This window comes from Equus quagga, chromosome 19, assembly GCF_021613505.1.
Source record: "Equus quagga isolate Etosha38 chromosome 19, UCLA_HA_Equagga_1.0, whole genome shotgun sequence".
NCBI classification, from domain to species: Eukaryota; Metazoa; Chordata; class Mammalia; order Perissodactyla; family Equidae; genus Equus; species Equus quagga.
In genome coordinates, this window is record NC_060285.1 from 11567592 (window position 1) to 11636757 (window position 69166).

General features: G+C 57.2%; 1 protein-coding gene across 4 annotated transcripts; it reads right to left on the reverse strand.

Moving 5' to 3' along the window:
- Positions 1 to 10607: 10607 nt before the first annotated feature.
- On the reverse strand, positions 10608 to 40751 carry CYTH4 (cytohesin 4). Of its 4 annotated transcripts, none has more exons than XM_046646820.1 (13): positions 40623 to 40751; positions 31633 to 31715; positions 29551 to 29615; positions 28275 to 28341; positions 26723 to 26841; positions 25489 to 25569; positions 24096 to 24208; positions 22157 to 22305; positions 16527 to 16638; positions 15040 to 15116; positions 14500 to 14571; positions 13843 to 13997; positions 10608 to 12602 (listed from the first exon to the last, which is right to left on the reverse strand). In XM_046646820.1, the coding sequence occupies exons 1-13, from the start codon at positions 40639 to 40641 to the stop codon at positions 12530 to 12532; spliced, it is 1185 nt and encodes a 394-aa protein (XP_046502776.1). In that variant the 5' UTR covers positions 40642 to 40751; the 3' UTR covers positions 10608 to 12529. The 4 variants fall into 4 exon arrangements, with proteins under 4 accessions (XP_046502776.1, XP_046502774.1, XP_046502777.1 ...); XM_046646818.1 differs by having other exon boundaries at positions 25489 to 25623; XM_046646821.1 differs by having other exon boundaries at positions 14496 to 14571; positions 25489 to 25623.
- Between the last annotated feature and the right edge of the window lie 28415 nt (positions 40752 to 69166).

Below are 69166 nucleotides of genomic sequence, written 5' to 3' on the forward strand. Positions count from 1 at the left end.
CTGGGGAGCCAATGAAAGTTGTTGAGCAAGGGAGGGACAAGCTCCCATCTGTTTTAATTCCTTCCTTCATTGATTCATTATCAAAAATGTACTAAGTGCCTTCTCTGGGCCATGCCTTTGCTGGGACTGGTGATAGCTGTCACTCCTGTCACACCCAGGGGCTCAGGCTCACCAGGAGAGTCTCACGTATCTTCATAATGGCACTGAAGCCCCGCTGGTGCCAGAATAGCTTTGCAAACTGGGGCGGTGGAGGTGGAGGTATCTGGAAAGGTTTCATAGAGTTGGGCCTGAACTGCATCTGGGGGTCGAGTGGAGGATGCCAGGCCCACTGCACTGGAGATAAGGAAGAAGATTCCAGGCAGAGGGAACAGCCTCAGCAGCCATGTGGACTCGAAGAGCTGCTGGCGGCTTGGGTGTTTGGGAAGACTGAAGAAGGGTGGCGGCTCAGCGCCTTGTCTGCTGCGTGGGGAGCACGACTAGAACGGAGAGGGCCCTGAGGAGCCGGGGGCGGAGGGGGGACGTGACATAGGCAGGCCACCCTGTCTGTGGGATGGGAGAGGAAATGGACGGAGCTCACAGGGACAGCGACACCTGGCAGGAGATGACAAAGGTCAAGGCAGAGGGAACGGAGCAAAGGGAAAGACTGCAAATTATTACCCATCCATCCATCTAGAAATGTTTACTGAGCACCGACTGTGTGCCAGGACCGTGCTGGGTGCCGGAGGGGGACCAGCCAGCCTGGGTCACTGACTGGGTGGGGGGCTGGTGGCTCAGCAGGTGAGCATGGAATGAGGACAGGCAGGATTCGGGGGTGGGTGATGGACACTTCCAGTTGGAGTTGGAGGTGCATTCATCCAGGTGGCTGGGGCTGGGGCAGACAGCAAGGGGCGGGGGCTGGGAGAAGGAAAAGGCATTTCAGTCGGGGAGCAGGAGGGAGCCGACTATGAGAGGTGCTGTGACGGTTTTTTCATTTAATCCTCGTTTAGTAGTATTCCCCTTTGTCCAGATGAGGGAACTGAGGCTCAGAGACTCATGCCTTGTCCCATTAATGCAGGGTGGGCAACCTTCTTCTGGAAGGGGCTTGGTAGTAAATATTTTCAGCTTTGCGGGCCATACCTTGGGGTCGAAACTACTCAACTCTGCTGTTGCAGTGGAAAAGCAGCCAAGACTACCCAAAATTAACGAGTGTAGCTGCATTTTAAGAAAACTGTATGTTTGAACATTGAAATGTGAATTTTGTATCATTTTCACATGTCAGGAAATATTCTTCTTCTTTTGATTTTTTTTTTTTTTAATATTAAAAAATGTAAAAGCTATGCTTGGCTAAAACGGCTGGTGGACAGGATTGGGCCAGGGCTGTGTTTGCCCGCCCCTGGCCGGGAGGTGGTGGAGCTGGGCTTCAGACTCAGTTCTGCAGGCCCACCGACTGACTGCCAGACCAGAGCAGCTCCAAGTGCTGTGCACAAGCTGGGCCTCCCTCCTGCAGCTGGGAGCCGTCTGGCTCCTTGTCTGTCCCCTGTGGTTCTGCCAGTCATCTCCGGATGCACATGCGGCACCCTGCTCCCAGGCCACCTGCCCTGGGGAGGAGGCAGTGGGGTAGGCCATGGACTCTGCATCAGCCCACTCTAAGAGGGTCCTGCCCAGCCGCTCTCTAGCTGGGAAGACCTGAAACCTCCCTGAGCCTCAGTTTCCCCATCTGTACAATGGAGCTTAGCAGAGAACCCACTTTCAGGGGCGCTGTGAGGCCGCGATGAGAAGGCACCCGGAAACGCACCTCTCAGTTTCCCTCCTCCGCTGGTCTACCGTGGACGGCGGCCTCTCCCCGCCTCCTCTCTGGGACGCCTCTCCCTCCTTAATGGCGAAAATGACTGCCTGAGTGTGTCCCAGCTGCCTCCCGCACCGATGGGTTTGCGAAAGCTTTTGAAAATGAGGCTCCCTCCCGGTGGTGGGGGTGGTCGGCCGCGGGAGCTTCCCGCTGGGCAGCAGCCGATCGATCCAGCCTTTTCGGGCGTCCGTGGCTGATTGTTCTGGAAATCAGGCCCCAGCGGCTTCGGCGGGGAGCGGGGCGGGGCGCACGGGCTCCATCTGCGGCCGGGCGGGGGCGGGGTGTCGCAGCCCCCTCCGCGCTCCTGGCTCGAGTGGTCCCGCCGAGCCCGGGGGCGCTGTCCCCGCCGGGGGCTGAGGGGCTGAGCTGCAGCTGGAGGGTCTGGGGTCGCTCGGAAGCCTAGCCGCGCGACAGCTTCGCTGCGCTGAGGTTCATTTCCGCTGAGACCTGGGGACTTGGGGCCCTGGGGGCTGGGGATTTTCAGTCCAAACAGCGGAAAAGGCTGTGGGGCTCACGCCCCTGTGCTGGGAACAGAAGTGGGCATAATGGCAAGTCCCATTTATTGAGCGTGTACTTGGCACCCAGCACTGTGTTAAGCTCGCTGTGGCTGTTGATCTATTTAACACTTTCCGTTGACGTGAACATTATCGCTCCCATTTTCTAGATGAGAAAATGGAGGCTCAGGGAGGCAAAGCTCTGAGAGGGCAAACACTCGGGAGACCTGCATGGCAGGCTAGCCTGTGACCGGCTCTTACACCCTGGGTCATCCTGTGTCCAGGTGGGGATGGACCACATGGTCTACTGGTGGCCCCATTCGACCCTGAACTGCCCCATGTGTCTCTAGCGCAGAGCTGAGGGCGAGTGGTGGTGCCGAGCGGCCCCCGGCCTGATGGTCCCCTGTGCCCTGACCAGGGGATTTGGGGTGAGCCAGGAGAGCACCCCCTCCCCCGCCCCACCCTCAAGGTGCAGGAAATCCCATCATTCAAAACCCAATTCCTTCGTATTTTGACGTTCTGGAGAAAGGAGACAATCGCAGCTTAAAAGTGATAGAGGAAATAAAAATGGGAAAGTCTGGTGGGTTTGGTCCCTCCGTGAGCCAGAAAAATGACTCCGGTAGAAAGGCAAGCAGCAACCTTGGAAATGTTTTTGTAGCAAACGAGACGGCAGTGGGGTCTGTTACCTTTGCTCTGTAACGAGCAGAGGACCCGCAGGTAAACGGGCAAAGGGAAGAGGCGCTGAGTCACCCCAGAAAGGGGCACAGGTGCGCAGCCACCGCGTGGAGACAAGCTGGTTCCCGCTCAGAGAGAGAAGAGGCAGAAGTGGAATAGTGCAGCTCCGCCAAAGGAACAAATATTTTAAAACACCAAGTTATTTAATCTACCGCTGAATAACCAAAACTATCTTTAACGGAACTCTGTGACCTCCTTTCAGAGCTCGGCAGCTGTCGGCTGCACTAGTGCTCACAACGGCTCCAGTTCACAGATGTGGAAACTGAGGCCGAGGGGTTAATAACGTAATTTACCCGTGGTTACACAGCAGGTGAGCTGCTGATCGGAGTTGCCTGTCAGACTGCAAAGCAGGGGCGTTTAACCACCAGGCCAGTGGCTCTCAAAGCGTGGTCCCAGACCAGGAGCATCAACATTACCTGGGAAGTTGTTAGAAATGCAAATGATGAGGCCTCACCTGAGACCTGCTGACTCAGAAACAGGGATGGAGCCTGGCCATCTGTGTTTTAACAATCTCTCCAGGGAATTCTGATGCTGAGATTTGAGAATTACTGCTCTGGGCTCGGCGTGAGCGTTCAGAAGCAGGCGCTTGCTTGTGCTGTAGAAGGCAAGTCGTGTTGGCCCAAGCCTTTTGAAATAAGAATGGATAGCAGGTATCCTGAGGCTGAAAAATGGCCAGTAATTGCACTTCTAAGAAGCCATATGGACAAGGTTTTATTCATGAAGATATTTGAGACAATGTATTTATAAAGGTGTAAAACTGGAAACAATCTGAGTCTCCAACGATAGGGGATTAGGGAGGAAAACCGTGACTCATCCAGTAGACACAGACGGTTGTGCGGTCGTTGAGTGAGCTTGCGAAGCATATATAACATGGTACAGGCAGGGTAAGCCACTTGTCTGGTTTGTGCAGGACGTTCTCAGTTTTAGCTCTGACAGTCCTGCATTCCAGGAAACCCATTGGTCCTGACAAGTGGGGACAATCAGTCACCTGAGATATAGGTCGCATTAGTGCTGCCGTCCGAGTATTTCTGTTCTCCCTTCTCAATGCTCAGGTGGTAGGACGGTGCCTCACTGCCCCCTTGAAGTCAGGTGGCCATGTGACTTGCTTTGGCCCAGGAAATGTGAGTGGAAGTGATGTGTCACACCCAGACAACGCTCCTGGCAGCCTGTGTCAGAATGGTGCTTCCTCAGCCTGGGTCCCGCTGAGCAAACAGTGTGAGCAAGGCATACACTCGTGTGCATGAAGCCACTGAGTTTTGGGGGTTATTTGTTACCACGGCATCACCTAGCCTGTCCTGACTGGTACACATGGGGAAATAGAGATATCAATTTCACGGTGGTAAAGAAGACACACTTTACACACTTGTACATGCAGTAGCATTGCAGAGATGTTCTGCATAAAGCACACAGGTGTGCAGAAGTAATCTGAAATGTTTATAATACTAGGTAGAAGACTTCTTGATCTAAGTTTTTTCTTCCTGATCATTACGTTTTCCAACTTTCTACCACGAGCACGTTTTATTATTTTTTTTAATAGGGAACATTTTATTCAAAACATAATTTCCTTGGGTCAAAGCTGGGTCCTCTCTGGGCTCTTATTTATTAAATGAAAATCCCTGGGGGGAGGGAGGAAGGGAGGAGAGTTAAGCTGCAGCTTCAAAGGATCAAAGGGACTGGAAAGGTCACGGAGTTAATCCTCCACTTCTGCCGGAAACTCCTTGCTGGTTCCTGGGTCCTCCCGGACTCGTCGACTCAGTGGAAACAGGTTGATCAGATGCCCCTTCCTGGCCGTGTGACTCGGGGTGAGTCACAACCTCATTGAGCCGCCACTTGCTCGTCCGTTAAATGGGAATAATTCTGTCTACCTTGTGGGCTAGTGGGAGGGTCAGAGGGGATCAAGGACGCTCAGTAAACGTTGGTGTCTTCTGCCTCTGTCTTCCTCACAGGGCCTCCGCGTCAGGTGACCTAGGATATGTCCCTTAACCTCTATGAGCCTCAGTTTCCTCATGAAGGGGGAGGATGGAGCTTCTGGGCTAGCACACTGTTTTCTGAAACTTCTGGAGTCTTGAAGGAGCCCTCGGGGCTCGGGTGGCCAGGGAGGACTTCCTGTAGGAGGAGGGCTTCAGCTGGTCCTGGAAGGGTGCGATGGGCAGCCCCTGGCACCTGCGGTGGTTCTATCCAGGGCCCTTGCTCTCAGCCCTGCAAGGAGACCCCATCAAAAATAGAGTAGTGGCAGCTTACATCTGTGGGGGGCGTATGGTGGTCCAGGCTCGCTGCATTCATGTTCAGTCCACACAACACCCCTTTGGGGCAGGACCTGGGGGAGCTCATAAAGGGAAGTTGGAATTGGGTCGGGGTAGAGGCCTGGTACCCAGTCTACACTGGATGAAAGAGCTGCCCTTTGCTTCTCCAGGATTAAGCAACCACGGGCACGTCCCTTCCAGTCCACAGGGCCACCTAGGATGTCCCCACTTCCTTGCTGGACTCTTGTAGATGTGTCCAGTCTCGAGGGTGACCGTGTGTCTTGGGGTGCCCGGGGCCGTCCTGGTTTCCTCCTGTTGTCCCAGCATCCCCTCCAATCTGGCTGTCTCAGAGGAGTCCCGTCTGGGATGATGATTCTGTAGCTCCCCTAAATCGATGCAGGTCTGGAGTCAGACGGCCTTGGCTCCAAGCTGGCCCCGGCCGGCCCTTCCTGCTGGACCACGTGCCCGTGAGCCTCAGAGCCCTTACCTGTAAAGTGGGGATAATCGTGCCCACGTTGGAGCATGTCGGGAAGTTAGAAGGCAGCCTGTTGGCAGAGGCCCTGGTGCTAGTGAGTGCTCCATGAGCTAGATAGTGCTCCATGAGCTAGATAATGCTCCATGAGCTAGTTAGGGTTCCATGCGCTAGTTAGTGCTCCCTGAGCTAGATAGTGCTCCCTGAGCTAGTTAGTGCTCCATGAGCTAGTTAGTGCTCCCTGACTGGCGCCGTGGCCGTGACATGTTGGTGCCGGGCACGGTGGGGGGCAGCGTGACCCGGTCCCATCTGGAGCTCTGGGCTTTGTGGGCTGGCTGTGAGAGTCACTTGCAGCTGAGAACTCATAGGAGAATATAAAGGGACACTCTGTAAATATTGCCCCTGGGGACAACGGTGGCAGAGGCCTCAAACCCTGCCTGGAACCATGGGCCCAGGAGAAGCCAGGTGGGCTTGGGAGTGGCAGGGACTTCTGTGACCCACGGAAGTTTCCTCCTTCTCCGATGCCGGCCTGAGGCCCGGGTGGCCCCCTGGGCTTCCGGGGTGAGCGTCCAGCTGGGCCTGGCTCTCTCAGGTCATCCCGGAGACTCTGGGATCCATGACTGCTGGAGGGGAGCCCCCAGCCTCCCGCAGTCAGAGTTGCCACCCACAGCTTCGAGTTGGGGAACCCAGGTCCAGAGATAGTGGGGTATCAGGCCCAGAGCCACACAGCCGGCCTTGGGGCAACCGGGATTCGAACTGAGGTCTGCAGGCAGGCCAGGGCCCGCATGCTGGTAAGTACTGACAGGGGCTACGCCCTCGGCTGGGACTGGATGACCAGGAAGGCGGCGGAGCCCAGGCTCAGGGCACCAGCAAGGCGGGAGAGGGCAGAGGGAGAGGGAAACAGGGTGGGAGGGCAGGGAAGGTCAAGTGGGGGAGGGGGGTGAGGAGGAGAGACGAGAGGGTGCAGAAGGGGGACATGGGGAGGGCTTTGTCCTGAGCCCCTGGAGCTCTGACAGGCCCCTGCGACTCAGGGTGACCCCACCACCTGCCCCTCCCCCACACCTTCAAGCCCACCTGCCCTTTGCTGAGAGGTTGGGGGGCTGCGCTCACCCTCCCACGAGCCTCAGCCCTGGGGGCCCCTCCAGCCTCTTCCCTCCTCCTCCCCGTCAGGCCCACCCTGTCCTGTTCCTTACTGGCTTCCTCCAGCCCCCGCCCCCCAACTGTGCCTCCTTAATCCGGGCCACAAGCAGCTGGAGGGCCCACCACGTACAGCCTCCAGCCCTGTCTGTCTCCTGCTGTGAGCCCTTCCCCAGCTCCCGGGTGGTCCAGATAGAGTCTAACCGTGCGCGGGGGCCAGTCTGGTCCCGGTTTCTGTTCAGTAAGTCTTGCTGTTCCTGGCCAGGCCCCCTCCACGCCCACTCCCAGTTCACTCCATGCATTTTGCGGTCCCTCCCATCAGGACGGTCTCCCCCACTGCCTGGTGGCTGTCCCCCCACAGCCCCTCCTCCCAGGCCCCCAGGTCCCCCCTCCCACGCCCCTACCGCAGCCCTCAGCGCTTTGCCCCATGAGGAAGTCATTTCTTCCTCTGTCTGCCCTGCCTCCCTCAGACTCTGATTCATCCCTGTTTCTCCAGAGCCCGGCGCCGTCGGCCTGGAACCCGGTGCCGGAAGAGCGTGTTCTCCCCAACGAGGCCCTGTGGAATCTGGCTTTTCTCCTGGAGGGAAGTCGGTGGATTTTAGGCAGAGGAGGCTGTGCTCACTGCTGCCTGGAAGATGCCGAATGAGGTGGGAACCACACCACCAGACAGGGAAGGGGAGAAAGGATCCCCGCTCAGCTCGTGGGGTCCATCCTTTCTGGTGAATGTGGGTCCAGAGAGGGTCAGCCACTTGTCCAAGATCACACAGCAATATAGGGCAAGGCCAGGACTTGGGCCCAAATGCATCTCACTCTGAGGCTTCCCTCTTCGGCCATTCAGGGAGGTCTGGCAGGGCCGGGGGGTATGCAGGTGGGAGTGGCTGGGTCTCGCTGCCCCTCGGAGGCCAGGCTGTCAGGACACTCCGGGTGGTCCTTTCATCTTGTGGAAGGAGGGTCTCAGGCTGCCGGGTGGGGGCAGGCCTGCCTTTGATTCTTTGATGCTCACACTTTGTGGACCCCTGGGGACGTCTGAGTCATCGCTGAGCCGGCAAACATATTTAGCTCCTTTCACCGTCCCTAATAAATCCATTTCTCCAGGTCTCCACACCTGCCACTCCCCAGCTCCTGCCCCCTGGCATCTGGGCGCAGGGCCCCCGTGCCGGCTCGGGGTCACCAGGCCGGAAGTGCTCCCACTCCCCAGGCGCCGGGTGGGGGGCCCTTTGCCTTCTTAGAGCCCCCTGCCTTCTCCTGCTCCGTCCCAGGGCATCGTGCGCCAAGATTGTCCTCCCCAGTTCTGCGATGGCCTCTGTTCAGTAGCCTTGTTACTGGATCCCACCCAGAGCGTCGTGACAGGGCATGGTGGCCTGAGAGACTCGAGAGGTTACAGCATTGTGCACGCAGCTCAACCCCTGCCGGGGCCCAGCCTCCCTCAACCTTGCATCCTCTTGGCCTGCTGGGGCTTGTGTTTGGGGCCTGAGGGAGTCCCTGAAATATCGTGCCTTGTCATGCATCCTTGTCTTGGCTCCTCTGGGCCCCCCTGGCTGGAAGAGCCAGGCCTCCACCGAGCTTATCTTTCATGGGCACCTCTTCCAAGAAGCCTTCCCAGATCTTCACCTCCCCTGCTGTGAATCTTTCCTCCTCCAATGGCCCAGCCTGTTTTACGTCTCTGTGAAAGCACGTATACAGTTCGCCTTGTAATAATCATAAGAGCAGGTAACATGACCTTGACTGGGTGCTCAACACCGTTCTAAGTATTTTGCATATGTTTAATTGTTCCCATTTTATCGATGGGAAATCTGAGGCTCAGAGAGCTGAGGAAACTTGCTTAAGACACAGGGTAGAGTTGGGCCTTGAACCCAGGCCCTCTCCCTACTGCCCCCTGTGCCTTTTGCAATAAGTGGCTTTTGTGGCACCTTTTCAGTTGTCACCCACCCTTGCCGCCCACAACATTCTCAGTTCCTCCCAGGGCAGGGGCTGCGCTGGCCCACGTCCAAGAGCCCCTTGCACAGGCAGGTCCCTGTTAAAGGTCTGCATCAGGGAACTCGTCTGCCCAGCTCTTCAGGGAGGGGAAGCATGTCCTGGGGAGAAAGCTGCTAGGTCAGGGCCCCACAGCCAGACGGCGAGAGGCGGGTACCCGACTCCAAGGCTGAGCAGGGCGACTGTGTCCACCGTGAGGGGGAGGGGAGGCCGCGCTTGTCTGTGCCTGTGGGCGTCCGTTGGGCTCCTCAAGCCCGCAGGTCCCAGTTGACCAGTGCCTCCCGTTCCAGGACGCCCAGGCCGATGCTCTCCTCTGGGCAGAGGTCTCGTCCCTGCACCGGCCAGCCGGTCGGCTCTCCAGTCTGGCTGCGTTGCCGAACTCTCATCCACGCGTGGTGGGAGCCCCCTGCTGGCCGGATCCAGGAGTGGCAGGATGCTGGGAGGGTGGCGGAGGCCACTGGGGAAAGGGCAAGGGGGCCTGGGCCAGCAAGCCCACCGCCCCCCTCGATTGGGATGTGGCCCTGCCCACCTCTTTGACCGTTGCCCCCCACCCCCAGCAGCACCAGCATTCTCACGGTGCCCTTTGCCCCAAGACGTTTGCACCTGCTCATGCTGAGGCCCAGAGGGGCTTCCTCAGTTGACTTCAGTCTAACCAAGAATCAGTGTGCACCTACTGTGCACCAGGCACTGAACAGTGACAGTCTGGCCTGCAAGGAGTTCCCAGCTTGTGTGTGGTGGGGGATGAGCTCCCTGCAATATTGGGGGGGGGGGTCCTTTCCCCCAGCTGGCTGCCACACTCGAGCACAGCTCCTCCGAGAAGCCTCCTGGATTGCCCCTCTGCCCAGCCCAGCCGTCTGCTGGCTCCTGTGTCCCTGCTGGCTCTGTGACAGCACAGGTTGGCCCCGCCTGTCACTGCTCCTTGGCACCTGTCTCCCCCGCCAGACCTGGGCTCCTTTGGAGGGCAAGGGCTTTGTCTTGATCATCTTTGATGGCTGGTTCTGTGCATGGAGCTAGTATATAGTAGGCGCTCAATAAGCGTGGGCTGAAGGAAAGAATGTGTGGGTAAGTCGATCAGCTCAGTGCCTTAAGGTCTTCCAGGAGTGACTCCAAGGTGGAATTTCAGGCAGGGGGCTGGGTTAGGGTGTGGGGCCCCCCTCAGCGCCCTGCACATCCGGAGGGGTGGCCTGGAATTCAGGTCCACCAGGATGTAAGCCCCCTGCCAGCAGGGATTCTGTCCCATCCCACCGGTGCCTGGAACAGCGTCTGGAACACCATAGGTACTTAATAAACACTGTGGAAAGCACAAATAAATGAAGGCTACCGAATTCAAGCCCCTCCGAGACACCCCAAGTGATCTCTGGAACCAGCCTGTGCTTGCATCCCTCCATAGACAGGGAGCTCATTATCTGTCTCCTGAGGCAGCAGCTCTGTCTCTCTTCAGACAGTGCTGCCTACTGGGACGTTCTTTCGTCTTTCCCTGGTCCTGGCAGAACCAGCTCACTCTGCCCCTGCTCAGAGAGACCCTGTCCCACGTCCAGCCGCTGGGCTGAGACACGTCTGTCCAGCATGGCAGCCCCGGTGCCCTGAGGATGAGGCTCCAGGGCCTCTGAGAGCCCACTCTCCCCTGTCTGGCCCTCCTGGCCTCAGCCGAGACGGGGCTGAAGGTGAAGGGCAGGGTGGGGTCGAGGAGGCCAGATGTGGTCACGGAAAGGACAGAGCCCCACGCACGAGGTGAATTATGAGCTTTATTCTCTCTTCCAAAGGATCCCAGAAGAGCCACTCATGCCCAGAGAGTCTGATTGCACCCCCTCCACGATGGGGGAGGAAGCTGAGGACCAGAGAGGGGAAGGGAGTGGACTAAGATCACACAGCCAGCATATGCCAACGGCAGGAGAGGACCTCAGACCTCATGACCCTCAGCCCAGTGCTCCTTCCGTGACCCCTGGCTGCCCCTTCAGGGGCCACATGAGGCGGCAGAGGTGGCATTCAGCTCCCTGGCTGACATGGGGTCTGTGGAAATCCTCAAATGTCCTGCAATGTCTCCTCCTGCAGGCACCCCACTCAGACCCTCTTCTGCGCCATATCATTACCAGGCGCTCGCACACCTCCAGAGATGGGGATCTCACCCCTCGCACACAAGGCGGCTGCTCTATCCTGACTCCGTGGAAGGCATGCACATGTGTCTGGGGATGAGGGGCAACCTCTCCTCCCCTGGGGAACCCACCCTGCTCCGGCCCGCCCCCTCAGGCTGGCAGTGGGGCAAAGGCAAGCCCACATCTTGCTTTCCTGCCAGGGAACTTCCTCCAGGGGCTCCCCAGGGCCTGTTTGTGGGGTGAGACGCTTCTGAGAAGAAGCCTGGTGGTGGAATGCTCCTCCGGGCTGAGGCCTCTGTGGGGACCGAGCTGCCTGCCTGTGTGCTGACAAGTCGGCTCAGCTCTTGACGGTGCTGCTGTGGGGGTCTCAGGATGCTGCGACCCAGCTGGGGCAGCCCTCACCTCCACGGGACCCCTGGCCAGTGGCCTAGCAGGGAACCTGGGGCTGAGACTCTGCCACAAGCTTGTGTGTCACTTATTGGTGTGGCCCCTGCCTCCAGGCAGCCCTCCTGGTAACCAGAGCTCATAAAGCTCTCTTCTTGGCTTTTTGGTTGTACCACTAGTCCTGCTTGAGTACGTCCATCTAGGATGCTCTCTGCCATTTTCTCGAGGAGTCCCACCTGCTGCTCCTCCCAAAGGGACACCCTTGAGGGTGGAGCCCACTCTGCTCTCGGCTCCCCAGCCGCCTTCAGTCCAGAGCCCCCTCCAGCTCAGTAAGTGCATCTCCAGCCAGAAGCTCCTTAGGGAGACCCCATACGATCCTGTCCTTCTACTGAGAGGAGGGAGGCGGCCAGCTCACGCACTGCTGGGACCGCAGGGGGCCTGTGCCTGCCTTTGCCGGTGGGGGGCGAGGGGCCGCAGAGCCAGAAGGGGCCTAGACATTTCTATCCAAAACTGCAGTTTTCTAAGCACCAGAGAGGAGTGTGACTCGGCAGAAGGCACACAGCAAGTTGGAGACGGAGCTGGGTCGGAGACTGCGGGGTGTGGACTCCGAGTCCGGTGCTCCTGGCGCCTCCGAGCGGTTCTGTCCACGGGCCTGAGCTCTGTGTGTGTGTCCCTCGGGCAGGGAGGGCCAGGCCCCAGCTGAAGACAGGGAGGGGCTGGCCGAGAAAGGCCCTGAGCAGAAGGAGGAGCGTGGCCATCGCCGGGGCAGGAAGCACTCGGGGACCTGGCCGTCTCCCTGCTTTGAGGGCCGCCAGCACTTCAGAGTGCAAGGAGACATTTAACAGAAGAGGAAACCGAGGCCCAGAGGACAGGGTGCCGGTTCAGGGCTGGCTTCCCTCCGGCCGCTTGCCTCATCCCTGGCTGTGGGGGACCCGGGGCCTCTCCTGGCGGCGGCTGGGTGCCGAGGGCCAGGGGCTCACTGCCGGTTCTGAGGCCTCCGGGGGTCCGCCCACCCTCCTGGGCCCTGCCTCCCCCTCCTGTCAGCCCGAAATGTGGGAGGGGGAGGATGCGTGCGGGCCAGGAAAAGGCGCCCTGGGTGGGAGGTGGGTATCCAGGTACCACAGGCCATGGCGTTCCCAGGACGCTGGCCCCCGGCACCCCCTCCAGGCAGCTCAGTGCTTGCTGGCTATCTTCTTCTTCCGAGCAGAGACCAGGTCGTAGAAGGGGTCGCGGGTGATGCTGGCTCTGAAAGGAGAGCAGGTGAAAGGATTCCGGGGCTGAGCCGGAGGCCAGGGGGTCTTGTCTCCCGGGGTTCATAACAGGGGCGCACAGGGAAAGGCCAGATGACCCCAACAAGGACCAAGCCTAGGTGAGTCCACCCTCGCTGGCCTAATGCAGGGTCCCAAGGGCAGGGCCAGAGCGGGTGAGACTGAGAGCCTGGAGCCTTGGGAATCCTGCCCCCAAATGTCTCTGGACCCTCTTCAGGCTCCCATCAGACTGTCAGCGGGAGGTGGAAAGAGCCCACGTGGAGCCAGCAGACCTGCTTTCGGTCCCGGCTCTGCCCTTCACTGGCTCTGTGGCCCTGGGCAAGTCCCTCCCCTCTCTGGGCCTCAGGTCCTCCTCTGTAAAATTGAGGTGAGGATGGGTTTGGCTCCACAGCATCCCAGGGCTGCTGCAGGGCCCCAGGGAAAAGACCCTGCAAGTCCCCAGGACACGCCCCCGGCCCCGTGTTGACTCCCAGGTCTTCCTGTGGCCGGCAGAACCCGTCCTCACCATGTCTCCTCACTGACTCAGAGTCAAGGTTGTCATCCCGCCCCTCCCCTGGAGGCCCGCCACCTGTTCCCCGCTGCCCATCTTGGCCCCTCAGAACCACCCCTGCACTGTGGCCTTTCTCACCTGGCCATTCCTCTTCTGTTACCCGCCTGTGGCTCCCCAGTGCCCCCAGGAGAAACCCAAGCTCATTGCCGTGGCGACCAAAGCCTTGCCATCCTCTGCATCCTCACCTCCCTGATGCTGCGTGGTCCCCGCACAGCCAGGCTCACGCTGCCCGGCACCAGCCACCCAGGACTCTGAGGTGCTGTCTGGGGAGGCCACACACTGACTTCACCCGCACTGGTCCTTCCACCCGGAGAGCCCTGCGCCGTCCGCTGCCTCCACTGGTCTTTCTGGGGCCACTTTGGATCCTGATTCTAAAGAGCGCCATTCACGAGCACTTCCCAAGGGCCAGGCGCTGGGTAGAGAGCGCTACCTGGGACATCCCGTGGATCCTCCCAACTTGAAGGTGGGCCTCCCGTCCCTGTGTCCCGGGCCTGGCACCGTGCCGGCACCAAGGGGGCTCATGGAGTGTGGTTGGAAGGGCTTTGCATGCCATCACGGGGAGAGAGAGTCTCGAGTTATGACCCGACAGACACGGAAGCAAGGCCCCGAGAGAAGCAGGGGCTCCAGAAGGTGACAGGAGGCCCGGCCCCACCCGGCCAGCCCTTACTGTATGGCCTCGATCCACTGGTCGCGCTCCTCAGCGCTGGAGGCCGAGATCCGGTAAGACTCGTGCTTGCCCTCCACCACCTTGCCGTCGCCGTCCGTCTTGCAGGCCTTGATCTTCTGGCCCCGGCAGCTGGGGTTGTAGAGCTCCAGACAGAACTGTGGAGGCGCCAGGTGAGGGCAGGGCAGGGCACGCCGGAGGGGCCGGCTGCGCTGGGCCCCAGGGGGACCTCAGACAGGACTGGACCCTTGGGCAAGGCCAGCACTGGGACGAGCAGCAGGACACACCCGCCCAGGCCTGCTTCCCGTGAGAGGCAAGGGACACGAGCTCCTCACGAGAGAACTGACTGTGGGCCGGGTTCGCCCTAAATCCCCCGTTCTTCCCCAAATCTGCAGGCTGATGGGGAAGCTGAGGCTCAGAAAGGAGCACCCAGCCAGTGTCAGAGGAAAGCTCTGAATAACCGTGAGGCCGTCCCCGTTTGGGGCCATTGACCTGCCCCCAGGGTCCTCAGCCCCAGGAGGGAAACCGAGACAATGCTGCGCCCCCCCGAAGGTGTGGTGGGCACAGCCGAGCCTCCTGGAGAGCCCAGCCCAGCCGCCCTCCCGTCCACTGTTTCAGAAAGTACCCCCGCTCAGGCCTAGGGCCCCTCCCAGCACCTACTGGCTTCTTGGGGTCCTCCACCTTCTGCACCGAAAGGTTCTCGAGGGGGATGATTCCCCGTGGCTCCTTGTCCTGCAGGGGCACCGGAGGGAAGGTCAGGGGCAGCAGGTGGGGCCTTGAGGGCGACGGCAGGCAGTGAACTTGTGGGACTCCCCAGACCCAGAGAGAAGGGTACCCCTCTTCCCAGACTCAGCTCAGCCCTGGAGGGGGTCGGGGGAGGGGCTTGGGAAGAGCCCCGACCGGGGGTCAGGAGCCCCGACTTGAAGCCCAGGCTCTGCCCTGGACCTTGGCCCAGCCCCTTCTCCTCTCCCAAGCTCAGTTTTCCCATCTGTAGGACAGGTGTGGAGGTGGACCGGGATCATCTCCTAGGGGCCCCGAACTCTGTTAGCCGACTGCTCGGTGCGAGACCGGAAGGGCTGGGGGCGGGGGCGGCTGGGGGGATCTGGGGGCTGGGCGGGTCTGGGGGGCGGGTCTGGGGGCGGGGCGGGTCTGGGGGCGGGGCAGGTCTGGGGGCTGGGCTGGGGGGCGGGGCGGGCTCACAGTGGTGAACTCGAAGTAGTAGAGGCAGTTGTCGGTCAGGATGAACCAGCGCCGTTTCCACGTCTTCACGCGGCCCCCTGCGCGAGGCGGACAGCGTGCTCAGTCCTCCTCCCTGGGCCACCTTCCCTCCACGGAAGAGCAGGGCCTCGGACGCTGCCCCGCTCCCAGCCTGCCACACTTTCCTCCAGATCCACCCCTTCCTCGCTCAGCGGCTCCCGTCACCCCCTGAGCTGCCTGGCCCGGCGCTCGAGGCTCTTCTGTGACCAGGCCCCGGGACAGTGGCTGGCCGTTCCCTGCACCTTCCTGCTGCCTTCGCCCCTCGGGCATCCCCTGGCCTGCTCCCTGCCCGGCACGTGCTAATTGGTTCATCTTTCATGTGCCAGGCAATGCTCTAGAGGCTTAAGAAAGAATTCACTTATGAGTCCCCGTGACCACCGATGAGGAAGGGACCACTGTCAACCCCATCTTGCAGGTGAGGGCAGCGAGGCTCAGGGAGGCCGAGTCTTCTGCCCGGGCCTGCTGTGGAGCCGAGATTCGAACCCCAGCGTCCTGGCGCCAGACCTAAGCACTTGGCCATTTTACTACACATTTAACCCTCCCGGTGACTACCATCCCCATCTTGCAGTGGGGAAACTGAGGCTGAGGAGCCTGGACCCCGGCCCTGGGGGAAGGAGCTGGGATCTGTGACTTAGAACCTCCCTGGGGCCAAGGACAGTCAGCTGGGCAAGAAAGGAGGCTGAGCCATCTTAGGGGAAGGACGGCCTGGGACGTGGGCACGGAGAGACAGGGCTGGGATGGCCCCCAGGCCCAGGCCGCTGCTCCAGCACAAGGCGTCTCTGCTCACTCGCCTAGGAAGGCTGCCGCCCCTGCTGGGCTTCCCCTGCCGGAAGGCATCCAGGAGTGTGGGGGGCAGGGGCAGGTGCTGGGCCCAGTGGGTAACCTGCAAGATTCTGCAGCTGCCACCCCCGCCACCGCAGCACCCGCCCAAGGCTCCTCTCTGCAGGCCAGGCCTCCCTGTCCCTCATCATGCTGAGGGGAAGCACCCCGGAGCCACATCCTGTCACACTCCCTCCCACGCCCTTCAGGGACACTCAACCCTCTGCCCACCAAAATCTGCCGCTTGCTGGCTGTGTGGCCTCAGGCAGGTGCCCTAACCTTGCTGATCCTTGGTTTCCTCAGAAGACCTCTGGGAAGAGACAGAACTGCAGCTGAAGGGTTTGTCTATGGATCCACACGTCAGTCTCTCATTCCCCTTCCTACTTGTCTTTCCCCGCCCCCTGACACCCCGTGCCCTTCGTTCGCAGGACAGACAGACGGACGGATGGGGCAGGCAGACTCCTGCACTTGGAGTCAGGAGACATGGGGCCTCCACCCTTGAGGCTGCATGTCAACGTGTGTGCATGTGTCAGCCGTGTGCCCAAGTATGCATGAGTGTGTGCACGAGTGTGTCAGCCACGTGCGTGAGCGTGCCCGAGCGTGCATCTCACCCAGCTTGAGCAGCCAGCCCTCGCGGTCCGGCTTGAAGAAGGTGTGAGTGAGGTCGTTGCCGTCGTCCTCAGGGATGGAGAAGGGCTCGCTCTTGATGCTGTCAAAGAGGTTCTGTGCGGAGAGAAGGGAGGGGAGGGCCTGGCTGTGACACCCAGGCCTGGCCTGTGTGGCCCCGGGCAGGTCACTGTCCCTCTGGGCAAAGTCCTTCCCCTCCTGTTAGCTCACCGTTGGTCCCTGGCCTTCTTGGTGGAAACCTCCTTGGTTCCCCCACCCCCGCCCCTACGTCATGACCCCCCGCCCCACAGTACTGGAGGCAGGCAAGTGGGGGTCAGCACCCCAGGGAGACGGCGCCCGGCTGCCGCACCGTGGCCCCCACACCGTCGGCATCTCCATGTCAGTTTGCTTGCTGGGGTTGACCTCCCGGAAGAGATGGGGAGCTCCTCCAGGGCAGGCCTGGGTGTCACAAGCCCGGGTCTCACCAGTGGCCCCGCCTAAAGCAACTGCTTGCTGACCCAGTGGATGATGGTTCCTACCCCTGCCCCCCGTCGGAAGTCCAGCCAGGGGCATGAAAACGCACGGCGGGACAAGAGTACCGGCTTTGGTGTCAGGCCGCCTGGGTTAAAATCCCAGCTGGGTCACTCAGCGTCTGTGTGACCCTGGGCATGCCCCCAACCTCTCTGAGCTGCTGTGTGCTCATGGGAAAAATGGACAGAAGACCGCTGAGTGGCCAGGGATCTGGGGGAAGTAAATGGCCTACACAGGGCTAGGAGCCCTGCTTTCCCCCATCCCTGGGAAGGTGACGAGGAGGGCGGAGGACAGCCCCCACCCTCACCTGGGCCACCCAGCACCGCTCCTACGGCTCCGATGAGTGAGCCGGGGACCATCCCCCCGTGTCTGAGAGTGCTGGAGACAGGACGCTCTGCTGGAACCCGGACACCCCATACATGTTCACCTGTGTGCACGCTTGTGTGTGAGCGTGCACATATATACAGACACACAGACACAGACATGCACACTCTGGGGCACAGCAGCCAAGGTCGGGGCCAGAAAGCAGATTTTAGTTCTCCAAGGACCACTTCCCAGCAGTTAGTGCTGCTGAAATATGGAAGGAGCAAACTTGTAGGGTAATGAGTTCCTTGTCACCAGAGGTATGCAAGCCACTGTGGTGACCTCCCTGTGGGCCAGCTGTGGATGTCGGTGCTGGATCACCCCTGTGTGATTTGAACCCTCTGCCACGGGGCACTGCATTCCACGAACAACCTGCCCAGATTTCCAAGTATTTGGAGAAACATTCTAAACGGTCTCTTTCTGCTCATTCAGACCAGATCCAGGGCTGGGTCTCCACATCTAAGAGCATGAAACCATTTCCTCCTGTTGCGTTTGTGTGCGCTGCTGCTCAGGAGGTGGCTTCGAAATCTTAAATGAAGAATTTCACAAGTACTGTTGGACTCCCCCAAAGTTTTAGAGGCCGTGTTTGCTGGTTTTTAAAGGTCTTTTCGGACCTGAGCTCGGGGGTCTGGGCCGGGTGGGGGCGGGGCTGGTGCAGGCCGGAAGCGGATTTTCCTGGGCTTATGGAGGTGTCTTCCGGCTTCAGACTCCAGAGGCCCTGGGCTCAGCCTGGCTGTGGGGTGGGTGTGGGAAGAGCAGGGACCACGTTCTCTTTTCGGAGCCCCTGCCCCCCAGGCCCCGCCCGGCCCTGGCAATTCCCAAGTGGCACCGGCTGGTGGAACAAGGGTCTGCGGCAGGAAGGCCTTTGTCAGCAAAGCCATCAACACAGACAAATATTTGGGAGGCCCAAGGAGGCGGGAGGGGAGCAGAGGGGGCCTCGGCCGTATCAGCCTGCGCGCTCTGCCCCCACAAGGAAATAGCTCAGTTCACCCACATTTCCTGTATCTTGTAAACAGCGGCCCTCCCGCCCCCCAAGAAACACCCCTGCACCCGGCACCACCAAACCATCCGGCCCTGCCGGCTCCTGGCTGGGGGGACATGATCAGAAAGACAACGGCCACCTTCCGGTGCTTCTGCTGGACTTGCATCCATCCATCCCCACCCCCTCAGTTCTCCTCTGGGGAGCCCCCCACTTTCTGAGCAGATTGCTCACGGGGTCGACACCCATTGCTCCTCGCCCCCAGGCTCCAGGAGGGGCTGAAGGACTCCCATGGGGCTAATCAGAGCATTCCGTCCTGCTGGCCAGTGACTGGTTCAGGGAGGGCCATGTGCCCCCAGCCAGCCAACAAGCCTTAATTCTGGGACTTTGGTTTAAACGGTTAAGCACCATGGCAGTCTGGAACTGCCCGAGGCCATTTCTGCCGCAGCGTGGGGAGGCCCTGTTTAAGTGGGAAGCTGAGGGAGGAGAGGGATGCTGAGAGATGGAGAGACCAGATTGAGCCCTGACCTCACTGGATGCAGCTGAGCCTGAAGCCTGATCTTTTCTGTTACGTGTGTTGAGATTCCTCCAGCTGGGAAGCAACCGGCAGCTGGGAAACACAGCTAAGTTCTCTGTCCCCAAATCTTGCCTCCCGGTCTCCGCAGAGGGGTGGGCTCTGGAGTCAGATAGACGTGGGTTCGAATCTGGACTCCTCCCAAACTACGAGAGCCCTGGCCAGCTCCCTCTCTTGGAGCTCAGTTTCCCTCCCTGTAAACTGGGGATGGTACCTGCTGCCGGAAGTTGTCGGAGGACTGAATGAGACCATAGGGTGCCTGGTGCACGGTCAGTCCTGATGGAGACGCTCAGACAAGGACCCAGGAGGTCCAGGGCTGCCCACAGCAGAAGACACCCTGAACTGGGAGACCGTTCCCCCGCCTGTGCCTCAGTTTCTCCAGAGGCTGGAGAGCCCTCTTCTGGCCCCCTCCTCCTCCCCTCTCCCAGCTCCCTCTGCAGGTGGCTCTTAAGGTGAGTGTTCCCCTCTCAGCATCTCTCGGGTGCCTGCCACGTGCCAGGCACTCACCTGCTTCTCAGGAGAACAAGTGAGGTCAGTGCCGTCAGCCCACTTCGCAGACAGGGCCCCCAAGGCTCCCGCTCAAGGTCACAGCTGCAGAGCTGGGGTTTGACGGCCAGTCCTCCGGGTTCTCACCTGGTGCCTTCGCCCTAAGCCTCTCAGGCACTGCCCGGCCCCATCAGGGTGGCCAGGGCGAGCCCGGCTCAACCCGCCTGTCCCCCGACTGCCACCGCGCGGCTCCCGAGGCCTGTCCCAGCCGCGCACCCTGCGGTCTGCGCACTCTGGAGGGGACCTCTCTCCAGGTGACGTATCTGTGTCAATTTAATTTCGTCAGTCAGGCCACTTAAAAGGGTCATGTGTCCTTGGCAGGGCCCGAGCTGGAGGAGCTTTAGGGAGAAGCCTCGCGCAAAGCGGCAAACTGAATATCTGCATCAGGCGCTTAAGGCGGAGTCCTTGGTTTACCTGTGGGCAAGATGAGGCCCAGAGAGAACTGGAGAAGACCCCCCCCCCCCCCCGGGCCCCCCCCACCGCACCGCTCCACAGCAGCTGCCGTGAAAGCCGTGAACAGCAAGGGCCAGGCCTGTGCGTTCCGTTGATGGTGCCCTGGAAAGCCTCGGGATTAATTAGCCACTCCAATTACACCGGGCACTTCTGCACCTCACATTTCTGCACTCATCCTATGAGCTGGGAGCTCAGAGAGGTCAAGCCACTTACCTAACATCACACAACCAGAAAGCGGGGGCGCCAGGATGTGACTGTGACTCCAGCGCTCTGTTCTGCCCCTCCCCCTTCGCTCCCTCGCTGAGCGCCTGCCTCTTTCGCTGCCAAAGAGGATGATAAACCCGCCCCAGACCTCCCAGGCAGAGTGTGAAGCTAAACTGAGATAATAGACCCGAAAGCCCTTCGAGAGGAAAGTTATAAGCTCTATACAAACCCAGCGCATTGTTACTAACAAAAGGCTGGAACTGGGGATAATGCCTAAGGAGGGAAACCTGGAGGGGCCGGGGCTGAGGCGGTAATGTGGCGCCTGGGACGAGGGACGGGATCCTTAACTCCTTCCCTGCCAGACACGCTGTGCGCGCTTCCCGCCGCGAACACCACCAGGAGATGAGGACCTGTGCAAACGCCTTTTCCTTTTCCGTGTCAGGCATTTTCCTCAGTGCTGGGGTTTAAAAATTATTATTAATTATGCTTTATAGTGACATCAACCGCCCCTTAGAGCTTGTGCTATGTACCTGACATAAGCTGTGACCTTTACATTTTTAAAAATTGCTACTCACAGCAGCTCTCTGACGCAGGTGTCATGATCCCGTCCCCCTGGTCCAGGGAATGGTGACGTGGGGAGGGTGAGTCATTACCCAAGGTCACCCCCGGGCTAACGATCTGAGCTCTAGCCAACGAAAGCCCTCATTCTATGTTGTGACCCCCTCCCCACGATGAACTTTCTCCCTGGGGACAAAGGAGGGTTGTGGGCTAAGGGCGGGGCCCTTCTCAAACGCCGAGGGGCGCCAGAATCATCCCAGACCCGGGCTCCCCTGATCCTGCGGGTGGACATGCAAGGTGCCGAGCCGGGAGGGTGGTGTTCACACCCTCTCCTCCTCCTGCTGGGCTCTGGCTGGGAGCGGCCTGACGCTTTCCTGGTAGAAATGAACTGTCAATTCGTTTTTGCTAAGTCAGTCTCTGAATCTCTCACTACCGTGTTTACAAAACTGCTCCTGTCTCTGAGTTGCCCACAGGACACAGACAAACTCCCGAGGCTGGCATTCGCAGACCTGGTCATTCCGGCCCCACCTTAGTGCCCATCACTGTACATACATACCCGTGCCCGCCCCCCCCGCCCCCCCCAGCCAGTCACTCTGGACGCCCCTCCCTTTCCCAACCAGGCCAGGCCTGGGTTCTGGCCGCTTCCTCTTTTTGGAACACCCCTTCCCTACATTTCCTCTGGGAAAACTCCTATTCAACCTACAAGGCCCAGTTCAAAAGTCACCTCCTCTGTGGAGTCTTCCAGGATGGCACCCTCCCCCTGTCCCCAGGTCGGTGATAGTAGTGTCCTCTGTGTCTTCAAAACTATGTTCCCATGGTCAGCCCGCATGACTCACGCAGGGCTGTGACTCACATGAGTATCTTCTTCCTACCAGATGGACCCTGAACTTGGGCTGGGCAGGCTCATGATTCAACGGCCCTGGGTCCCCGTGCCGGGCACAGGGCCTGGTGCAGTGTGGCAGGGGTGGGGCCGTTTGATGAGGAGACAGAGGCCCGGGTTCTGCCTGGCTCTCGAGCTGACACGAAGCCTCGGGGACACCTCGGTTTCTTTCTCTCTGAAGGGGGAGGGCTTGAGCACAGAGCCTGAGATTTCTGCCTCTGACACACAGAGTCGACGAATTGGGATTCCCAGAAACAGCCCTGGGCTGTGTGAGGCATCCTTTCTGGAAGGTGCATGACCAGAGTCCCCCAGAGCCTGAAGTCTGGGAGGACCTCCCCGGGGCGTCCATCTCTGGACGTCCTTCTTAAGTGGGCGCCATGTGGGCGGGCCCATCTCAGCGCCAGCCTCGTTTGTGGCGGTCCCTCTCGGCAGAGCCTCCTCTTGGAGTGGTCTATCTCGGAGGAGTCCCTCTTGGGCCGTCCACCTAAGGCCAGGTGCCTCCCGGATGCCTGGGGCCCAGGCTGGGTGCGGCCGCGCCCCCCCTTACCCGCAGCTGCTCCTCTGGCAGGTCGCTGCCGCCGTTGATGCCGCGGTTCATGGACACGAAGCGCTCGAAGGGCGGCCTGTCCCGCACGTTGGGGTTGTGCAGGCTGGTGTTGAGCATGATGATGGAGAAGGAAAGGACGTAGCAGGTGTCTGCGGGATGGGACAGCTGGTCAGTCCTGGCCCTGGCCACTCTCCCCTCCTTACCTGACCCCTTCTAGAGCCCAAGGATCACCCATCTCAAGGTCTCAAAGGTCTCTGCTGATCTCCTGACTTGGCACTCGAGGCCTGGCCTCACTTCCGCTCTTCCTGGACTCCCTTCTCCAAGCAAACGTCAGCCGCCACGTTCCCCGGCCCCGCTGCGCGCTCTGCTCCTGCCAGGTCCCCGCCAGGCCTGTCCCGCCTCCTCTTTTCACCGCTGACACCCTGCTCCTCGCACAGCTCCAGCTCCAGCCTCTCCCTGCCGAGCCCTGCCAGTCCCCTGCCCACTCTGTTCTCTGCCTCCTCGGAGCTCGGAGAACACTCATTGTTGGCAGCAACGACAATACCACGTGCCGCGTGGCAATCTCGCTGGCACCGTGGGGCTCCTGGCCGGGCTCCGCTCCGTTGTTCAGACTGTCATGCGCTCGGGAGTGAGGCTGGGCTGAACCTCTGGGAGGGAGGGGATCGCTACCCTGGGTCCCCTGTGGTGCTTTTAGGATCCAGAGCTGGGGAAGTCCAGCTGCGTCTCCAACTCTCCGGTTGACCTTGGGAGAGTACTTGACCTCTGAGCCTCAGCTTCCCCAACTGTGACGTCAGGTGGTTTAACTCTGAGTAGCTTCACGTTCTAGAACATGGATGACCGACCTCTGATCACGGTGGCACCTAATGCTGGCGCTTGCCCCGGGCTAAGCTCTTTACATCCTCACGACAATCCTGTGAAGCAGGTACTGTTACCACCCCATTTGACAGATGGGGAAACTGAGGCACAGGGAGGTTAAGTGACATGCCCGAGGTTACAGAATTAAGTAGTTGGACTATGAGTCAGATTTGGTGCTTTAAAGTTCCTTCCTTCCTACAAATTTTCATTGAGGACCCACTAAGGGCTGCGGGCTGGGATTTACTGAATAAATCTGATCTGGTCCCCGTCCTGTGGGGTGTTTAGACTTGTGGAGCTGACGGGGAATAAACAAGCACACCGCCAATTTATCTTTCACTACAGGGTAGGGCAATGCTCTGTGGGACTTGTCTGTGGACACGCAGCCAAAAAGTGGTGTGTCCGTGGACGAGTCACGCCACCTCTCCGAGTCTGTATTCTCTGCAGGGACTAGGACAGGGCAGAGGTCACGGAGTGGATGGAAGGATGCAATGACTTTGCACGGGTAAAGCCCTTAGCACGGGGGAGCGCTCTATAGATGGAATTGGTTGCTGTTGTTATTGGAACTTCGGATGCAGAGAAGAGGCCAGGATGAGTCTGCCAGGATGGCTTAGATAAGTGCAGGGGAAGCATGGACGACTGACCTTTGTTGATATCCTTCTATGCCCATTTGCCCCTATGTCCTGCCCAGGCTGTTTCATGCTTCTGGGCCTTTGCTTTAATCAGAACTCATGCCCCAAAGGCCCTTTCTCCCCTTGACTTTCTGGAGAACTCCTATTCATCCTTCAAAACCCCATTCAGACCCCACTGCCTCTGAGAAGCCATCCTGGACAGGCTGACTCCATCCCTGCCCTCAGACAGGGTGCTGCACCCTGTGCCATCATTTCCTGCCTCCTCTCCCAAAGAGCATGCCCTGAGGCAGCTCTGCCCGACGAGCACCCAGCAGAGGACCTGGCATCGAGTTGGTGCTCAGCAAGGGCTCATGAAGGGTCTGGGTGCTTGGGGGAGGGCTGAGGGGACGGGGTGGCAGATCTGTGCCCGCCATGCAGAAGGGGTCCTGGAGGCCTGGTCTCCCCCGCCCTGGTACCTGTGGACTGGAAGACTCCCGGGTTGCAGAGGCAATATCGGGTGGCAAACGTCTCCATCATCCGGTCGATCTTCTGAGCCTCACCCGGCAGCCGGAAGCTCCACAGGAACTGCCTGGGGGTGAACAGGCGTGGGCAGGGGGGAGGGGGTGCTCTCAGGGGGACCCCGGGTCTGTGCCTGGCATCTGGCGCGTGGGGCGGGTAGGTGGGCTCTGTACCAGCAAGTGCCACGCACACAGGAGCATGCAAGAAATGCCTCTCGCTTGGAACCCGGGAGCTGCGTGTGCTCCCCTTCGCCCGCTGGGGCCAGCCCCACCTGCCTGCCCACGCGGGGCCTCCGCCCGCCCCGGTTCTGCGGCTCCCCGTGCCGGCCCAGGGCCCGGGGGTCTGATGGGGGACCCTGGCCAGCACCTGCCTTGGCCGCGCCTCCCTTTCTTGGACCTCAGCTTCAGCTCTGGAGGTTGGTGATTTTCCCAGCTTCAAACTAAGCTGCCTGAGGGTGAGGGCCCTGCCTGCTTCTCTCATGGCTCCTGCGGGCCTCTCACAGGCCATGCACTCAGGAACCACTCCATAAAGACTTGATGGGTGGGTGAATGAATGAAGAAATGAACACACGAATCCTGGGGGCTACCCCTCTCCCTTAAAGAGCCTGGGAGTCCGAGGGGAGGCCGCCTTGCCTGGATGGTGGCAGCTGCTTTCCTTTTTGCCTTGAATACTAAGCATCCTGCAAAGCCCAGATCAAATGCCCCCTCTCAGGAGCCAATTTCCCAGGCATTGAGCAGCAGCACTTCCTATGGGCCAATTCTAAGCACTTCCTCATTTAGTCCTCACAACCCTTTGAGGCGGTTACCAGTATCACCCCCATTTTACAGATGAAGAAACTGAGGCACAGAGAGGTTTCTGTGACTTGCCCAAGGTCACACAGGGGGTGAATGGCAGAGCTGGGATTTGAACTGGGGTATCTGGCTCAGAGTTTGTGCTCCTAACCGATATCCTGTAATGCTTCCTGTAGTTGTAAAAATAAAAGTAGCAACAGTAATATCCTAATTAGAAAATAATAAGTAATAATAAGTGCAATACATACTAAGCTGTATTAATGAAATAAAACAAGCGCTAAGCCAAAAAGCAGTGGGCACGGCCGTAGTAACAGTAATAACGATCACAAGGATTAAAGGTGTTACAACAGAGCTGTGATATAGGAACACTGGCAGGAGCGGGCGCGAGGGGCCTGGCGCTGTCCCGGGCCGTGCATGCCTATCGTACCATCCAGCCTCGGCTCTGGGAGGCGGGACTGTCATTCGTTGATTTTTGCTCCTGACCCTCTGTTTGTGCGGTTAGTTACGGGGATCACGATGCCCCCCCAAGGCCCGGGCCCCTGACCCCCGGCCCGCTCACCTGAGGGCCTGGACGAGGTTGAGGTTGGCGAACTCGTGGCAGTCCACAAAGGCCTGGAGCACCTGCAGGTTGACGGGGTCCCTGGGGAGGGGGCGGAGGGAGGGCGGGGTGCACTTGAGCTCGCTGCCCCACCTCCTGGAGGGAGAGGAGGGGAGAGACGTCCTCCCTCGGATCCAGCCGCCGTCTGGTCTGCTCTCATCCACCTGACCCCGCCCCCCATGTGCACATGCGTGTCCTCACACTCGTGAGCAGACTCCCACACCTCACGGCCCCCTAGCACTGTGGTCACCGGGAGAGGAGCCCTGGCTTTGGAGCGGCCTGCCCTGAATCAATCCTTCCTCTTCTCTGCCTGTGGGGACCCGCTCAAGCCACTTGACCTCCCCAAGCCCCGTGAGCTCATCTGTAAGGTGGAGCGATTCCTGCCTCCCCGCTCCCTGCTCCTCCCGGATCCTACATCCGGAAGCAAAGCGCATCCTCCGCTCGCTCAGGCGAAGGGACGTGTCCTCCGGGAGCCTGGGAGAAGGGATGCTGGCTCGCTGGCCCAGCTCCCCCCTTGTCCCTTACAGTCCACCCTTGCCCAGCAGCCAGAGGCCCTGTCATCGCTCCTCTGCCCAGCAGCCTCCCATGGGTCCTACCACTTGTCACCTGCTACTTCCCTGCTCCCGCGCTCCCTTCCAGTCTCACAGCCTGCTGTTCCCTGAGCACGCTTCTGCCCCAGAACCTTTGCATATGCTGTTCCCTCTGCCTGCAATGCTCTTCTCCCAGCTGTCTACACCGCTCACCTCCTTTAAGATTCCATCCAGCAACACCTCCAGGGGACCCTTCTGGTCCGCACTGTTTAAAGTCACAGCCCGTGACCCGGGGTTCTTCAGCACTTCTCACCTCCCCGCCCTGCTTTATTTGTATGCCAAAAAACTTATAGTTTTCTAACATATTTTCCGTATCTTGGGGTCCTTCCCACTAGAACGTACCTCCCTGGGGGCAGGAGCTCTGTCTGCCTCGTTCGCTGGTGTAAACCCAGGGCTTAGACCAGAGTCCGGCACACAGCAGATGCTAAAACACCCATTTGCTGCATAAGTGAGCGAGGAGGTGTTGGCTGAGGATCGGGAAGGGGGTGATCCCTCAGCCCCGCGCGCCAGGAGCCGGGACTTTACTCACGTACCTGCACACACGCACACACGCACACACACCTGCGCGCCTCCTCCCCTGCCTCTCCGAGGCCCCGCGCCCATACCTCTCCCCCAGGTAGGTGCCGATGGCCGTCTTGTTGAGGCCCTCGCCCTTGTACAGGAACTGGGCGATGTCCTGGACGTCGGGGCTCAGCAGCTTGTGCTCAGTGAGGTACTGGATGCCCTGCAGGGGCGCACAGAGCCGTGAGCAGCTGCCACAGCAGCCGGCGGGGGGCGGGGAGCACTGGGGCCCGGCATTCTGACACTGGCACAGCCCGTTCTGGGGAGGTGTCCCTCCTTAATAGAAGCCACCTTTGTAAGGTGGTGAGTTCCCCATCACTGGAGGCGTGCAAAGGGCAGGGGGTTCGTGCAGTGAACCAGGGTCATGCCAGGTGTTCCCCAGGATCCCCTTCAGTCTGACACTCCTTGATTATATGCTTCAGTGATTCTGTGAATTTATTATTTTAAGACTCAATGATTCAGCCATTCCTTTTGTCTCCTTGAAATTCATGCTATTTAAAAATAGTGTTTCATTTTTTCTCACAAGTAATCTACGTCCATTGTATAAAAATTAGAAAAAACAGCTAAGTCTAAAGGGGAGGCCGACAGTTTCCGTGGCGGTGACTGTCCTTCCCTTTCTGTGTGAAAGCGGGGTGCGCCCCGTCCCCCTCGTGGAAGCCTGTCGTGCTGACTGGCAGCCCGCGAGCATCTCTCCCACGGCCCGCCCCTCGGGGTCTGTCACTCAAATCTGAGGAGCTCGGGGGCGGGGCTTGGCTTCTGCAATGAGTTCTCTGTGTCCCTGTTCGTTTTGGGGAAGAGGCTGCTGGAGGGGCAGGTTGTGGCAGCTCTGAGTGACAGCAGAGGGCACTGGGGACCCCTCAGTGCGCCCCCCAGCCCCCACGTGAGTTAGTGCTGGTGTGTGTGTGTTTATGTGCGGCACAGTCTGTGCGGATGGGGCAGGGGTCCGGGGGTCTGCAGCTGTGGGAGGTGAATGGGTGTGCGACACTGTGGGTTGCGATGGGAAGACAGGTGGCCTTTGAAGACCGAGGAGTACATTTCCAGGGACCCCAGCTCGGCAGTCCCTGTTGGCTGCCCTGATGCCATCTCTGTGTGTCAACCTGTGGCTTCCTCCTGTCTCTGTTCCTGCAGGGCGAGGGGTGCTGGGGGCTGGGGCTGCTCTGAGGCCAGTGAGGGTGGAGTGGGGGTGGGACGGGGGGAGAGCAGTGGCTGAGCCCTGAGCCCTCAGTGCTCTGCGCCAGCAGCCCAGGACTGGAAGACACTTCTGGAGAATCTAAGGGCCCCGTTGTCCACGGCCCTGCTCACAGAGGAGGACGCAGAGGCCCAGAGCCAGGGACCCTGAGTCCGTGGACATGATAGACTCCGTCCCATCCCCCGGGCTCCCGCCTCATGACCAGGGGCTGCTGTGCTGTGGGGTGACAGAGCCCCAGCCGTGACAGGCCGTAGGGTACTGCACAAGATACACAGCCCCGTGGGGCCTCAGCTTCCTCATCTGTAAAGTGGGTAATTATCTTGCTTGAGCGGAACGAGAGGACGCTGTGAAGGTGCCCAGTGTGCAGCCCCTCAACCCTGTGACCCGAACCCCCCACAGCTGCCTACCTTCACAGGGTCCATGTTGAACTTCTTGCGCCCGATACACAGCTCCTTCTCTTTCTGGGCCATCCGGCTGTGGATGTGAGGATGTCAGCCTGGACTGCCCAGGACCCCGGGGCCCCCTCCAATCCCCAAGGAGCCTTGGGGACCTTGAGGACCGCCCTCAGCTAGAGCCAATATTCTCTAGGGGCCTCCAAGTGGGGTCCCCAGGCCCTGCAGGAGAATCAGCGGGGAGGGCGTGAGAAATGCCCAGTCTGGGCCCTCCCAGAGTCACCAACCCACACTGTCCCCATGGGCCCAGTGCTAGCACCCTAACCAACGCGGGAGGCATGGCCTCAGGAGCCCAGAGCTGCTTTGGGGAGCACTTGGGGCGCCTGTGCTCGGAACGGGGTCAGGACAGCAGGGCGGCCGGGCCGAGTAGACCCCGCTCCACTGCCCTGGCCAAGCACCGAGTACGAGTCCCTTCCTCTCTCTGAGACTCAGTTTTCTCATCTGTAAAATGGGGGCAACGCCTCCCAACATCATTGGGGGTTAAAACGCTGGCAGGAGGTACTCTGGAAATATTACGTTGTTGCTATTGCTGGGGCTGGAACAGAACCCGGAGGTGCGGGCCTGTGCTCGGTGCACGGTGCGCGTGTGTGCACTGGTGTGTGGGGGCTGGAAAGGTGGAGGTCAGGGGCATCGGGAACTATGGGGTGGCAGGGGCAGGCTGGGGATTTCCTGGGACACCGAACATAGGAGTCAGTGCCCTGGGGCCCTAGGGGATTATGTAGGGACCAACCTTCCCATCGCACAAGTAGGGAAACTGAGGCCCAGAGAGGAGAGAGGACCAGCCCCAGGTCACAGAGGCAGTGGGGTCTTCCCATAGAAGGGGCAGGCGGATGACACCCTGTGGGCGGGGTGAGTGGACCAGCCTCGGCCTCGCGACAGGCCAGGCTCCTGTCCCCGTGCGGCCCTTGGCTTCCTCGTCCTCGTCCTCGGGGCTCAGCTTTCCTTCTCCCCGGCCCCTCCCAGGATGCTCCTGGGCAGTGATCGGTCAGGGCTGGGTCAGGGCCTTCGGGTGGAGGGGCTGTGAGGACGGGGCTGTCTCTCAGGAGAGGGGGCTGTCTGGAAGCCAGGACCAGAGCAGACCACGGGAGGGAGTCTCGGGCGCCCTGTTCCTGCCTCGCCGCCCCTACCTCCTCCTCCAGGGCCGACCCCTGACGTCACCAGGGCCAGGCCCAGGTGTGGGCCCTGCTCATTCACGGTGGGGATATTGGGGTCCCCTGGCCAGACCCCTCACCTCTCCTCTGCTGTCTCGAAGCAGTCAATTTGGGCGAACACATCTGCAATCTCGTCTTTCAGTTTCTGTGGGGCAGGGGCACCACGGGGAGAGAGGGTCAGGGGCAGAGGTCAGACAGGAAGGATTTCACGAACCCCGCGCCTGCTCTCCACCCCCACCGCCCCACCATTCCCACCCTGGGCGTCACTCCCAGACCTCTCTGTCCTGAGCCGCCACTGAGGGACCCCCCCCCAACTGACAGGTCCCTCCCCAGATGCCTCATATCCTCAAGACCCCAAGCCAGACTTATGGCCTCTGTCTGCACCCTTCCTTCTGCCAGCTCCTGTCTTGGGGGAGGCAGTCCCCAAGTCCCCACCCTTGCCCTACTCTATTCCTGCCTTCCCATCTCTCCCCTCTGCAGCTGGGAAGTCTCCTGCCCTCTAGCCAAGCCCACGGACCAGTCCTCCTCCACTGGCTGCCATCTTTCTGAAGCACAGCTTGGCGCCTGCCCTTCCCCTGTTCCAACTCCTTCCATGGCTCCCTATTGCCTCCCTAGTCAAGAGGCACAAATTCCCACCCTACGATCAGGCCCCAACTCCTCTCTGGCTTCCCTCCATCCATCCATCTACTCTGTCACTCCACTCGGCTCAGCGCCCACTGTGTGCCCGGTGCTATGGGTTCCCCAGAGCACGAGACTGCACAGACCCTCTTCTCAGGGACTTTGCAGTTCCGGTGGAATTTACAGAAGAGGACACTGAGGCGCAGAGAGATGAAGCAGTGTGTCTAAGGTCCGGCTCCAAGCCTGTGCTCTCCCCGGCTCCCCCAGCCTCTTTCACCTTGACCCTGCAGGGGGCGCCCAGGGGCAGAGGAGACCCCGGGACTCCACCAGCCACCACCACCGGGCAGCCGTGGCAGCTTGGCCAACGTACTCCTGCAGGGCAGCAGCATGAGCACCTGGCCAGAGCCGTCACAGGCACTGCAGCCCTCCCTTACCTCCCCTGAGGTCTGTGGGATGGGGGTGGTCCCGGCGGCTTGTCCTGGGACCCAGGGCCAGCGTGGGGCCTGGAGCCCCTGAGATCTCGGCCGAGTGACTGAGTGGCCTCCCCACAAATAAAATGGGGGCTCACTTGCAAGTATTCATTGAGCACCTACTGTGCTCTGACTGTTGGGCTGTGGATACAGCCATGGGCGGGACAGACCCAGCTCCACACCACGGAGCTCAGAGTCTAGAGGGGTTGGGTTCATGGTGGTCACAGGGCAAATGAAATGACCGTGCAGCAAATTCCTGGAGCAACGTCATAGAAAGAGCCTGGCGCAAGGTGGGTGCTCAGCAAATACACGCTGAGTGAGTGATTTTGTGTCTTCCTCCCTCCCTGGAATCTCAGGGGCACGTGGGTCAGGTGGGGATGGGATCCCGGGCGCTGCAGCAGGGCAGTCAGCGCAGCATCCAGGAGGAGGTGGCGCTGGAGCTGAGAACACGCGGATGGGAAGGAGGAGCCATGAGGAGAGCTGGGAGAGTCTCAGGCAGAGGGAATTGCAGTGCAAAGGCCCTGGGGCAGGACGGAGGGCGGCACATCACAGAACAGGCCAGGGCCTGTCTCAGAAGGTTCCTGAGAATCAGAGGAGCTAACGTCTGAGAAGCTGGTGAATGGGCAGATCAGGGCACATTGACTGAGTGGTCTGAGGGGGAAGCTGAGGCCCAGCGCGGGACTGAGACCTGATGGACGCCACACAGGTGGGAGTAGCACCTGCCAAGCGACGTGGGATCTGGAGCCCCAGGTGGGACTGGCACACAGCAAGTGTGCAATCCATTGCCCCTCCCCTTCCCACTCTCCTGGCTCTCTCTGGGTCCTGGTGGCTGAGCTGGGAGGGGGACTCCCCTGGGAATGCTGCTCCCCACACTCCTGGGGGCCTGGGCTGAGGCCGGGTGCGGGCTGGGTCTGGCCCCACCCTCGGAGCAGGCTGGGGTCCGGAGCGAGCGGGAGTGTGAGAGCGTGCGCGAGCGTCCGCTTACGGGTGGGCGTGGCTTGTCAGCGTGAACGCGTGTGTGTGAGTGTGTGCGAGCCGGAGCACGTGTCTGTGTCAGTGTGAGCGTGCCCCCACCTGGATGTCCTCCAGAAGCTGCTTCCGGTGCCACTTGATCCGCTGCAGCTCCTCGGCCTCCCCGCTGCTCAGCTCCGTGGGGTCTGGAGAGGGAAGGACCCCTGGTCACCGGCGCCTTCGCTGCCCTCCCCTCCATCGCTGGCTCGGCCACACCGGCCGGCTCTCCCCTCCCCGGCGCCCTCTTCCCTCCAGACACACCGGGGCTCGCTTGCCTTCTTCACTCAGGCTCAGCTCAGAGGCCGCCTCCTCCGAGAGGCCTTCCCGGACCACTCTGTCCAAAGCAGCCCCTCCCCCACCCTCCCCTCCTACCCAGCGCTGTTCCTTCTTCCCTCCGGGCACAGACTCCCTGACTGTTGTTTGCTCGGATGGTTTCTGTCCCTCTCACCATCCTCTCTGCTCCACGAAGGCAGGCACTCCAGCTATTTCGCTCACTGCTGCATCCCCAGCACCTAGAAAGATCCTGAGACCCAGCAGCCCAACAAAATACTTGCCGGAGGCACCTCCCTTCCCGGGAACTTTAATTTACTCCTTCACTGGATCACGTGTCGATCGTTTATTCCCTTACTTACTACTGTGTTTAAAGATTGGCTCTGAGCTAACACCTGTTGCCAATCTTCTTCTTCTCCTTCTCCCAAAGCCCCCCAGTAGACAGTTGTGTATTTTTAGTTGTGGGTCCTTCTAGTTGTGGCATGTGGGATGCCGCCTCAGTGTGGCCTGATGAGCAATGCTAGGTCCTCACCCGGGATCCAAATTATCGAAACCCTGGGCCACCAAAGTGGAGCGCAGGGACTTAACCACTCGGCCCTGGGGCCGCCCCTATTCCCTGACTTATTTGCATAGCCAGGAAGTGGCATATCATTTTGCCTCACGCCCCATTGGCCAGATGTAGTCACACGGCCACATGTAGCTGCAAAGGAGGCTAGGAAATGAGCCTTTAGGACGGTGGTCCTGATATCCTTACTACGTCAGATGGGGAGACTGGATCTGCGGGGACATTTTGTAATTTCTGCCCCCATCACTGAGGCTCTGAGAGGTGGGTGACCTGGCCAGGGTCCCACAGGGACGAGTTGCTGAGCCAGGGTGGGCCCTTGTGTTGGGCGGTTACAAAGTCGGTGCTCTTTGATCTTCCCAGGAAATGAATGAAAGGAGACACGTGTGTGCTGGTGTCCTGAGCAAGGCGCCACAGAGATTGCCACGCCTGGGCCAGCTGGCCTGCCTCCACCTGCCATTGTTCCTGTTCCACCCACAACACTCTCCTGGTCAAAATCTCCACGGAGACTCCCTGTTACTTGGAAGGAAGAGTCCTCGTCCTGGTCCTGGGGCCTCCACAGTCTCCCGGCCTCTCCAGCCAGCCTTCCCCACCATCCAACAAGAGCCCGCCAGTCCAGCCTGCCCGCTCCTCACTGCCCCAAATCGTCTCGCTCTCCGTCTCACTCCCCCACCTTCCCCTGAGTGGTTCCTCCGTGCTGGGGTGTCTCCTCCTGCCTCCTGTCCACACCCTCCCCAACGCTCAAGCCCTAGCTTTGGGAAGCGCCTGGTCATGCTTCTTTTTTTCTTCTTCTCCCCAAAGCCCCCCAGTCCATAGTTGTATATTCTAGTCGTAGGTCCTTCTGGTTGTGCTGTGTGGGACGCTGCCTCAGCATGGCCTGATGAGTGGTGCTAGGTCTGCGCTGTGGATCTGAACCTGAGAAAACTTGGGCCGCCAAAGCAGAATGTGCGAACTTAAGCACTGGACCACGGGGCCAGCCTCTGGTCATGCATTTAAAGGCTTTACAAGGACAGGCATTCTCTCTCCCAGAAAGCAGAGAGGAAGCCAAGCCCGCCATTTCCCTCCTCCCCCTCCTGCTGACTGAGGAGCCATCTTAGACTTTGAGATGGAAGCTGGGTGTTGGGGTGTCAGGGCGCCAAGATGGAAGGAACCCGGGTCCCCGGGCAAACGTGTGGAGAGCAGTCATCATATTCCCCTTGACCAGCTACCCACTTGGACTTTCAACGAGAGAGAAATAAGTTTTGAGAATGTCTCAGTCACCATTATCCTGAGTTTTTGTTACAGCAGCCAAACTGAAGGACAATATAGTGTCCTTTTCTGTGAAACATGAACCTAATTCTTACCTGGAGGGTGGTTGTTAGGATTAAAGGAACCGAATTTTGTCAAACACCCAGCAAGTATCTGACATACGGCGAGGGTGCAACACTCGTCTAATGGCTGCTGTGATGTGCCATCCGGCTCTTCAGGGCTGGGGCACCCGTTCTCTCAGCTGCTGGTGGGGGTGTGGGGTAGCCCACTGATGGCTCTCAGCTGGGTCCCTCCCCAGGAACTCGGCTCAGCCAGATGGAGCTGCCTCACCCGAGGACGTGCCCCTCCCAAGGGGCGGCCACTGCTTAAACAGCCAAGACCCTTCGCCTGGGTTCTGGACCTGAGGCAGTGTCAGACTCAGGACCTATTGACTGAAGAAGAGGCCGGGGCCCCAGAAGGAAGGGTCCTGCAACACTGTGGCGAGTACATGCGGTCATGATTCCCCTGGTCAAGCAGCCCAGATGGGTCTGTCTGACCCACCGAGTCACAAAGTCGGGCGAGCCCGATAGCATCCTTTGTAAGCGGTTCACCCAGGAATGGGCATGAACAGAGCCAGAAGGCTCCAGTGAGCCCCGTGGACAACCCAGACCCCCGTGTCACCCACTGCCGATGCACCAGGTCCCTCAGATCACCCCGTGTCTGCAGGGGTGGGTCCCTTGTAACCTTCTGACAAAGGAGGAAAATGCCTAAACTCAGTTCCAGGATGGGTGGCTCCGTGTTTGGCTACAAATAAAAACCAGACAGCCGTTGAACTACAGTCCTGCTCAGCCGTGTCGCAGAATGACAGTGGTGAAAAGTCCTCCCAGTGGGCAGAGCTTCGCACGGGGCACCTGGTCATCCATTCCATGTGGAAAGAGAAGTAACATGAAGCAAGGATATACACGTGTGTGGGCGGTAGAGAATGGCTTGACTTCTTGGTCCGAGGCTGGAAAGAAGGGAGGCTGGAAGGTCGGGAACAGAGAGGTCTGGGGAAGAGGCAAGCGATGGCCCTTTGGGTGTGGGCACAGAGTGTGAAGATCTTTGTAAAGCCCACTGACATTCCCCAGCAAGCATCCACCACAAGAGAGGCCCTGAGCCACCGAGCAGACAAGATGACTTGGCCAGTGACATCAGCCAGCCTCTGACTGGCCGGCCCAGTGCTGGCGCAAGGCCGCATGAACGAAGTAGCCATGTGGCCTGGATGGACGCCACGCATGGACCCACTCAACAGGCTTCCCAGGCTACTGCCACCTCAATGCCTGAGCTGCCAGCCACGGGGACTCATGATTTCTTGAGACCAGCCGACAACCCGGGGGCAACTGGATTACATTGGGCTCTTTCTCTTCTGCAAAGGCCGGTGATTCATCTTGACTGGAACCCACACGCGTTCTGAACACGTGGTTTCCTTTCCTGCCCGCAGAGTCTTGGCTAGCACCGCTATCTCAGGGCTTCCCGAGCGTTTCCAGGGTCCTCGCACCGGACGCCGCATAACATCGCATTAGACCACGTACCCCATTCACAGTAACGGAGGTGTGGCAGGAGCGTCTGGCCGTGGGAACCCCTGGTCCTCTCACATTTCACCACCAGAAGACGCCGGCCTGAAGAGCGATGGAGCCGCCCCCCAAGGGTGCAGCTGAGGTGTCAGTGTGGAGACGATGTCCCGCGTGGGTGGGGCGCCATCCTCCAGGATGCGCTGTACACCCCAAATCCATCACTGTTAGATGGTGCTCTGTCCCCGGAGGTCATCTACACGGATCCAGGGACAAGGAGCGGGAGTGGCTCCGTGCACCATCCTCCCAATGAGCCACTTGGGGGTTTTCCTTTCTCTCCCTGCAACTCTGAGCTTTGTGGGTCTGGAGATCCAGGTTTCCAGGGGCGTGGGGGAGGTGGCACTTACATCAGGGGAGAAAGCAAGAGTCTCATTAAACTTTAAGCTCAAAAACACCTACTCCATCCCAGCAGCTCCGTATAAATGATGTCGGTTAATCCTCACAACTCTTCGAAGTGGGTCTTTTTCAGTTTAGAACACTGAGGCTCAAAGAGATGAAGTGACCTCCCCGGGGTCACACAGCCGGCACGTGGCAGCGCTGGGATCAGAACCCTGGTTTGCCGACACCCAGGCCTCTGCCCCAGGACAGGTGGATTCTGCATGCCGTTAGCGACAGGCAGGGATGGAAGGGGTGACAGGCCATCCGCGTGGAGGTGCGAGCAGGGACGAAGCAGGGAGGCAGTGCTGGAGGCTGGACCCGGCCCTCCTCTGTCAGGAGTGGAAGGGAGGCTGAAGGGGGTTGAGCTCCACGGCGGAAAAACCCAGCCACCTCCAGCTGACTTGGGGTGAATGCTCAGCCTTTCTTGTTTGGCTGGTTTGCCGTCTGCCGTTTTCCTGCTGGCTGGGCTGGGTCCTGCAGGCCTGTCTCTGGCCCCGGGCCCCCTCCCGGTGGAGGCTGTGGGCGTCCCAGCGGGCTGCTGGTCACGGAGAAGCCAGGCTGGGTACGAGTGTTTGTGGATAATCCACAATGCGGATGGTCAAGGGTCGAGCTAGGGGGTTCCCCCGGCTGGTCCTAGGCCGACTTCTCCTCTCCCTGTGCGGTCTCCTTAACTCCTGGCTGTCCCGCCTCTTGTGGGCTGAGGACACTCATGTCCTTGGCTCCAGCCCCTTCCTGAGCTTCAGACCCTTCTGTGCCCCTGCATACCGGCCATCATCTCACCTGTCATTGTCATCAGAACGGAACTCCTAGAATTTCCCTGCAACCTGGCCCCCTTCCTGCCATCCCGAGCCCCAGGACCGGCCCCCCCGACACCTCGGCCAGAAGCCCGGGGCCACCTGGATGCTCAGCTCTCTCTCACCCCTCACGTCTCCTCCATCACCAAGCCCTGTCCATCTTTCTGTTTCTACGGTCCCCACCCTTGCTCAGACCACCGGCTCCTCTGTCTGGATGGACTGCAGGCCCCCCGACGGCTCCCCGCCTCCACTCTGCCCCTGCAATCTGGCCTCCCGTGGCGTCCCATTGTCCTGGGGCTAAAGACCCCAAGTCTTAGCGGGCCCACCCTGTCCTCATCCCACACTGCGCCCACCCCCTGCCCCAGGCTTCAGACCTCCTGGCCGCCCTTCCTTCACTCCCACGTGCTCTCTTTCTCCACGGCCTTTGCACATGCTGTTCCCATGTCTGGAATGCCCTTCCTCCTCCTCTCTGCCCAGGAGCTCCTACTGATCCTCTCGCTGTCCTCTCAGGTGCCCTCCTGTGCTCCGTCCGGGCCCCGTCCTCTCCCTCGCCTCCTTCCCATCCCCTGCAGCAGTTCTGGGAGCTGCATGGCTCAACAGAAAAACCAGGCCGCTGGCTAGGGGCAGGCGTGCTGGTTGAGCACCTACTATGTGCCAGGTCCTGTGTGCCCCAGGCTCTTCCTGTCCCCGATCTCGTTTGACCCTGACAACAGCTCTGGAAGGAAGGTATTGCTAATCTCATTCTTCAGATGAGGCATCTGAGGCTCAGAGAGGTTAAGCGACCTCCCCAAGGTGACACAGCTGGCAGGTGGTGGAGCTGGGATTCATGCCCAGAGCCATCTGGGGCTCCGAGGCCCCAGCCCTGACTTTGATCTTCTGAAGCCACATGTGGCTATACAAACCATCCAAACCTCAGACGGTCACCCTGGATGTTCTAACGGAAACGCCGACCACGGCTCCGTGTCTGAGGATGAAGACAAGCAGCAGAAGGATGCCCACCGTTAGAGCGCCTCTCCCTGTTTGTGCAGGAAGCACACGACGCCAAGAGCATGGAGCTGGGAAACTGAGGCACAGGCGTGGGTGGGAATAGCTTTCCCAGGGGAGGGGATGCTGGGGGGACTGGGGGCTGTTTGCGTTTCTTTCTCATTGACCTCCTTGCGTAGTTTGACAGGCGTCTCCATGAAGCCCCTCAGTCCACTGTCCCCTTTTGTCAGGTCCTGACCCCAACAGGTGGCAACTGGCCAAATGCATCTGACCCCACGGGGCGGGGCTGATGGCCTGGATGCTGCATCCACGACGGCGCCCGCGGTGTACGAGGGCCCTCGACCCTTCACCTATTTGTTAAAAAGGGGGGATGTTTCCCCATTTCAGAGCTGAGGACATTGAGGTTCAGGGAAAGGGGCCAAGGACACAGCCTCAGAGGGGCCACTTCATTGGTGTGGCTCATGGGAGATGGGTCTTTAGTAATAATAATAGTAAAACACAAAAAATAATGACGTGATAATGACAACTGCCACCACGAGCTGTTTACTCCCGCTTGGCTCTGTGCCGTCCACACCTCGCAAGGCCACGTTCGAGTCAGCGCGTGACTCATGGCCGGCGTGGCTGCCCTCCGCCCCGAGTGCCCAGGCCGCCTCGCTGCCCGGTGCCCACCCCGAACATCTCCCCAGCTCCTCCCCACTTCCCCTTTGTCCTTCCTCTTTCCCATCGTATTTTTAGAAATCTCTCGGCTTGCAGCCCCGCTTCCAGGGCAGCTGGCCTGGCTTCCCCTTTCCAGGGCAGGAGGAGCGCGCTGTCCTGGGGCCCTGCAGGCAGAGGCCCCCCAAAGTCGGGGCGAGGGGCGCCCGGGCAGGAGGGGCGAATCCGGCCGAGCTGCGCCCCGCCCCGCCCCAGGCCCTGCGGGTGCATCGTGCGGCTTCCTCCGCCCAGCTGAGCCGCCTCTATTTTTAACTGTGCTCATCTTCAGGCGCCAGCCCGGGGTTGTCTTTGGTCACGTCGGAGCGTTGTTGCCTGCACCTCTCATCTTCCCTGCAGGCCTGGGCGGAGGGAGCCTGACCTGCCTCTGGTTGTCACAGACACCCACGCCCGGAGGAGGGGAGGCAGCCCTGGGGGGCTCTTTGCTACCATCCTGTCTGTTGTACAGGTGGAGAAACTGAGACCTACAGAAAGAAGCAGCCGTCATGACTGCAGCAGGTTGGTGCCGAGCTGGGACCTGAGCCAGATCTGGCTGTCTCTAAGCCCCCACTCATTGCCCACTTCCTCAGGTCAGGCTCGGTGATGGTACCCACAGACACATGATGGATCTGAGCTCAGAGAGGGGAATTCACCAGGCTGTAGAGGAGCTTCTATTAAGATCCAGTCTGGGTAACAGAAGAGTGACCTTCCTTCCCTCCCTCTGCCTCCTCCAGGAAGTCTTCCCACATCTCCCCTGCCTGGGCGGAGAGAGTTGCTTCCTCTCGTGCCCTAGGCCTGTGTCCATTCGCACGTCTGCCCGGGGGCATTGTTCTGCAGAATCTGTCTCCTCCTGCCTCGCATCCCGGACTAGCAGCTCCCCCAGGGCTGTCCCCAGCTCGCACAGCACAGGGCCTGCACACCAGAGGACTGTGTATAGAATGAATGAATGAACGAATGAATGAATGAATAGAAGAACCAATCAGTGGAGACGTCAGATCTCCCAGCAGACTGTCTGCATTGACCCCACTGCCTCCACGTCCTCCCAGGGCCAGCCTGAGCAAAGCAGACACTCTGTTTCTGGCCCCCTTGGACCTCGTACTCCTGCCCTCCTACAGCCGGCTGGCCCAGGTGCTCTCCTCCCAAGTGCTTGTCCCTATTCTGCCATTTACTGCCCCAGCTCACGTCTCTGAGCCTCGGTGCCCTCATTTGCATCACAGGGGCAACCGCCCCAGTTCCTAAGGACCTACTTATGTGAAGACCCCAGAGAACGAGCTCATCATGGTGGAGGACCGGCAGTGTGGGGGGAGGGTGGGAGATTACTTCTCACTGTCGCATCTCTTCCCCCATCTGCTGAGCAGCCTCGAGCCAGCCACTGCTCCTCGTCGGGTCTTTTGCCTCATAGCTGTCACTTAGGACGTGTTCCCTGAGCCTGAGCAGGCTATGAGCCACCTGCCCCCAAAAGCCTGGAGGAGAAGCAGGGGCTCGGGGAGAGAGCACTGGACGTGGAGTCTGCAGGACTGCTTTGTCTTCTGGCTCCCTTGTTCCCTCTGTCAACAGGGCTGTGGAAATGGATCGGTGGTCCTCTAACTGTGTCCCCAGAGCCCGCGGGGCGAGGGGAGGCCCAGGGCGCTGGCTCAGGCTGCTCTGGGGTAGGTGTTGTGTGCAGAAAGGGCGCTGTTGCTAACAGGCCCGACGTCACCTGCGCCTGGGGACCTGGACAGCTCCCGGCAGCCCTTGTCTTCTGGAATTCCAGGCAGTGCCGGAACATTCTGGGATGCAGGGCACAGAGACCTGGCCTGTCGTCCTCTGTCTGCTCACAGAAACTCGTGCTGCCCCGTTCTCTCCTATCCCAACCGTACAGCCCCCTTCCGTCTTCCCTCCACACCCATTGTCCTGCTTCCTGGGGGTGGGGGGGCTCAGCCGTGGTCCCCTGCTGCTCATTCCTGGCCTCCTGTACGGGCTGCAGGCAGTGTCCTCAGCCTCCTCAAAGGCCACCTCACCCCCCCAAAGCCAAACGGGGCTTCAGGGCCCTTGTACCACCCAGACAGACATCCTCGTCACCAACATCATCATCTTCAACACAGGCAACCTTTCTCAGTCCCGCCTCGGGGCCTTTGAGCTGGCTCCTCCTCCTGCTGGAATAGTCTTGCCCCAGAAACCCACATGGACGCCCCCCGGCCCCTTCAGGTCTCTGCTCAAGTGGCGTCTCCTCTTGAGGCCTCTGCCACCCTCCTAATATACTTCACTGCTCATCGCCCTGCTGTCACCAGCAGACACGTCACACCAATAGTTCATGGGCTGTCTCCCCTCTGGAGGGTAAGCTCGTGAGAGCGTGGACGGCGCCTGCTCCGCTCGCTGTACCCCCAGCCCCCGGAACGCAGCGTGGCTCCCGGCCCGAGTTTGTAAACGTTGCTGCATGCTTCTGCATTTCCCACCCATGCACCTCGATTCCTCCCAGGATCCTGCGGGGCAAGCACAGTCATCCCCATTCTACAGAACAGGAAACTGAGCCCCAGAGGGTTTGGCCCAGGTGCTTACCTGGGTGGCACAGGTCCATCCTGAAGCCCCGGGGAAGGGTAGCCCGTGCTCCTGTTGCCCGTTGACCCAGCAGCTGCTCGGCTGGCCAGGCAGGGATGTGTCACCTCGGCTACGACAGGCCCCTTCCCGCTCACCCCGCCCAGCCCTTGTGGGGAGGAAGTCCTGTCTGTCGCCTGGGGCTGTGCGCAGGCCCTTGACACAGCGGTACTTCCTAAAAATCGGCAGTTTCGAGTGGCGGGGACTCTTTGCATTTTGGGTGTGAGCAGGGTGGGGACAGAGGCAAAGAGATGAACAGAGGGATGAGCAGGGGTTAAAAAGGGAAAGACATGAGACAGAGGGAAACACACACACACACACACACACACACACACGCACACACAGGGGTCACTGGAGGACAGAGCCTTCTCTGGGAAACAGCGGGCATTTACTCAGCCACTGCCCCACGTATAAGCTGAAGGGTCACTCAGCTTGGACAGTCCAGGCTGGGCCCTGTAGAGTCCACCCCACACGCCCTCTTTTATCAACTCTCCTTTAAGAAAAGAAAAATTAATTCGTTGCTAGGAAGGGTTTTGCTTCCCCTCGATGAGACGTCTGTCTTTTTCTTGTCTGGTGACTAATTGGGGAATATGTTCAGTTTCCCTTTTCCCCCAGGCTGCTAGGAAACTCATAGTCAAATCTGAAGCTCCTTGACAGCTGTTCTGTTCTAGTGTATGGACTTTGGGGCCAGACTCAGCTGTGTGAGTCTCAGCTCTGCGACTCTCTGCTCTGCTACTCAGGACTTGTGTGCACGGGGGCAAGTCACTTATCTGCCTCGGTCTGTTTACATTTGAAAGGGGAATAATAATCTTTACCTCAGAGTTATGGAAAATGGAGGGAGATACTGTGCAAGACTCTTGGGACATGGTAGGTGCTCAATGAACGCTGTTTTCTTTCCCTTTTTGGTTTTAATTTTCTTCTTTGGTTAGAATTCACAGTTTTATTTCTTGTATTTTTCTGATAGGTTGATTCAAATCCTTTGTGGAAAAAAAGGATGGTGTCAAGAAATAGCTATAAAATAAATGGTCATTCACCCATCTGGAGGCCCCACGAGGACAAGGTCACCACTGTGTCCCCATGTCTGGTAAATTTGGGGGACGTGGAGGATGTTCAAGTGTGCAGCAAATGAATGAATGAATGAAAGGAACACCAGGAAGATAGTGTGTTTGCTGCAAAGGTTGCCTGCAATTTCCACCCCTCCCTGTACCCACACCTCTTTGCACTGTGACAGTCACCCTTCCCACCAGGAGGTGGAGCCTGTCTCTCCTCCTCTTGAATCTGGACGGGGCTGTGTCTTTCTCTCACCACCAGAATGTGGCAGAAGTGACATTACATGACTTTTGAGGCTAGGCCTTAAGAAGCCTTGTGGTCCCCATGAGAAGCAGCCCGGGCTGCCACGCTGGAGGAGGGGAGGCCACGAGGAGAGAGGCCGGTGGTCCCGGCCGCTACCTGGCTGCAGCCTCGTGCGTCTGCCGGGCAACGTCAGAAGGATCGCTAAGCTGAGCCCAACCCAAATCTCTGTCCCACAGAACTGTGAGAAATAATACAAATTTGTCATTCTAAGCCACCAGCTTTGGGGGCAGTTTGTCAAACGGCAAAAGCTCAGTGATCCAGATGAAGTCCTGCATCTTCATTCATTGAAGAGAAACAGGCTCATTTCCGGGACACGCTTGACTGGGCTGGACCTTGGGTCAGTGACCGGCTCAGGCCCCGAGGCCAGGCCTGCTGCCGGGGTCTCACGCCTCAGGACTCTGGGAACCCGCCCTCGCTTCTTGCATAATTCCAGCTTCTTTTCTAACCACCTCGTTGAAGTGATCTCCACGGTAAACTAGATTTTTCTCAGCAAATCTGAGCCTAAGGCACAAAAAACATTTCCTGGGTCACTTCGAAAAGAGGATGGGAAGAAAAGTGTGATTCCCTGTGCAGACATTATGACAGCAGGTCTGGGACCGCTGTCCTTGGGAGGGCCTGTTTGCAAGCCTGGCCCTCGGCTGGCGCCTGGGGACCCGGATGTCCAGAGGGTTCCTGCTGTCCCCTGATAAGAGCCGCTCACCGTGCCTGAAGCACTGGTACAAACAGGGTGGCTTCTGTGGGACACCTGCTCTCCTTCTGGGGTCGGGAACTTTCGTACGTGCCAGGCAGAGGTGCCCACGTGACCAGCCCCCAGCAACCCTTGGGCACTGAGTCTCTACTGAGCATCTCTCACCTGTGTTCTCACAATTCGCTGCTGGAGGAATTACGTGCCTCCGTGTGACCCCGCAGGGACAGGACCGCCGGCGGCTCGCGTCTCCCTTCCTCCGGACTCCACTCCGGGAGCTTTGCTGATTGGCTTTGGACCCTTTGCTGTTATAGATCGCAGATGGAGGCTAGACTGTACGCTGAGTTCCGTGACTCCTCCTGGTCTTGGGGACCCCCGGGACATGCCTCGCGCTGCAGCCAGGCCCAGTGCCGGACCTTGTTCAGGCCACAGTCTGGCATGGGGTACTTCCCTTTTTGTCTGAAGGGCTGGTTGAATGGTTCCATTATTATTAACCTCTTGTGCCGTCAGAGTCAACTCAAATGCCACCTCCTCTGTGAAGCCTTCAGGGATTACACGTTCCTTCCCTCTGCCCCTACAGCCCTGGTCATGCCAAACAGCTTGTCCGCAGGTGGCCTGGGAGGGAGGGATCCTCTTATTGTGGGTGGCTAAGAGTTTGGTAGAATCAACAACAGGGGAGCCATCGAGACCTGGGTTCTAATCCTGGCTCAGAGCCTGCTAGTTCTGTGAACATCTCCCATCTGAGCCTTGTTTTTTGTCATCTGCAAAATGGGGACAGGTAAGATTAGGTTTGCTTACATGAAACAGAAAACCCAAATAACAATGGTTTAAAGAAATTAGAGGTGTGTTTATCTCTCGTGGGAAAGAACCCCGAGGAGGGTGATACAGGACTGCCTTCCTAGAAGCCTGGTGACCAGCAATCCAGGCTCCTTCTAACTTTCTGTTTCTACCCTCAAGGTCTCCTCATGGTCCAAAGTGGCTGCCTGGTCTCCAGCCATTGTGCCTGAATTTCAGGTAAGAAGAAGGATGAAGATAGGAAGGGCTCCCTTTAAAGGACTCTTCCTGAAGCTCTTTCTGGCCTGAGGTCAGCCTTTCTCCCCGAAATGGGGCTCTGCTTCCTCCATGTGCACTGGGTGGAGGTCCATATTTGGTTACAGGACAACACACAGCAGTCTCCAAACATGGGGTTCTGGGAGCTCCCCAAACGACCACCACTACCATTTATGGGGTGCTCACTATATGCCAGGCCCTGTCCTAAGTGCTTGCACATTATCTCATTTAATCCACTCCACAACCCAACAAAGTATATTACAATCCCTGTTTTCTAGATGCAGAAACTGAGTTCAGAGAGGTTAAGTCGCTTGCCTGGGGTCATACAGCCAGGAAGAGGCAAAGCTCAGATTCAAGCCCTGCACTGTCTGACTTCATCGTCTCTCTGAATTTGTGCAAGCATCACTTCAAACATTCAGAAAGAAGTCCACAGTCTACCCACTCCTCAGGGGGGGAGACAGGAAAGGTCTAGAACTTGAATTAAACCATAACGAAGCCACATGGGCAGTGCTTTCTGTTTGCCCCAAAGCTTAGAATTCCTCACCTGGACACAGCTGGCTAGAGGGCAAGAGAGCTGAAGGAGTTCTGAGGTGGTCTGATTCAATGACCTGGTTCTACACATGGGGTAATTGAGACCTGGAGAGGGAGGGGTCTCAACAGAGTAAGGGAGAGAACCTGCCCTTGAATCTGGCTGGGCCATGCATTTAGAGTACCTCATCCATCCATCCATCCATGCATCTGTCCATCCATCCATCCATCCATCTATCCATCCACCCACCCATCTATCCATGCATCCATTCCTTCATCATCCATCCATCCATCCATATATCTATCCATCCATCCATCTGTCATCCATCCATCCATCCATAGATCCATATATCCACCCATCCATCCGTCCATCTATATACCCATTCATCCATCCATCCATCCATCCATCCATCCATCCATCATCCGTCCATCCCTCCATAGATCCATATATCCATCCATCCATCATCCGTCCATCCATCCATGCATCCATCTATGCATCCATTCATCCATCCATGCATGCATGCATCCATCCATATATCTGTCCACCCACTCATCCATCCATCCATGCATCCATTCATCCATCCATCCACCTATCCATCCATCCATCCATATATCCATCCACCCAGTCATCCATCCATCCATCCATACATCCATTTATCCAGCCATCCACCTATCCATCCATCCATCCATCCATTCATCCATCCATCCATCCATCCATCCATTCATCCATCCATCTACGCATTCACCCACCCATCCATCCATTCATCCATCTATCCATCCACCCACCCATCCATTCGTCCATCCATCCTTCCATCCCTCCATCCATTCAGTCGTTCAGTCAATGTTTATTGAAGGCCTACTGTGTGCCATGTGCTGTTCTTGGCATTAGCACAAGACTGACAAAAATCCTGGCCTTCCTGTGGCACACGGTTGAGTCGGCTGGGCTGGGTAGGATGTGGCAGTTGGTGGGCAGGGTGTCTGTCTGGGATGAATCATCTCTGAGGCCACTCCCCTCCATAATTTTCTCTGGTTTATCATTTTTTTCTCCTGACTCAGAGCTGGAGACAGCCTCTGTCTGGAAGATGGAGCACCCCTCCTTCTTGGGACTGCTGAGGGTCTGGCCTGTGAGGCTCGAGCTGCAGGCAGGGCATCAGAAGCCCGGGGGCTCTCCAGATGTGTCCAATTTCCCCCAGACCTGTCACTTCTCATCTGGGTTTGGCCACAAGACTTACTGGGAGCCTGTAGCACAGAGGGACAGACGGAAGCTGGATGCAGGGGAGGGGCCGTGACTCAGTAAGCCAGAGGCAGGGACGGGGGTCGAGGGCAGCAGAGCACACTTTGAAGTTCACATTCAAGTCTAGCAATTGCTCCTAATGAGATAGTTGCACACGTGTGGGGAGCGGGGAGCACACGGGGCTCCTCCCGGCGTCACTGACAACTGGGGAATTTGGGAAGAGACAAATGCTCGTCAGGGCCTGGGTGGTTAATAAATCGTGCTGCGTCCAGACGACGGGCCAGTGCGAGTCATCGAAGAGAGTAACGAGGATGGAGAATTCCGGCATCTTTTGGTTTTAAGTCAACGTAACTCAGTGTAGCTTACACTGGAATTTCCTGGCTCAGTTCCTGGAGCGTCAGTGATGGACTTGGCCTCGGGGATATAGAGACCAGAGGTGCAAAATGCCCTTGTCCCCTCCTTCTCTCATTCTCTCAGTCTGTCTGAGCTGCTTCTGTCTCTGGCTTCAGATGAGTTTTCACGGTAGGGCAGCCTGGCCGCAGACAGCTCTAGGCTCACCTCACATCACCTTTGGCTTCAGAAGGAGGGCCCGCCAAGACAAATTCTCAGGGTAAGACTTCGATTGGCTAGGCCTCGGTCATGTGCTCATCTCTGGACCAATCACTGCAAGAGCATGGGAGGGGCACCGTGACTGGTAAGGCCCAGGTCGTGTGCCCAGCCCAGTGGTCAGAAGGGAGGTGAGAGGGATGGACAGCCCCACCAGAACCACCAGGAGAAGGGCAGTTCCTCAAAGGAAGGAAAACTGGGCGGATAAAAGCAACAGATGTCCAGTCGTGCTATTTTCTGGTAAGTTTTTGTCTTTTCAGTTTCTCTTGTTTTTGTTATATGGAAAATTATCCTCCACATAGAGCTGAGTGTGTGTCTCCTCACATAGAGCGTGGGGTCAGAGGCAGACTCTGGAGTCAACTGCCTGGGTTCGAATCCCGACTTTGCCACTTTCTCACTCTGCCTCTGGGCAATAGACATAACCTCCTCGAGCCTCAGTTTCCTCATCTGTAAAATGGGCACAATAATAGTGTCTACCTCACATGATTACTGTGAGAATTAAGCCAGATAGCCTGCCTGAATGGTGGTTGGCATGTGGTAGGTTTTTGGTGTTAACTAGAGCAGAGGCTGCCCACAGGGGTCAGGCAGGTAAGTAAACGAGGGAAATGGACCTACTTGGGGACACAATAGGGAATGGTGGGGACTGTGGCAAGATGGAGATGCTTGTTCCATGTGAAGTGGGCAGCTGGTCCTCGGTTCTAGCCAACCGTTGCCATGAAGAGACAGGAGCCCAGGATGACCAGATCTCTGTTTTCCAAGGATAGCTGGATTTACAAATTTTTGTGTGATATTCATAATCAATTAGTTTTTTAAAAATTGCAGAATGCTTAGCTAGACAACAAGACGAAAGCCAGCAAAATGGGTGGATCTGGCCCCTGGTCCACTTAACTGCTGCCTTGGATGTAAACACACGGTGGAAGAATGTTCACGAAAATCTTAACAGGCATGGTCTCTGTGCCGTGGGATTTAAGGTGATTTGAACTTTCTCTGTATTTTCCGTGTATTGAAATGTTTTATTCCACAACATCAGCCACAGAGGAGACGGCAGGGGCTGCAGGAAAGTGGGTGGAGGGCACAGGGGAGAAAAGGAGAGATGAGTGGGTTTGGGGCAGCCCAGAAAGGCCCTCTCTGCCCGGCTGTGACCCCGAGCAGGGGCTGAGCAGGGAGGTGCCGAGCTGCGTTCTCGACATTGGGGCGCACGCCCGTGAACCCCTCTCTTGCCTGAGGAGCCGGGGACCTGGGCTGAAATCCCAACTCCACCTGTGTGGCCTGGGGCAGGTGACTTTGCTCTGGGAGGCTGCTTCCTGGTCTGTGAAAGGGCGGTAAGAGGGCCTCCTCCTCCCCTGGTGGACAGGGAGGCTGCAAAGGCAAAACGTGTAAACATGTGGAGGCAGGAGCCCAACCTCAGGACCCCGACCTCAGGACCCCGTGCGGGCGGCCTGGCTCGCAGGCGGGGCTGAGGGAGGACGCAGCCCTCCTATGCTGGCCGGATCCCCCGGCGCCTCCACTTGGGCACGGACTCGGGACTTGTCGTGGGATTTCGAGGGAGGGGAGATTTTAGGTGACAGCTGTCATTCCACCAAGAGCTCCCTAGGGCAGCATGCCAGCCCAGTGCTGGGTGCTGGGGAACAGAAACTAAACAGCCACCAGCAGCACTCCGTGGGGGAGGGGCTTTGACCCATTCCGCGAGGGCATCACAGGGCAGCGATGCCAGTCTGGAGTCCTGGGTATTTGGACGAGGAAGGAGAGAATCCTATGGAAGGTGGAGCAGAAGTTTGTGCTTTTTCAGAGAAGGTGAGGGCCAGTGGTCCAGGTTGAAGGATCAGCAGGAGCAAAGGCTCAGGGGCTTGAGATGGCATGGAGGGTGGGACTTGGGGGGAATCCGGGCCTGCATCTAGTTCTGCCTTGGCCTTTCCCTTCCCCCTGCCGCTCCCCCTCCTCCCGGGGCCCCACCCCTCACTCAGCTGCCCCCTGACTCCCACTTCCCCTTTCCACCCCAGGCGGCAGGACTGCAGTAGTTTCTGCTGGGGACAGGCATACACACTTGCTCATCACGTGCACACAGGAGGCCGCCCGGCTCTCCCCGCCTCCCGAGCTCTCGGGAGGAGCGCCCTGGAGGAAGCAGAAGGTCTCCAGGGGCCCAGGTGGCTGTGTCTCGGGGTGGAAGGGGGCTGAGGACAAGCCAGAGGCAAGGTCGCCCTGTGTCCCACCTCCCTCTGGTCAGCACCTGGCTGTGGCAGTTCCAGGCAGCTCATGCCTCCCCGAACACGCCCACCGGGGCTCCCCTGGTCCCATTTGGCCAGGGCAGGTCCACGCTACCACCTGGACACATGGGATCCTGGGAAACGGAGCCCCTGGCCTTTGCAGCATCTGTGTGGGAGGTGGGCTCCCTCAGCCAGGGAGGCAGGAAGGAGGGGCGGCTGGTAGGAGCCAAGGCACAGGCCTGTGGGGCCCTGGAGGGAGATGCCACCACAGGGATGGAGGGGGAGCTGGCAGAGAGATGGGAGGAAACCCAGGCGTGGTCAGAGACCCGGAGGTGAGGGCCTTTTAAGAAGCGGTTGGCAGTGTCCCCTTGGGGCGGGAGAGGCGAAGGTCTCTGAGCATCCAGTGTGTCAGCACCGAGTGGCTGGGGTGGGAGGTGGTGCAGCAGGGTGACAGGCCAGGGAGCTGTGAAAGCGGAGGCAGCGAGGTGGGTGGCAAGAAGAAAGCCAGAGACGGAGGTGGCAGCCAAGGGCGGCCAAGGGGCTGCTTCTAAGAAGGGAGCCCCTTTCCTTGAGTCAAGCCACTGGAGACCCCAGCGTTTGTGACTGGACAGGGTCCATGGCAGGAGGAAGGGGGGCCTAGAGTGGGGGACAGCCCAAGGGGCAAGGTCCGAGGACCCCCACCCCCAACCTGAGGGCTCTCAGCCCCCACTTTGCAGACTGGGAGACCAAGGCACAGAGGCTGCTGCCAACCACGGGATTCCGGCCTGGGCTTCTGCCCTCCTCTGCGTTTTTGTGGTTAAGGTTGAGTCATTTTTCTGGGACATCAGTTCTAGTCATTTTGGAGGCCACTCCTCTAGAGTTTTCAGCAGTCAGTCCTTCAAAAGAAATCCGAGACTTGAGCCTTTCAACTTGGGTCCGCTCTGTCTACCGTGCAGTCTCAGGTTTTGCTCAAGTGTAACTACAGAGCTGTAATGAAGTGTTCTCGCGAGTTCCCCTTTCCTGCCATTTCGGTCTCATCTCCTCGGCTCCTGTGTCCACGTTCGGGGGCCCTGCACCGTGTGGGACGGCCGGCGCTGCCCAGCTGCGCGTCCTGGGTTCCAGTCCCAGCCTGTGGGGTTGCTGCATCGTCCAGAATCAACCCCGCCCCGGGATAGTACCAGGCACCCTGGGACAGTACCGGGCACCCTGGGACCGCCTGCTGGGAAATCAGCTGGTCAGAACCATCCCTGATGGGCTCGGAGGGTGGGGCTGGGTGTTTTAAACTGTCACCTGGGATCCTGGTTTCATTCGGGTACGAGGAGGCCAGCAGAGCAGGAGACGACTGCCATGAAAAGACAGTTTGTTACTCTCAGTGCCCAGGGAGGAGGGGCGTGCCAGCCACGCAGGGCCACAGGGGGAGCACCAGGGTCTGGGAGGGGAAAGCACCGTGAGAGCCTTTGTTGTGGTTTTCCAGGAAGAAATGGTGAGGCAGGGTAAGCAGCCCATTGGGCTTCGGATTGGCTCGTTGGAATAATCTGGGGGCTCTGGGCTGTGGGGGTGGTTCCTTGTTGTCTGGTATGTGGCCCTGGGATGATGAGGGCAGAGGACTATTTCCTCTCGGGTTGTAAAACTGGGCAGAGGTGGCAAAGGGGGTTTTGGACTCAGGATTGGTTGGTTTGCATGAAAGGTGTGCCGACCCGCCCGTCATTCACCCTGTCTAGAAGTTAGCTGACCTGGGTGGGGCAGTCCCTCCCCAGCAGAGAGGCCCCCCGATGCCGGAGCATCGAGAATACAGAAACCAAGAAAGTATGGTCCACATATAGTTCCTACACTGGGTCGGCTGCGTTCCCTGCTGCACCCCGGCCCTTAGAGCAGAGTCGGCACACGGCAGGGGTTCAGTGCATCCTTCCTGAAGGGACAACTGGGGCCCTGTCCCCTGCGAGGCTCGGGCTGTGTTTGCAAAGGGCTGGCATGTGTCGCAGCCGGGAGAAGCGGCCTCGTCCCCACGGCAGCCTGTAGCTCAGGGGGCTCTGACGGGTCACCCCAGCTTCAGGCCTCGGTGCCTCCCCCTTGGAGCCGCAGCACATCCTCCCGGGCCAGCATTCTCATCTGCAGAATGGGGATGCTGTGACGCGTCTCAGTGGCTTGTGAAGATCCACGGGCTCGGGGCTCAGGGGTCTGGGCTGGAGGGGTCCTCAGTGGGGCCGGCACAGATTAGGGACCCCAAACCTGGTGTGCACCCGTATCCCCTGGGAGCCTGTTAAGGTACAAACTCCCAGGCCACCGACTCCTGAGTCAAGCCTCTGGTGGAGGGGCCTGAAAGTATTTTCGACATATTTCAGATGCTTGCAACCCCAGCAAGGGTGGCGTCATCCTCTCCTCTCTGTAAAGATGTCAAAATCCACCCTGGGCTTCAGAGCGCTGGGGTCAGCCTTTAGCAAAGGGGCGATTACAAGAGACAAGGAAACCACTTCTGCGTTTGCCGTTGAAGGCATGATGTCACACCGGGCCCCTTCCATCAAGGGCTCTCTCCAGCGTGGTGTTGGGGAAATCTAACTCACCAAGGAACTGGCACGTTTCCCCTTTTCCAGGAAGGACAACTGAGTAATGTCCCCTATTTCCCTTTTTACCCCAGGTGCCAGGAAGCTCAGACAAACCCAAAGCTCAGCTGCAGCAACCCCTCACTTGGCATATTTGTCTTCTCCTTTTCTCTTTGGTTCTGATTGTCACTTTCATATTCCTAGCTTTTCATATACATAGGTGATGGTTTGGGAGACAAATCTAAAGGGAAGAAAGGCAAAGAGGGAGGGAGAGAGGGAGGAAAAAAATCTCAGGCAAGATAAGAGTGCTGTGGTCAGGGGAGACCACACTTGAAGTCTTGGCCTCCAGCCTGCGGTGTGCCCTTGGGCCACTCACTCACATCTCTGATTCCCTCTGACCTCTGGACCACCTCTCAGTTTCCTTTGCAGGTTCACCCTGTCTGTCCTGAACTATTTGTTCCTTTATTCGTTCAACACACATATTTGAAGTGCCTACCTGTTCTGCTGTGTAACAAACGGCCCCAAACTTCTTAGTGGATCTAAACAATGTTTCGTTTGCTCATGAATCTGCAATTGAGGGAGGGGTCAGTGGGGGCAGCTGTCGCTGCTCCACTCGGTGGCAGGCAGGGTGGCTCAAGGCCGGGCCTGGACTGTCTGATGGCTCCCTCACATGTCTGGTGGCTGGTGTGGGAAGATCTAACAGCAGGGGCCTCCAATGTCTGGAGTCCTCGGGCATCTCCCTTGCTCTGTATGGCCTCTACCCGTGGTCCCTCCAGCATGGCAGCCTCTTTCTTTATCACACGGGGCCCCTGTCCCCACATTGACACCCCCAAGTCCTTGCTTTCCGCCCGGGCTCTCCTCTGACTCCTGACCTACATTTCCAGTTTCCCACTGGAAGCGTCTGAGTGTCTCAGTGGCCCTCAGCTCGTGGGTCCCAAACTGCCTCTCATTTCTCTTCTGGGTCCTTCAGCTGGTGGCCGCGGCTCTCACATAGCCCCGGGGCCACATTGGGAGTAAGTGTCACCACCTCCAAAACGGGTTAGTGGGTGGGGAAGAGACGCCAACTTCTGAGCCACTGGCTGGTCCCGCCCATTTTCCAGTGCTCAGCCCAGGGTCCTCGTCCTCACTCTGAGGTCAGTCGTCCCCGTGCCAGCGTGGCACTTCTGTTAATCAGAACCTTCAGTTATCTGGAAGCCGGGTCCCTTGGCCAGGCTGGGCCGCGAAGTCACGTCCAGGGATGGTGACAGAGACCACCGAGCTGCCAGTCCCTGAATTTGGAGTGTTCTGCTGGAAGGGCCTTCAGCGTGTCTGAGACCTCTCCCCTTATGGTTCCAGAAGAAAAATCCACCCCGGGGGTGGGCGGGGCAGAAGTGGGAGGGGGAGTTCCCCGGGCCCTGAGTCCTGGTTTTCATTCTCTTGTCCTCTGGTCCTTTCTGTTCCCTCAGCTGTGCCTTGGGCCTTGACCTTCTGCCCACATCAGGCTGTCAGCGTGCCGGGGAGGAGGCCGTGTCTGGTTTCTCTACGTGTCCCCAGGCCCACAGGGCCATGAGACGGCCCCTCACAGATGAGGCATGCGACGGGCCTGAAGTCGGCACCACAGGGTTGGGGACAAAGGCCTCCTGGCTCCCACCTGCCAGAGCTCTCGACCTGTGCCTGACGGGGTCTGCAGGCTGCAGGGCCTCCCAGGTGGGGTCACATGGGAGGGTGCGGCCCAGGACGGTCCGGAAAGCACGGGGCCTGTGCTGGGGCAGACCCAGGCTTGCCCCTGGCTCTGTCCCTCCCAGCTGTGTGCCGGGAGCTAAGGTATCACACGCTGAGCCTTGGTCTCCAACTCTGCAAAATGGGACTGTTGGCTCGTGTATTCCTGAGGCCCGCCCAGAATGTTCCCTGGGAGGCACGGGGCCGCGGAGACAGACCCAGGGCCCAGGGCATCCAGGGAGTGGTTAGCAGACCCTGCCAGGTCCTCCCTCCACCCCCAGCTGCCGCCTGCAGGGACTTCCCCTCTTGGGCCTCAGTTTCCTTTTCTGTAAAAGCAGAAGATGACTGCAGTGCCCACAGGGGAGGGTGTGGGGATTCCAGCTGGCACAGAGCAGCCAGCGTCAGGGCTCAGAACCGGCTGAGTGAGTGGGAGGGATCTGTCTGGGTCTGTGAGCGAGGAGCAGCCACGAGGAGGAGCCAGACAGGGGGAGGCCGGGGCGTCTGGTCCCCCTCCCTCACCCGCTTCCTCCTCCCTGTCCTCGGAGACCAAAACCAGCCCGCGGGCTCCACCCTGTGGTGGCCGAGGGAATGCCACTCAGAGAAGCCACAGCCTGGGGCTCCCCTATCTGCAGGGGGAACCTCTGAGGGCCCTTCACCCGGACCCCAGGGTCTGTGGGTGGGTGACTGTAGCTGGGGCCAGGGCAGAGTCTCGCAGCTCCCTCTCTGTCTTCCCTTTCGCTCTCCATCGCATCCCTCCCGACTGTCCATTGCTGGCCTCAGGATGGGGATGGCGGTGGTGAGTGGCGGGTTGGGGGCTGTGGGTGGGGGGTAGGGAGGTGCTGGGCTGGTAGGCAGAGCTGGGACCAGGTGAGGCGGATGAGGTTGTGCAAGTGCTAGATCTTTATTTAAATTTAAATAAATAAATTTAACTTTATTTTTGATAATTTGTTCATCATGATGTTTTGCACTGATTTTGATTTGTAAAGCTATCATATAAGGTGTTATTTATCTTGACTGGTGAACTTTTGGCCTCCCCTTAGGTTCTGCACCCAAGATGAGGGCCTCCCTTGCCTCTCCCTGGCTCAGCCCTGTTGGGGGTAGGTGGGGAGTGACTGGGCTGCAGCCAGAGGATGGGGACAACCTCACAAGGAATCTTCCTGACTCCATCTGGTGGTGTTCATTCACCCACCTGCCCATCCTCCCTCCATCTTCCACCGTCCATTCTTCCATCCGTCCCTCCATTGCCCATCCATCTGTCCATATGCACAGCGCTTAAGAACTTGCATTCTGCATTTATGGCCTGAGTTTGCATCCTGGCTGCCCATCCTGGTGACCTGTGACGTCCATTCAACACCCACACTTCCCGTTTGATGTATTTTTACACTTAAAAATTATTCATATAATACTTGAATACATTGTTTAAAAATCATCTATTAATCTCTAATCTTCACAGACATTCAGTGAGATAGATGTGATCATCCCCATTTTATAATGAGGAGCTGAGGCCCGGAGGGTAAGGTGTCCTGTCCAAGGTTCCATGGTCTATGAGTGATAGCAACGTGAGACCTGAGAGTCTAGGTCACAAAGCCGGCCACGTCCGTCTTCCCCCGTCACTGCGTCTCCTGAGGGTGGAGCGAGGTCCAGAGGGCCCTGGAGAGCCCGTCGGACGGCAGACAATCCACAGACGATTCTATGCACGTGATGAGTTCTGCGAACAGGTGTGAACAGGTAATGATGGATTCTCGGTGGGGAGAACCCGTGAAGGGGGCACGGAGGAGGGTGTTGTGTGAGTTGGCTTGGAAGAGAGAAGGCCGATGAAGGAAGGGCCTTGAGTGGTGGGAACAGCATGTGCAAACTGCAGCAGTGGAGACTGAGCGGGTGACATCTAGGCACGTCCTGGGCTGGAGCACTTGCTGTTAGGTGAGTGAGTCTGTGTGTGCGGCTTTGGCGAGGGTGGGGGATGAGCCTCAGAAGAGAAGCAGGATCAGACTGGGAGAGGTTTTTGGACGCTGGAACACAGCTGACATTTCTTGTCTCACCTGCCTGTAACAGGGACAGAAAGGAAGCAGCCTTGGCGGGAAATTCCTCTTGTACCGGACGCCACAGAAGGGCATTCACATCCCTTGTATCAAGGGTGGCTCACCACACCCCTGCCAGGTGGCTGTTGTGATCCCGTTTCAGTGACGAGTGAGGCTGAGCCTCAGAGAGTTTCCATGATACCCCCGGGTCACACAGCCAGACGGCGGGGAGCTGGCAGCCAGCCCCAGCTCTGACGTGCACTTTAGAAAGGTCGCTCTCACTGTCATGTGAAAGAAGGACTTGGTAAGACAGAGAAAAGCAGAGAGACTCAAATGATCTTCACAAGGGGGCCAAGAGCATTCAGTGGGGGAAAGGGCTGTCTTTTCAATGAGTGGTGCTGGGAAAACCGGATCTCCACATGTGAAAGAAGCAAGTTAGTCCCTACCTCACGCCGTACATGAAACTTCACTCAAAATGGATCAGGGACCTAAGTGTAAGGCCTAAAACAGTAAAACTCTTAGAAGAAAACACAGGACCAAAGATTCATGATGCTGGATTTGGTGATGATTCCTTGCATAAGACTCCAAAGGGACAGGTAACAAAAGGAAAAATAGACAAATTGGACTTCATGAAAATTTAAAAATTTTGTGCATTAAAAATTACTGTCAACAGAGTAAAAAGGTAACTCCCAGAATGGGAGAAAATATTTACAAATCATATATCTGATAAGGAATTAATATCCAGAACATACAGAGAAGTAAAACTCAACAACAACAAAAAACCCAAATCAAAAATGGGCAAATGACTTGAATTGACGTTTTTCTAAAGAAGACATACAAATGGCCGATAAGCACATGAGAGATGATCAACACCACTGATCATGAGGGAGATGCAAATCAAAACCGCAGTGAGTACCACCTCACACCCATCAGGATGGCTGTTATATTAAAAAGCAAACAAATGGAAAATAAGAAGTGTTGGTGAGGATGTGGACAGACTGGAACCCTCGTGCACCTTTGGTGGGAATGGAAAAAGGTGCAGCTGCTGTGGAAAACCGTGTGGTGGTTCCTCAAAAAGTTAAAAATAGAGTTACTATATGACCCAGAAATTCCACCTCTGGGTATACACCCAGAAGAACGGAAAACAGTCTCGAACAGATATTTGCACACCCATGCGCACAGCAGCATTATTCACAACAGCCAAAATGCGGAAGTAACCCAAGTGCCCGTCAACAGATGAGCGGATAAACAAAATGGGGCACATCCATACCATGGAATATTATTCGGCCCTAAAAAGGAGGGGAATTCTGACACGTGCCACAACACAGATGAGCCCTGAGGACATTAGGCTGAGTGAAGTAAGCCACAAAAGGACAAATAGCGTATGATTCTCTTCATATGAGGTCCCTACAGTAGTCAGACTCATAGAGACAGAAAGTAGGAGGGTGGTTGCCAAGGCCTGGTGGAGGGGGATGCGGAGTGACCGTTTAAGGGGCACAGTTTCAGTTTTACAAGATGAAAAGAGCTGTGGGGGGAGGTGCTGGTTGTACAACATGATGACTATGCTTAATAGCAGGGAACTATCACTTAAAAATGGTCAAGGCAGTAAATTTGATGTTCTCTGTACACACAACACAGTGTACACATAGAGACACAACAGAGTGTGATGGATTCACGGATCTGGAGCCCCACAGCAGGATGCAGAAACGTAGCTGGGCGTCATCGACATGCAGGTGACCACAAGGGCACGATCTGCACGAGCTTGCTCATGGAGGCTTTGAGGAGAGAAGAGGACTGAGGTCAGATCCCTCTAGAGCTCAGCGGTATGGGGTCCAAGCTGGAGGAAGGGCCCGGAGATGAGGATGAGGTCAGGGAGGTGGAGGGACGGGAGGAGAGTGTCAGGGAAGGCGAGGGAGGGGTCAGGAGGCACCTGGTCCCCCTCGTTCAGAGAGTCTTTGCTCCTTCCTGGGCCCAGCACCCCTCCACTTTCAGTCCGTGTGATTTGTGGGGCTGACCCACCCCCAGCTCCAGGAAGCGGGGAGAGAAGGCCTGGCCTGGGTCCAGCTAATAATATTCCATCTCCTGGCTCTGGCAATTGGCTCAAGAGTGGGCCTGTGACCAACGTAGGGCCTGGAGATTCAATCATGGGACTTCTGCTGCAACAACTAGGAAGACGAAACTTTCAGGCTTGAGTTCTAGCTGTGAGGATAATGCCGGTCTGGAGCTGCCAGTGCCACATACAGAGCCTGAGCATTAAGCCAAAGCAGAGGAAAGTGAGTGGGGAGATGGAGAGCAAGAGGGATCCAGTCTGGGTGATAGCATATGAGCTTCTGGATCCATCAATGCCTGAAGCCTGCACAACTGGGTCACCCGAGCCAACCAGTTCCCTTTATGGCTGTGGCAAATACTGAAAGCAGGCTCCCTCCACACTCATTCCCAATCTGTCTCCCGCCTGCCTTCCTCTACCACAGAGTCTGAAAAGCTGAGTCATTATTTCCAAGCCTCCTTTGCAGCCAAGGGTGACCATGAGACACTTTCTGGCCAATGAGGAAGCCCCTGGGGAGGGTGCCCCTTCCCGAATAAAGGGAAGTTCTCATTAGCAGAATGCCATTTTTGTCCACTTTCTCGCTGCTTGGAATGTGGGTGTGAGGCAAGGAGGCGCAGCCGCCATCTTGCAGCTACAAGGCAACAAGCACGAGATGCAGGACAAGCACTAAGGAGGATGGGACCAAAACACAGGCTGAGCCCAGGTTCCTGACGGCACTGTGGGGCTGTGGCTCCAGGCCTGGGCTGCCCCGTCCTGACGTCTTGCAGAGCGAGGCAATGAGCCCCTGCCACTGGGTTTCTGTTTCCCACGTGGAGTGGTGTTGGCTGACACACAGAGCCAGGTGAAGGACCCAAACCAGTGCAAGGCGAGTGTTTAAAAAGCACTTAAAAGGGGAGAGAGTGGCTGCCAGCCACACGATGCGGACAGGCTGGGAGAATGGGGCCCATGATGGAGCCGGGGGGCTCCCTCCCCTTCCAGTTACTCTCCCTTCACTGGCTTCCCTGAACCATGGAGCCTGGAAAGCTAGAAAAACTGCTTCTCCCGGATCCCTTGCAGCTAGGGTTCTGGTGAACTCGATTCTGCCGGTTAGATCTGCTCGTGAGGTCGGCAAGGTGGCTGTCCCCTTGCTGCTCTCAGTGGTTGTGAGCATCGAGGGGCAGTTGTATCAGAGGAGGCAGCAGCTGGACTCTGTGACCCAGTGTCCAGGCACTGGCCTCCTGAGGGGTGAGAGATGAGGGCAGCGGTGCTGGTAGCTTCCTGGGCCCTGGCGGCAGCCACAGTGCTGTGTCTGGGGGTGGCCTCCAACTCTTCACCTTCCTGCCTGTGGCCTCGGCAGCAGCTGCCCTCGGTCAGTTCTGCGGTGTTCTGGCGGTTGCTCCTGGAGACCCCCCCCACTCAGAGAGCACTTCCTGTAAGCACCGAATTCCCCATGTTCAATCCCTTTCTGCTCCAGATACCTGAGTGGTTTCTAGTCCCTGCACCAAAACACAACTGGTGCAGGATGGAGACGTGACCTTGGGTTTAGGAAACTGGAAGTCACAGGCGACCTTTGAGAGAGCGGTTTCAGTGGAGTGGTGGCGAGTGCAATCATTTTGGAGCCCTGTTTGTGCCTCTAAGAACATGGCCTAATCCACAGAAGGGAGCTGAGTTCCAGAAGGACAGTACCATGGAGGAAACTGAGTTTGTACATTTGGTTCCCAAATGTGTCCTTGGCTCATGGGGGTCCCTGCTCCCCAGCCCTTCTTGGCCCCATAACTGGACCCTCCATTTTTGTGTTTAATGTCTGGGTCTGGTCCCCCTCCAGCCAGACCACAAAGGAAACCAGATTGCAGCGGTGAGGGGTTTCCCAGAAGGCCTAGCGAGGAGACGGTGTGGGCTGGGGGAGGGGGGGGTGGCAGCTGTGAGGACGAGGAGACAAGGCCCTGGGGCTGTTTCTTTGTAAGATGAGAGAGACTCCACGTGGGAAGGAGTGAATGTGAGAAGGAAGTTGAAGACACTGGAGAAAGAGCAGAACAACATCCTGGAGGAGCGGGAGGAGCAGAAGATGAAAAGGGAAAAGCTGGCCTCGCAGACACAGTGATTGACGCTTCCTGAGTGTCTGTGGCTGGCTGGTCCCTTACACATGTCACCTCGGCCTGTGCTCTGGGCTCTCCAGGGAGCGGTGATGCCGCTTGCTGAGGCCACACAGCCTCTAGCGGGTGGAGACGGCGGGGGTTGAACCCACAGTGGGAGAGGGAGGAAGCTGGAGGAGGACACGGGCGGTCTCTAGATGGGTTTGGGGCAGTGGAAACTGAGGCCATCTCCTGAGGGAGAGGGCTGGTGGCCCCAGGATGGCGGTGTCGGGGAGGGTGTGTGCGAAAGCGGGCCCTCTAGCCATCAGCAGGGAACGGCTGAGGCTGAGGGGGGAGCTCGCAGGGGTGCGCGGGTGGGTCTGGAGGTCAGGTCCCGGGGTGCGGTTGGAAGGACAAGGAAGGAAGGAGTTAAGGGTGCTTTGGGTGTCGTGCAGGAAGAGGGATCTGGGAATGGGCTGCTGGTTGGGGATGTGGAGAGAGGGAGGGAGGGAGGGAAAGGCAGGCCAGGGTATGTGCCCAAAGCCAGCGCAATGAAGCTGGGTGGGGGCGGGGTGAGCAGGGCCGGGAAAGCCTGGAGGGGGACACAGATCTGGCCCAGGCAGCCCTTAGGAAGGTTTTCCTGTCTCCTGGTCCCCTCCCAGTTCCTCTGTCATGCAGCTCAAGGCAGAGGAGGAGGCCGCTCCGGGGAGGCTGCGGGGCCGGTCTCCGCCCTGCCTGTCTTGAGTCGCCCTCCTTCCCTGGTGACCTCCAGCTGCTGTAAATACGTCTGCATCGGGACAACTCCACGCCGCGTCTCCAGTCTGGATCCTTCCCCTTGCTCCAGCCTCATCCTCCAGCTGGATGCCTGACACCTCCCTGTCCAACACGCTTCTCCACCGAAATGTCCAGAACGGAAGCCTTGATTCCTCACCTGCAGACCCTCTCCTCCCACGGTCAGCCCTCTCCTGGGTGAATGGCGCTTCCAGCCGCCAAGTCGCTGAGAATGAAACTGGCACCCTCCTTGACTCCTTTAGCAAATCCTGCAGACTCTACGAAATACATCCTGGGTCCGGTCACTTCTCGCCTCCTCCACCATCACCTCCCTGGTCCAAGCCTCCGCCCCCTCTCGCCTGGACAGGGGAGTGGCCCCGCAGGGTCCCCCGGCTTCGGTCCTGTCCCACGAGGGTCTATTCGTCACACGGCCACCAGAGGGCGCCCTCTAGATTCGGATCTCGCGGTTTCCCACTCACAGCGTCAATGGAAACTCGGTAGCGGCGCCCCCAGGTCCTGCCGCCCCTCTTCCCGGGGTGCTTGCTTCGAGCCCCACAGGCCCTCTGGCTGCCCTGACGCGCCCCGAGCTCCTCCTGCCTTTGCCCTCGGCAGGCGCCCACCTGCATGTTCTTCCCCATCTTTCAGAGCTGGGTCTGCCCTTCCCCTCCCTTCTCCATCCTTCTCTTCTGTCACCCTCCTTTGCTATTTTTTCATGGCACTTTCACCAGTCGTCTTAGCGTTATATTCGTTATCTTGTTTATCGTCTGTGTCCCCACTGGGATGTGAGCTCTCTGGGGGCAGGGACGTCGCTCTCCCACTGTCATTTCCCCAGGGCGAGTTGAATGGTGACGAGTGCACAGGGGACTTGCAGGCAGGAGGCCATCGTCCCTTCCCGGGTCTGGGCCCCACGGTAGGTGTCTTCCCCTCCCTGCTCAGCATCAGAAGCCCCGGCCCACACAGCATCGGAGCAGGCAGAGCTGGAGGACTGACTCATGGCCAGAGCACAGGAGGAGGGCGGGAGGAAGGGGCTCCATGGAGGAGGGAGAGTCAAACCCGAGACCCGCCCACTGGAGGAGATGGGGGATCCAGTGGATGGAGTGGAGAGCTGCCCCGAGACTCCAGGCCTCTGTCACGAGAGCAAAGGCGTGTCCGTATCTTGGCTTGTTCTGTGCAGTCCGCGTGTGTGCCTGAGGGCTGGCAGGCCGGCAGAGGCTGGGGTCTCCGCTCCTGCCCTTCCGTGATAGGGTAGGGACTGGGTCAAGTAGTAGGGAGGTGAGTGGTGGGTGCTGGGGGCTCTGGTGAGGGATGCCGGATGCTGAGTCTTGGAGGAGAAATAGGATCTGGTCAGGCAGGAGGGGGCGGACAGGGACTTCCAGGCGGAGGGCACGCAGGTGCAAGGACACACTGAGCGTAGCTTTGAAGACCTTCCAGGGGTCTGGCCTGGTGATGGCAGAGGGAGGCAAGAGCTGTAGTGGGGAGGGTGGGCGAGGACAAGCCTGGAGACTGCCACCTTGAAGGAGAGGGGGCCTCATCCGAGGGAAAATAGGAACACTCTGACACGCGCGCATCTGTGCACTCCTGTGGAGAAAGGCTGGGTTCTAACTACAGCTGCGAGGTGGGCAGTGAGGGAAGGAGCTGGATTTAAGAAATGTTTCCGAAGGAGAAGCCACAGGCCCGAAGGTGCCTGGATGCTGGGACTGAGAGAAGGGAAAGAGCCGAGAATGCTGCCTGGTCCAGAAACAACTTAGAATACATGTGCGGATTTAGTAGGAGATGAAGGTAGCTTTTCAGTCAGTGGGGAGAAAATACACTGTTAGATGTCGGGCAATGCGTAGCCATCTGGCAAAAGATAAACAGGGTCCGTGCCTCCCACTGTCCAACAGGATAAGACAAGATGTCCCAGAGAACCAAATGTGAAAAGTGAAGCTGTAACATAGACGCAACTGGAGAAGAACATTGTAATAACATCATTTCAGGTGACAGAGGCCTTTCTAAGAATCACAAAGATGGGCCGGCCCAGAGGCCGAGTGGTTAAGTTTGCGTGCTCCGCTACGGCGGCCCAGGGTTTCGCTGGTTCGGATCCTGGGCGTGGACATGGCACCACTCGTCAGGCCATGCTGAGGCGGAGTCCCACATGCTACAACTAGAAGGACCCACAACTAAAATATACAACTGTGTGCTGGGGGGATTTAGGGAGGAAAAAAGCAGAAAGAAAAAAAAAAAGAAGATTGACAACAGTTGTTAGCTCAGGTGCCAATGTTTAAAGAAAAAAAAAAAAGAATCACAAAGAACCCAGAAGCCATGAAAGAAAACACTGTTGAACTAAATGACATATTATACGTATAAAGACGTCTGCATGCTCAGGCCACTACTAGTAAAGACAGTGACAGTCTGGGGAACATGGTCGTAACTCATGTAACAAAGAGCTAATTTCTCTAAAAGGGAAATCAAGGAAAAAGACCAAACCAAAGAAGAAGATGGGCTGAGGGTCTGAAAACACAGGCCACAGAAAAGGGAAATACCAGGGGCTTTTAACTCTGAAAAAATGCTCACTCAGACTAAAAGAAATGCAAATCAAATCCACTGCTATGGCAATTTTTGCTGACTGGAAGGTCAAGCATAAGAAAGTTGCCTAAAAGAGAAAGCAGGGAAAGGAGTTTTCCAGAGCATTGCTGGTGGGGGGAGGCGAGCGGGTCCAGCCCCTGTGGAGGGCATCTGACACAATGACACGTCCTTTCACCCAGCGCCCCTCCCGCAGGGGGCAGCCTGCAAGCACTCGCCCCCTCACACAGGGCGTGCACACGCTGTATGGGGCCGCGCAGCCGGGGTGGCAGAAGGTGGGGGAACCACGCCGACTTCCGTAGGAACGAATCAGGTTGGTTCTTGCACACCTAGACAGCGGAATTCTGTTCAGCTGCAAAAAAGAATGAGGAAGCTCTTTATGAACAGATGGGAGCCAGGTAAACATTGCCAGGTAAACAGTGGCAATGTGCAGGACACAGGCCTCACGGGCTGCCTTTTGTGTGAGAGAAAGGAAATAATGCATTTTTCTGCTGGAATACCCCTGGAAGGACCCACAAGAAACTGGCCACGGAGGTGGTCTCCTCAGGGTGGACTGGGTGGCTGGGAGACAAGCTGGAAGGCTGACTCATCGTGATAAGCTCTTTTGAACCTTTTGAATTTTGGACCATGCGAATGTATTACTCATTCAAAGGTAATATGAGAATAGTAAAATGTAACAAAAACACTTAAGAAAATGTTTGCTGTCTGGGTCCCAGTTTAGGGAAGAGGGATGGTTGTGTTGTCCTGGGGTGAGACGTGGGGAGGACTGTTGAGTTTGAGGGGCCAGTGGGTGTCAGCGTGGGTGAGGGGCCTCTCCAGCAGGCCTCCGGGACGGCGATGGAAGCCAGGGGGTGGCTGAGATGGCCCGAGGGTGTAAAGAGAAAGGCCAAGACAGCGTCCTGAGGAGCAGGTGTGTGAAGTCGAGGGGCAGGAGGGTGCCCCGGCTCTTGGGGACCAGGAGGAGCAGCTCTCGTCAGTGCATCATTGAAGGGTGGACTGTGGGTCCCAAGGGAGGGCTCCCTGGGCTCCAAAAGGGGGGCAATGGGAGCCTGGCTGTGCTGGGTCTCTGGGTGTGTCTGGGGCACAGAACCTGACCCGAGGACAGAAGGAAAGGCCCTGATAAAGAGAGGGGCCCACAGTCGGCACTCAGGGCTTTATGGGGATCTCCTGGGAGAAAAATCCCCTCCCTGAGCCCTGAATTTGCCCCATGGAGCCTTTGGGCCAGAGTGTGGCTCCTCCAGCAGAAGGAGGGAGGTGACTGGTACCTGAGGGGCCCAAGGTGGTCAGCCCAGGGGGCTGGTTGGGGGTGGGAATAGTCATCAGTGTCTGTCTGACTCGGTCCCCTAGGAATTTGACCTCAGAGTCCAGTCACTCTGGGAGGACCTTGCCAGGCTGCCCTGGGGACTGCCCAGAGCTGGCTACCCCTCTTCCAACACCTCTCTCGGTTGTGATGCTGAGCATGGGGCTGACCCAAAATGGAGTGGACCTCCACCCAGACGGGTCCCCAGCACTGCCCCCAAGGCGTCTGCCAGAGACACTGAGGGCACCCTCGCCCCTGGGGTTCCTTTCCTTTCTTTCTTTTTTTTTTTTTTAAACAAAGCTCTTATTTCTATAATAATTTATTAAGTGCCAGATATTAGAATATACTTAGAAAATGTTGGCTACCATTTTAATAATTCTAAAATTGTATGCATTTGATGACATAGCCCAAGGATTTATAAAGCAAAGGTAAGAGTCAAGAACGACAAGGAGAATTGACAAATCCACCATCAAGGTAGGAGAGTTAGCACATCTTTCTCAGTAGCTGATCGATCAAGCAAGACGAGTGAAAGCGATTTGTAATGATATAAAAGATGTGGGGGGCCGGCCCCGTGGCCGAGTGGTTAAGTTCGCGCGCTCCGCTGCAGGCGGCCCAGTGTTTCGTTGGTTCGAATCCTGGGCGCGGACATGGCACTGCTCATCAAACCACGCTGAGGCAGCGTCCCACATGCCACAACTAGAAGGACCCACAACGAAGAATACACAACTATGTACTGGGGGCTTTGGGGAGAAAAAGGAAAAGAAAAAAAATTAAACAAAAACAAAAACAAAAACAAAACAAAACAAAAAAAAAGAAAATCATAGTGACAATCTTAAGATACTTAGGACTAAAATACAATAAGATATTACATATCCAAATTGCAGATGGTGGTAAATTTTATGTTATGTGTGTTTTAGCACAATTTAAAAAAAAAGTTGTAGATTACAGCTAAAGCAGTATTTGAGGAAAATTTATAGCCTTAAGAGCTTGTATTAGGAACAAAACAAGGCTGAAAACTCATGAACTAAGCATTCAAAATTGAGGAGTAAAACAAGAACAATAGAATAAACCCAAAACAAGAGAGAAAGGAAATAATAAGATAAGAAGATAAGAAGAGAATTTAAATAAGTGGAAAAACTTGTACAGTAGAAAGGACTAACAAGGCCAAAAAATTGGTTCTTTGAAAAGGGGACTATAATAACAAATTTGGAGAGCAATTACAAACAAAGTTTGGAGGCAAAAGTAATCAAAATGGTATGAAAAGGAGGGATATAACAATTAAAAAGAAGAGACTAAAAAGATAATACTATGAATAGCTTTATATCAATGAATTTGAAAACTCAAGCAAAGAAGAAAAATATATAAAATATTCCTAGAAAAATATATAAAAGATGACTCAAGAAGTAATAGAAGGGGCTGGCCCGGTGGTGCAGCGGTTAAGTTCGCATGTTCCACTTCTTGGCGGCCCGGGGTTCGCCGGTTCGGATCCCGGGTGTGGACATGGCACCGCTTGGCACACTGTGCTGTGGCAGGCGTCCCACATATAAAGAAGAGGAAGATGGGCACGGATGTTAGCTCAGGGCCAGTCTTCCTCAGCAAAAAGAGGAGGACTGGCAGTAGTTAGCTCAGGGCTAATCTTCATCAAAAAAAAAAAAAAAATAGAAATTCAAAATAATCCTATATCCGCTAAAGAAATTGAGTTGGTAGTTTAAAATCTACCATTTCTTCCTCCCACATAATTCCCAAACCAGCACAGATGCTTTATAAATATTCAAGGAAGAGATGACTCAATATTATCCAAACTTCTCTAAAAATAGAATAAGAGATAATATCACCAACGAATTTAATGAAACTAGTATAACCTTGATACCAAAAAAAAGAGACAGGGATAATACGAGAAAGGAAAATTACTGGCCAGTCTTCCCAATGAACACCTCCCTCTTCTTCCGGAATATTGGCCATGTGAAGCCAGAACATATAAAAGACACCATCATGGCTGCCTTCCTTGGAGCAGAGTTTAAGCTGCTATGAAAAGAAGACCCCAAAACACACTGGCCTAAGGAAGACAAAGTGTGTTTCTCTCGCTTCCAGAGGTCAGTGGTCCTGATCTGCCATCCCCCACACATCCAGGATTGGCCAGCTTTTCTGCTTCCTAGAAGGTGGGGAGAGGGAAAAAAAGATGCACGGGACAAATGGTTTCGCCTTCAAGGAGATGATGACTCAGAAGCTGCACACATCACTTCCACTCAGACCCTTTCCCCCCAGACTTAATCCGTGCGGCAGGAGGGGCTGGGAAACGCGGTCTTCAGGCTCGGGAGCAGGGGGCTGGCTACAAGTCTTGGAGCTCTGCTCAGAAGAAGAGGCAGAGAGGGGCTGCTGAGGGGCAGTCAGCCGCCTTTCCCCGAGCGACCCAGTTAGGTCTATGCAGGAGCACACGGGGAAGTGAGCATTAGAACACGTATTAATGTTATTCACAGCGTCTCCATAGATACGAAGAAAACATTCAATAGAATTAAACACGGTAAAAACAAAACTGTTGTTACTAAGAATAGCAGGAAAACTTCTTTAACTGATGACAACATCAGCCAAAAGCCTACATCGTGTTCGATGATGAAACACTAGAGGCATTCTTTTTAAAATCAGAAATAAGACAAAGATGCCCACCGTCACCGACTCTGTCCAATGCTGCAGTCAGGGCTCCAGACAACCCAAGGAGTTAATGATATAGAAATCGGGAAGGAAGAAATAAAAACTGCCATTTCGCACAAATGGTAAGGTGTCTACAAAGACAGTCTTAGACTTGTTAGTAGCAAAGTATCTAGATAAATTATGATAAGAATTTCCACTCAGGTTTTGCCATATATATAAATCCAAGCTGCAAAATTTGCCATTTTTCCTACAAATAAGCAACACACAGAAAATGCAATTTAAAAGGGGATTAGTTACCAGTGGTACTGAGAGTAATAAGGTATCAAGGGATAAATCTTGTAAAAAATAAAGCGTGTGACCTTTTGGGGGGAAATTATAAAACTTTATCGAAAAATATAAGGAAGAAATATAACATGTTAATGGGCAGGAAGATGAATATTATAAAAGTCTCCATTCTCCCCCAATTCCTCTATAAATTGAATAGAATTCGAATCAGAATCCTGACATAGTTTTTCTTGGAACTTGAGAAGCTTACTGTAAAATGTACACGGAAGAACAAATGGTTAGTGATAATTATAATAATTTTGAAAACGTTCAAGAGAGGAGAATTTGCGCGGCTGGTTATAAAGACATGACATAAAATTAAGGCTGTGTTGGACTGGCTCCAGGATGGACAGACAGACCAGCAGACGGGGAAGCCAGGAGTGGATTCACACACATGCGGACACTCGACGTGACACGGCCCGGCTGCAGGTCAGGGGGGCAAGGAGCGCAGATCCCCAGGAGGTGGTGTCTCAGCTGTTGCTCACGGAGGCAACGAAATTACATCCGTATCTCACAAAAGTTAAAGAAATTCCCATCTCACCACACCCCAAAATCCATCCCAAGTGTGTAAAGACCCGAATATGAAAGGCGAAACTTTAAAAGCTTTAGAAGAAAGTGTAGGAGACCGTCTTTGTGAAATTGGAGGCAGGGAAGGACTTAGGCAAGACCCCCTCCCAAGGCGCAAGTCATCAGGGAGGACACTGAAATGAGACTACGTTCAAATAAAAATTCTGTTTGTTAAAAGTCTCAGCGGATTAGAAGACAGCTCCAAGACTGGACAAGAGATTTGCAATGCGTATAGCAACTTAAGTCTGGAAATCAGAATATACAAAGAACTCCAAATAAACAGAAGAGAATAGAGAAATGCACAAAAGATATGAAAACACAATTTATGGAACAGGAAACACAAAGGTCTAATAAATACTTGCAAAGATGCTCGACACAACCAGAACTAAGTTAATAGACATTCAAAGCACAATGAGACGCCAGTTCACACTCAGGAGGCTTGGAAAAGTATTAAAGCTGTACAGGGCCGAACGTGGGGGAGGCTGTGGACCACGAGGGACCCCTGAAAAATGACAGCTCGGTCTATTGAGGTGGAGGACGTCCGTGCCCTCCAGCTCTGCCGTCCCACTTGGAGAGAAACCTCACACACCTGCCCCGGGAGCCCACAAATATTCGTGACAGAGCTGTTTGTACAGCAAGCCTCGAGAATATCCATTAACAGGCGATTGGATAAATACATCTTGATTTATTCATATTATGGAATATTCCACACCAGCAAAAATAACTAAACCAGAGCTATAAGTTAGACATTGGGTGGAGATTGTGCCTCCCGAATCCTAATGCCTGTGGAGGGGGAGCAGGGAGCTGACTTCCCTGGGTGGCCCCAGGATAAGAACTAGGACCTGTGTGGGACAATCTAGGGTGGTAGATTTGGGCTGAAAAGGAGGAGGGGCTTCCTAACAGTCCTGGCCACCCAAGGCTGGAAAAGACTGTCTCTTAAGGGAATGAGCTCCCCGTCCTCGGAGGTATGTGAGCAGGGGCTGGGGGCTGGTTGGTGGGCAGTGAATACCAGAGAGCGCCAGCATCGGGTACCCGAGGTGCGAGGGCCGGTTGGGTAAAGAAGGCCCTTGTGATCCTCTGCACACGCCCGGAAGCCCTGTGGTTCTGTGATTCAGTGAGTTTGCAAAGTGTGGTTAAAAGAGGACAGGGCAGAATGAATAATCAAGCTGTGACACGTCCCCGAGATGGAACCCTGCTCACTAATGACAGGGGACAAATCGAGGCACATTCAACAACGTGGATGAATCTTAAAAACACACTGAGTGAAAGAACCCTCGTGTAGGAAGCCACATACATACATATGTGTGAAATTCCATACACGTGAAATTCTAGAAAATGCAAAGTAACCTATAACGATAGAAAGCAGATCAGAGCTCTTGTGTGTCGGGGGAGGGACTGCACAGGGTGCCAGGAAAGTTTCCACGGCGATGGAAATGTTGTGTGTGTTCTGTATCTTGATGGTGGTGGCGGTTTCATGGGTGTATATATCTTGTCAAAGTGAATGGAATTTTACACTTTAAATGGATTTATTTATTGTATGTAAACTATATCTCAACATAGATATTTCAAGAAAAAGAAACGGTGAAGAGGACTGGGCAGGAGGCCAGGGCTGTCCATGTCATCACAACCTTGGTCACGTGGATTGGGGCCTCAGTTTCCCCATCTGTGAAACGAGCATATTGGACAAGGAGACGTCGGTTCATTTCCCGTGTGGCGGCTACAAGTGTGTCATCCTGGGCAAGTCAGTGAGCCTCTTGGTGCCTCGGTTTCCTCATCTGTAAATGGGGGAATGGTGGGAGCCACCGCCTGTCCTGTGCTCAGAGCAGTGGCTGCCGCGCTGGACACGCCCACAATCGCCCTCTCCTTCCAGCCCTCGTCACCTGGCTGCTGTCGTCCAGGCTACCTTACTCCTCATCTTGTTCCCCTGCCAACGCTGCCTCTCCACACGGGTGACCCCAGGGCCACCTGCAGACCGGGGACCTCCCAAGAGAGTGGCTTCAGGGGCCCCTGTCACTCAGGACAGGTCACAAGTTCTTCAGGGGTGGCTTTCAATTCTTCTGTGCCTTGTACCCACTGCAGTACCAAGCCCAGAGATAGGTGTTCAGGTGGTGCATAATCAATGCGTGCAGGATGAAGGAGGGAGTCAGAGGGCCCTAAATCAGGGAGGATCTTTCTTGGGCTGTCCTGGAGGAGTGGCTTTCTCAGGATGGAGGACAGGTGCAATTTCAGGGCTGCCTTGGCCACCTGTGGTTGGGCAGGTTGTTTACCGCGTAAGGAAGCTCCACCCCAGGGGGGGAAGGGGAGATAAAACCCAGTTTATGTATCCTTTTCCAAGTCGCGCG

Bases quoted from the DNA above. Each gene is read 5' to 3' on its own strand.
- CYTH4 (XM_046646818.1), bottom strand. The intron at 13,998-14,499 runs GTAGGTGCTGGG...GCGCCTCCACAG, and splicing joins TGGAGGACCCCAAGAAGCCA to TTCTGTCTGGAGCTCTACAA. The intron at 12,603-13,842 runs GTAAGGGCTGGC...CTCTCCTTTCAG, and splicing joins CAGTGGATCGAGGCCATACA to AGCCAGCATCACCCGCGACC.